This window comes from Homalodisca vitripennis, chromosome 4, assembly GCF_021130785.1.
Source record: "Homalodisca vitripennis isolate AUS2020 chromosome 4, UT_GWSS_2.1, whole genome shotgun sequence".
NCBI classification, from domain to species: Eukaryota; Metazoa; Arthropoda; class Insecta; order Hemiptera; family Cicadellidae; genus Homalodisca; species Homalodisca vitripennis.
In genome coordinates this window covers 174,798,367-174,867,892 of record NC_060210.1, presented here as the reverse complement: position 1 = coordinate 174,867,892, position 69,526 = coordinate 174,798,367, and the positions used below count along the sequence as shown (strand labels likewise).

At 32.3% G+C, this 69,526-nt stretch overlaps 1 protein-coding gene and 1 long non-coding RNA gene across 2 annotated transcripts in view; one reads left to right on the top strand and one right to left on the bottom strand.

The window, feature by feature from the left end:
- Window positions 1–9,036: 9,036 nt before the first annotated feature.
- Window positions 9,037–47,198, top strand: LOC124360691 (male-specific lethal 1 homolog). The gene is made up of 7 exons (XM_046814516.1): window positions 9,037–9,572; window positions 20,729–21,137; window positions 21,512–21,633; window positions 25,063–25,187; window positions 30,483–30,680; window positions 44,096–44,187; window positions 47,066–47,198. Exons 1-6 carry the CDS (start codon window positions 9,222–9,224, stop codon window positions 44,178–44,180), a joined length of 1,290 nt encoding a protein of 429 aa, XP_046670472.1. The 5' UTR covers window positions 9,037–9,221; the 3' UTR covers window positions 44,181–44,187; window positions 47,066–47,198.
- A 6,346-nt stretch (window positions 47,199–53,544) lies between these two features.
- Window positions 53,545–69,526, bottom strand: part of LOC124360688 — a 17,692-nt gene continuing 1,710 nt past the window's right edge. The window contains exons 2-4 of the long non-coding RNA XR_006922267.1: window positions 62,140–62,331; window positions 55,680–55,830; window positions 53,545–53,694 (exon numbers count right to left, since the gene is read on the bottom strand). This is a non-coding gene — a long non-coding RNA (uncharacterized LOC124360688). The remainder of the gene's footprint in view (window positions 53,695–55,679; window positions 55,831–62,139; window positions 62,332–69,526) is intronic.

The window sequence follows — 69,526 nt, the reverse complement described above, 5'->3', positions numbered from 1 at the left end:
CTACAATTTCAAGATATACACTGGGAAGGAAATTACCAATGACACTACAATGCTAGTTAGTGAACAAGTTGTTTGACAATGACAGAAGACTTAGTTGGTGAAGGGTCGACTTATGTTTATGGACAATTGGTATTCATCGCCAAACCTTTTTTTGGAGCTCCTAAACAGAGATAACTTATTGCATTGGTACATTGAGAGCCAATAGAAAAAATGTTCCGAAGGAAATAAAAAAAGAAAAACTGAAGAAAGGAGAAATAACATTTCGCTCAAGTAATAACATGTTGTGTCTGAAATGGAAAGATAGGAAGGATGTGACAATGCTTTCAACATACCACGAGAGACCAGATTTCCAAGAAGTAACTTCTCAGCGAGAAAGTAGAAAACAAAATCCAGTAGTAAGCCTCAAAACCAAATGTTGTTGTAGATTACAACAAGTATATGTGTGGGGTAGACAAGCAGGACCCAAAAACTTTCCTCCTTTCCAGTAATGCGTAGGAGTGCCAAAGGGTACAAAAAAATATTTTTTTACCTTTTTGATATTGCATTATGTAATGCTAGTATTGTACACAACTTGGTCACTAAAAAGAAAATTCATCTTTCAGAAATTTTAGGCTAAACATTGTTGACCAGTTACTATCAACAGTTCAGCTTCCTGATAGGCCTACAGGAGGGAGGCCTTCACTAGACCAACCAATGAGGCTACAATGTAAACAATGGGGACATTTCATTGAAAAAATTCCTCCAACAAACAAAGCTAGACCATCCAAAAGATGTAAAGTGTGTTATGATCACGGAAGGCGATCAGAAACAATTTTACCAATGTAAAAAATGTAAAAGTTCCTTTACATTTGGAGAACTGTTTTGAAATTTTTCATACAGTAAATAAATACTAAAAAAAGTAAAAAATGTATTTGTAATTATTTGTAAATATATACCACACATGAATTCCACAACAAAAAACTTTTTACAGGTAAGTTATACCACCATAACTGAAAAAAACTATTAAACGTTTTTTAAACAAAAAAAAACTCAGTCCTGGGTTGTCACAATAGCGTTAAAATCTCAGTCTCCAATGGGTTTAAACTTGTATTATAATTAATTTGAAAAAAAAAACACTTCAATAATATTACCAATCAGATACTCATTCCTTATTATAACACAGCAAAGGTTTTCTGTGTAGTGTAATACGTGAGAAGTCAATTTCATAACTTCTTTATACATTTAGTTAATTTTGCTTATTATGGTTGTTTTCATAATTAAATTTTCTACAATCTATATTAAGAAAAACAATTTGTTTATTGGCCATTTAACAATGTTATTGGACATCAAACATTTAAGACGGTATTTTTGTTATTAGATTTTTGACAAATTTCATACTTTTTCTCAAAAACTGTTTACACTACAACCTCTAGAGTGGTTTTATTTGATTTTTCAGGTGATTTTCCGTATAAATTCACCTTATTTGAGTTAAAAAGTAAGAACAAAACATTTCAGAATCACTTAATTTCACCAGGTGAACTAAAAACAAAGCAAAATCTTTCGCCAGCCATTACTCAGTAATGGAGCGTTTCCGGACCTACCTTTATATAACTTTTTTTCTTATTTTTACCTCTACAATCACGTCTTAAAATATTATACCATATTTCTGACTCACCATGTATATTGCTTGAAGAAAATAATTGCATACCGTAGTAAATTAATTTAATACATTTAAAAACGAATAAGATATTTATTTAATGAATACATATACTGTTACAAAATAATTTACAATTTAAACGCCTTTTTTATTCATAAACTGCTTGTCCCTTTAAAACTTGGGACAGATCCAGTTTTTAATCTCAATGGATTAGGTAATACTTTTACTGAATCAATTTTATAAAAATGTTGTATCTCCTTTTGACTTCAAATGTCTCAATGTATCAACCGTCTCTTTTAAAACCCGATATAAATCTGGTTTAGTTATCTTGGATAAATTTGTTTCCTTGTTTAACATGAAGGAGATTTTTAAATTGGAGTTGTGGGATAATCAGCAAATCTGCTCTATTCATCTTATTCAAAGATAAACAAATTTGAAATGTTATAAACCATTAAACATCAGACTATCTTAAACAATACTCGAGAAAAACAATTTTTAATTTTTGCAAAACAGACAATGAAAAGTTTGAGCTCAGAAGGTTAAATCTATTAAACCACTGTAAGCAATTGGAGTTTATAAAGCAGCGACACTATTTATATATAGTTAATTAATATTGTAATGTACACAGAACCACTAAAAAAACAGTTGTGAGTTCTTATACGAATGAAGTAGGTAGGGAATCGCGTATTGAAAATTGTTTTCGTCCCAATATAAGCTACAAATTCTCAAACATCTTCCATTATCCAGCATGTCTATTTATTGCAGTGTCATAAACTATGTCTTTTTAACAAATTTTCATATTTTGCACAGACATCCATATGGATGGCAAAAACGTGCTGTGAACAAAAATTTATAAATAATTCCTCTACTCGTTGTATTAAACGTTTCAATAGCATCTACGGAAAGGAATAGCTCTACCAATTATCATGGAATTCTGAATACGACATTCATGTTAGCGTTTAGAATACTCATAAAATATCTTCGATCTCCAACTTCAAAGGGCTCCGACGTGACGGGGGCCGTTTATCTCAATCAATAATTATAATGCTTATTATCTTAGGGATGCTTGTGATTCCATTTAAATAAGGTTGTCTATAATATCCTTGTTATACTTTAAGGATATTCTTGCTCCCGGCAGAGCAAGTACTTTTTGTGATTCAATGTTTATTGAAATTATATATATATATATATATATATATATATATATATATATATATATATATATATATATATAGCGTTATACATGAAACGGCAACTTTGGAAAAAGTAGACCTTTAAAAGTAGCCTACGATATAAGTAAATAGATTTAATGTGTTGACGCGTTGTTAAAAGAAACACCACTTAACTGTAGATGTTTCTCTGCAGGACGTCACGTTAACCACATTTATCACTTACATCAAACCATTGCAGTGGAGATGATATTATTTTCGTTCTTACTCTACAAAAACTTTTATTTGGAATACTCCTCTCGTAATCAATCAGAACAAAACCTAATGATATCTCAAAACCTATTCAATTTAGGTATTATTTGTGATAAATGCTTGGAAATGACGGGTATTTGTGTTTTTTACCACTAGAAGGCCAAAATATATTTTCATTATCCAACCGTATTTCAAATTCTATAATTGGACCACACTTCTGTAAAATAACAATCAATTCTAATTTTAAATTGTTTTATTTAAAAGTATAGATAGAACATGCACATACGTCGTACATTGAATTAATTATGAATATTTAGCGATAAACTTAATAAATCAAGTATACATAAAAAACTGCAAGTTTAACGGCATGTTTTGTGGGAAATTATTAATTTTCTGAATTCCATCTGAATTAAATAACTGTATAACTATTTTGAAAGAACATTGTTATTGATTTTAAATCGTACTAAATCAAGATCCGCTTTGCAATGAGTTGTTTTGTTATATATTAAGACCTAAAATTAAATTAAATATTAAAATTTTATTTAATAATAAATTAATGTTCTAATACTATACTAAATGTTTCGCGCGCGCGCGCGCACACACGCACGCGCACGAGAGAGAGAGAGAGAGAGAGAGAGAGAGAGAGAGAGAGAGAGAGAGAGAGAGAGAGAGAGAGAGAGAGAGAGAGAGAGAGAAGGAGAGAGAGAGAGAGAGAGAGAGAGAGAGAGAGAGAGAGAGAGAGAGAGAGAGAGAGAGAGAGAGAGAGAGAGAGAGAGAGCTATTTATATATACAGCTATCTGTATTAAATAAAGTCCATAAAACAATGTTTAGAGAAAATTTTATACATTTTATATTTAAATGTAATGGTGCTTTTGTTACTTTTTTAAAGTAGCTTACTATCAAATAAGATTGATTTGTATTACTTTATGTTTATGATTTTAACAAAACATCCCCCAACTACCTGAAAATTCGGGAAAAAATATGAGTCCAAATTAATTGTTTTAGGGAGGAAAGGTTTCGGTCCAATAAATGCACTGTTTTACAAACAATTTTAACTTTATTCAAAGTAATACATTCACATTATACAGAAAATTAATTAGGCTTATAAGAAATTAGGTAACTGACTGTGCTATTTAAACTTTAGGTAGCGCATAAAAATTAAAAACAAATTAAGCCTGTACAAAATAAGATTTAATCGTATGATAACAGTTAACTAACAAAACACCCAGAAACATAGAAAAAGGGTTTTTGCAAACTAGGCCTTTAGTAGTATGGTAGATTGTCAAAGAAGTCTTGTGCTTCCTGAAAGCAAAACTTTTTCAGAACCTGCAAGTCTTGATATTTGTTGTAAAATGAACAATATACTGAATGTTCAGCGTGGAATTTTGTTCTGCCCCCACACGAGTCACAGAAAATGTTCGTGTGTAATCCGAAAGTCTACATGGTTGAAAACAAAATCAAACAGAGCATATGAAACATCACCCGAACCTTTTCTTCTAGCCACCTCTGAATATGTATAAAACAAAGAACCACTATTTGATAGGATATGTATATTAAACATATAAAATGCTAACTGCCTACGATAATAAACATTGTTCGTAGCAATGTTTGGAACCTGAAGACTTTTTTTGAAAATCCATTGTTATTGCTTCTTTGTGGGGATTTTCTTGTGCTTCTAGTTTTGGAGCTGTTTTTCTATAATAAAAGATCTGTGCTTTCCGAAAATGAAACTCCTTTTTTGTTTGTAGCAATTTTTTCTGATTGTTTAATTGATTCTATAACATTAAATCAAGATTTATGTTTTTATTTGATCATTTGTGACTTTCAACATTAACTTATCTGAATTCAAGATATCGAGCAAAACTGAACGTTGAAAGTGGCCTGGGATGTCCATTGCCGCTGCTAAAACCAGATATTTAAAAATTGAAACAGACAAAATAATGCTAACACTCTTAATAAGTTGCGACATGACTGATATAATAGCATTATTATGTTTTGTAGATTTTGTAAAAACTTTGTATTCTGTTTTTCAGCTTTATATTAAAAAATACTGGTGACAATAAGTGTAGACAAAGACTATTACAAAGGTGTTTGTGATGACGCTTTATATTACAATTTTCAAATATATAATTATAAACCTGCAAATCTAAAATGCACCGTAACCTACAAATACATGTTAAAATGTTGACTAATATGTTGACCAAAACAAATTATGATGGTAGAAGGTAGGCGTAACGAAATTTAAATGTACTAAGAGAGGCACAAAGCCTGTAAGATTAAGAACCCCTGCTTTAAAGCATGTTACACTAATTTAGATTTTAACTATGGATGCAAAAAACATATACTGGTCAAACAATAAGAACCGTGGAAACGATGATAGAAGAACATGTGTATCTTGTTGGAACAAGAACTTGTTGTGATTAAATCTTTGTAGAAATTATATATAAAACAGTGTTAAGAATAAATAGAGAGATAGCAGCATGGAGCGCCACATAGAAACAAGGGGCCGTGACCTGGAAGAAGAGAAAACAAAAAAGGTTTCGAGGACTCAAAACTATACAAACAAAATTTATATTTTAACAACAGATCAATATACAAAAGTATTAAGGCAAAATTAAGAAAGTGTGTAAAATGTTAATACCTTTTTTATTATTATGTCATGAGATATACTTTGATTGTTGCTTGTGTAGGTCAAGTTTAAAAGTTGTAATATTATTTCTTAAAGGAGCCATAGGTAGCTACCTCTGCTACAGCGATGCTAGTCCTACTTTTACATTCTGTCTTGTAATCCATCAAACCAGATACTGATGTGAATGATCATCGAAGGTTGTTTTAATGGAAAGATATTATTTTTGAAAACGATGTCCATAATAGCATATAACATTTGGGTATTCCTAGTTGAGTGATAGAACAGAAAATGGAAAGGATGCTATAATAATTTACGTACCTAGTTTGGTTTTGCTCCAGATAATAATTTTCACGCAGTAATAAATTGGATTTATTTTATACCCTAGCTGGGTTTGTATTTGGAAGTAAATATAGAAAGGATTGTACTTGGCAGCGTTTCCTGTATACGGCAATATGGTCGATCTAGTACATTTATTTTAAAGCGAAATAACTTTTAATGTGGTAAGAACGAGATACAAAACTAACATTACACCATAACTAAAGTAAACCAAGTAGGTCTGTGGGCACTTACGTAGACAAATACATGTCTGTTAGGGATTGAAACCCAATTAAAACCCCTACGGGTCATTGATTCTTATTAGAATAATATAGTTATTTTTTCCAGATCATAAGATATGTCATTTGTGTTATTTATAGGAGATGAAGAGGTTATTTCCTTTGAGGTCATATGTGTGTGTGTGTGTGTGTGTGTGTGTGTGTGTGTGTGTGTGTGTGTGTGTGTGTGTGTGTGTGTGTGTGTGTGTGTGTGTGTACACAGTCCATCTGAAAAACAAATCTCTAAAATACTGTCCAATTTTTTTTGTTAAATAATAATAAATGCCGTGATACAAGGTCTTTACATTAGTTAATAAATTGCAGCAATGGATGTATCTTCACCAGCTTTCTCGTTTTCCATTCGAAAACCTCCAGTATAATAAAGTTTCAAACGTCTAGGCTGCATGATATCATTACTCCAAACGGCATTGCAAAGAAAGAACTTGAGTTTTTGTAGAATTAAATCTTTATTTAATATAATCATCACTATACATTCTTTTCTCTTGCAGTGATCTGAACATTTTAGGCCTAGTACAACTCATCACTCGGAATAACTTCGTTTTAAAGAAGAAGATACATCAGCTTAATTGCGTTATACAATAAAATGGTTTATTATTTGAAAGTAAGCATTGGTAATTTTAGTTATATAATATAATGTATAATTAATTTTAATTAAACATTATATACAAAACAACAACAACACACAACTTGTTTGTCCCACTTTCTTTTATTACTGGTTCAACAAATTGTGTGATATTATAACAATAAAAAAATTCTGTGAACAATCTAACACGTGAGCATACGCGAATTGTTTGCAATTCTTTTTACCCCGCCACTTCGGGAGGCGCAACCCCCAGGTTGACAACTACTGCACAAAGGAAATTCATATATACAATTTTTGAAGTGAAAACTTCTTTAGGCGCGTTGAGCGTTTTGGTAGAGGGTAAAATCCTCGGTTCGCGTCACCGACATGCTAATGATACTAACCTGCATGAAAAAGTCAGTCTCGCTGTGTTTTTTAACCGTAGACTTGGCCGCGGACTACTAACCTGCATGAAAAAGTCAGTCTCGCTGTGTTAAAACTGTCCCGGCGGAGTATGAAAACAGACTGCGAAAATCAGTGACCTTTACGGCTTCCTCTCGCGATTTAAAAGTGAAGCCAATGTCGTACAATTCTGTAACATGCGTCAAATTAAAGCTCTTAATATTGGCAATCTATTGGTTACATTTTTAAATATTAAAAGAATTTCGAAATAATTTTGATTATTGTTTACATTTTACATAGCGTTTACAATGACAAGAAAAAAGTAGTAAGCGAGGATTTTTTTTATTTTTTGGTCAGACAAAATTTGTCAGCGAGAAAGTTGTGTGAAAATAGATGAATATTTTTTTTTTGTAATTTATCATTTTTTTTATTGGAAGTTTAGTTTAGCCTGTAGTAGCGTATGAAGTGATGAGTGAACGTTTCTGCCGGAACTGTAGTTGGCGCATTGGCTCACTGATACCGTATTAACTCAATAAATTAGTTTATTGTGCAATAAAAATACCTTTACGAAAGAACCAAGTTAATTTAACTAATTTATTAGTTTTAAAAATATTGTGGGTTTAATTGTTATTGCAATTATATACTTTATCCGTAGCAATAACTGTATTATTTACAACGGTGTTCAACTCACTGTTGTTCACTCGGTGTTTACTCACTTGTATTCTATGTTTAACTAACAATTATACTAGCGTGGTAAAATAGATTTCTAGTTATTTGATAATATTTTTTCGTGGATTTTAAAATTGGAAAATTAAAAACGCGTCACATTTACAATTACAGATGTACTGCTACTATAACGTATTGTTAATTACTCTCAACTTAATAGTTCCGTTTTCACTTCTATCGGCAGTCCCACGACTGCTACTGTTTTTTTTATCATCTAGTGTAGTTACCAAAAAATAGCTTCATGGACCAAACGAAACAAAATTAAAATCGTTTGTGAGATGGTTTTAAAAGATTAACGTACATCCCAACCTTCCGTAAGTGATCTATACCTACCGTAGGCTTAAGAAGAAATTCAGTAAAACATTTTAAATTGCAAACTATATTTTCTGCATAATACTTCTATAATTTATAATTTTATGGTTTTTATTATTAGTTTTACGTTTTATTTTTACTGCTTTATCAAAATAATACTTCTTCTCTATTGTATACACATATTTCATGTTTATATTAACTGATGATCCCCTAACCAGCGAATCACTTTTGATATTACATTTTGTGGATGTAGTAAATATGTCCTCACTACCATAACCGGGTTGTCATTTTAAAATTGAAAGAGTTACCTAAAGTAGCAAATAAGTTGGTGATTTGGGAATCGAGAATTATACTATAATAAGTACAAAAACTGAAAACACATTCTTAGCGTATTGGACGGCATCTCTTCACTTTTTGGACAATGTATTGTCCCATTTTAACGAGAAAAACAGTGAGAAAATTTTCCCGCGAAAACACAGATATCGTAAAATTGTCAAAAAGTTCCATTACATTTTTTTTAATTGAAGGTAGTAGATGGTAAATCTATATTTACCAAAATTTTACATGGTTTCATTCAATTTCAATATATTTCTTTATATGTAGTTAGAATTTTATTATTGTATAGTGAAACAAGGGCGTTTTTTATTAGCTGCAAATTTTCCAATAGCAAGGTGTATTTTTCAAGAACCAAATAAAACATTGTATTGGTACTGGTAGTACAGTACGTTGTGTCAGTGTGTTGGTGTCGCTCTCTATGATCGTATTCTGATCCTAAGATTTGTTGGTGTGTAAAAATTGAGTGTAGACAAGACAATGTGTGTGATTTATGTTTGGTTGTTGACAATATATGTTGACTCATGGTTGATATAATTGCACATTGCAATTATTCTAATTTTGATTTTCTATATTTATAAAATCATGTCAAAGTCTGGTGTTATTTTTAATGGTGAAAATACAAGTGATGTGAAAGATTATACCAACGACGCGAACGTCAACATGGGTGCTGCTATCAACGATAACTCTTGTTCTAAGCATTTAGAAACATTCAATTCCAAGGATAATAAGGCAGGACTCATTCCTTATCCCTGTGATTTTGACCACATATATGCTAGTAATATGAGTGAAAGTGAAAATAATGGGGATAAAAATTCGGAAATCGTACATTTGAAGGAACTACTTTTGTTGCATCTGGACCTTATCCAACAACAGTCGGAACAGCTAGTTACCAAAGATAAACAAATTACAGCTCTAAAGCAAGAAAATGACACTGTAAGAATAATATTTTATATTCATATATATTAATTGTCATCTTAACTTTATTACGGTTGACAGTTAAAACATTGTACACAGAAATGCATGCTAGTACAACAATCTACCACCAGAGCAGCACATTAAAGTAATAACTATTTCCAATAAAATGGTTTAAAATTCAAATCAAGGTTGCTGAGTTAGTTAATTTTTAATGTAATTGTAATATTTTAGGCATTTATACATTTAAATAGACATTCTTCCAATCAATAATATTTTTATAACAAAGATTTGCCTATTGTAAATAACTAAAGGGAGCTTGCATTTATTTTCTATACTTTTAAACTGGTAGAATTTATAACAGTTCTTAGCTAATGTTTCAGTCAGTTTTATATTTGTTGATGTTAAAAATCCCTCAGTAGGCTAAATATTGGATTTTGTGCCGACCATTAAAACATTTTAAAACCACCTTTAAAATGTTTTTACCATCTAAAGGGCAAAGTACAGTAAGCGGTCCCAGTTTTTGTATGGCTTAGTATTAACATTGATAGTTCATAACATCAAATAATATGTAACAATCGATATTAATATATGTAAAATACTAAATAAAAGTCAGGTTTGAAATGAAAATGATAATTTACTGTATAAGACACAACATAATAAATAATAAAGGAACCATGGGTACGGTCCAATAAGCGGACCCGGTTTTTTATATCGAAATTGGCAAACGATATTACTTAATCATAACCATCGATATAATCAATCGATACTGATGAATTATTTTTAACAACTTAAATAATCTATATGAACAGCTGTAAACACTTTCAAATAATACAATTAAGGTAATATTTTAAATTTCACGTAACATTGTGTATTAAAATGGCCGTCAATCTTAGGAAGCTTCACGAAATTGCTTTAAAAGACGATAAAAATATGTTTTTTATGGCTTCAGGATGTTGGGTTAGTACCTAAGAATCCATTATGTGATATTTGTGGAAAGGTAACAAATGTAACTGTCAGAGGAGCTAACATGGTCGTCTTCAGATGCAAAAAAAGAAGGTAATGGTGGACACAACTTTAGTAAAAACGTTTTCGTTCTGTTTCATTTAGTTAAAGTTATGAGTTATGGTTATGTTCATTTATTATTTGTTATCATTAAATTCACATTTTAATTTAAACATATGATTGTTATTACTTTTATATCGATTGATAGTCTATGATTCGATATGCGAATATTAGGTATCGATGATTATATTCTTCGATATAAAAAACCGGGTCCGCTTATTGGACCGTACCCGGAACCATAACCCTCAAATAAACAAGTAGTAAGTTATAGGTAATTGAAATAGTCACATTTAAATAAGTAATAAATAAATCATTAGTAAAACTAACTTATTAACACATTGGAGTCTGGCTCGCTATTTGCTGTTTTTATAACCCGGTCTGCATAAATTAATTGGTTTTCAGATTTTTTTTTTAGAAAACTGTTAAATATTATGTATAAGATACTATATTTTCTTGAAAGTTCTATCTTTCCTCTTTAAAATGATATGTAAAACTGTATTCCTATAAAATCTAATTAATTTTTTAAAAAATTCCAAAACTTACATTTTTTGACGAAAAAAAAAACTCCCACATGTCTTGTGTTACTTGAAAACTAACTTTTGAATAAATAAAACAAGTAATTTAAATTTTTTTAAGGCATTTACTATATACATATTTACAAATAATTATTTTAATTGCCAAAAAAAATTTCAAATGCTAAAAAAATGATTGTTGTCGTAGACAAACAGACTGACGACGCGCCAGGCCACGTCAGTGGATAAACAAAAGCCTCAAGCGGGTATGACGTAATAGCGCCTAGCGGGATTTTTCTGAACTAACCATTAAAGCTAGCTTTCTAATGCAGCTGACGGCACTCGAATATCACTCGAGCAACTCCGTATATCAATTGGCAAAGCTGTGCTCGAGTCACGCTCAAGCGCCGACCGGGGGTTTAAACAATGGCGCTCGCGTCTGGCTCGAGCGTAGACTCGAATGTGTTAAAAACTAACATAAGAAAAACACGGCTTATCTATGGTTTTTCAATGCTTATTTTGGTTATTTTCTAGGCTATACTTATTTTTATTTAATATATAAAATACTATGTATGTTTGTCACTCACTATATTATTACACTTTCTGTATTGAGGAATTTTAATTTCCATAGTGTAGTGTTGACCCAAAATTACATTTTAAATATAAAATATATATTTTAATTTTTAATATTTGATTTAACACATTCACTGATGTTTTATTGTTGCCTGGGATTGGTATCAGTAACTTATTGTCTCCTGTAAAAGGAATATCCCTCATCCCGGTTGATGAAACATTTCTACATCATCATCACTGTCGAAAGAGTCAATGTCAGTGTTGTCGGTTGAATTATTGTTTGTATCATTCAGTAGGACATCACTATTGTACTCATCCTCATTTGCATTACAGTAGCCATTTTTAGGCTATATAGTAATAAATTAAAATATCACTAAATTAAACACTACAGATCACACACAACAACAAGAATAATACATTAAAATTTTTAATAACAAATTCAACAATAATATTACAAAATAACAAATACAGCTATGGCCTAGACCTACACATCAGAAATACGTTACAATATTTATAGATTGTGCAGATAGCAGAGATTGCTTTTGTGAAGGCAGTTAGTCAAACCCACATGTATATATAGAAATTTATTACATAATTTCCTCAGATTCATTGTCATTTTCATATTCTCAATAAATTAGTTACTTCTTTCTGTTCATTGTTTACATGACAAATGACTGTAACTAATAAGTAGGAATCATATGTTTTGTTTAATAAATTGTAATATCGAATTATTCATTCGGTGAACAACAATCAAATCTATATATATAAAAATGAATGTTTGTATGTTTGTCCTTTATGGAATCGTGAACTATTGGACCGATCATGATGAAAATTTGTACGTATATGTATTTTTCCACGGAGAAGGTTTATAAGCTATGCCCATCCCTTTCCCGATTCAGGATTCCGCCCCACTGGTTACAGAAATACCCATAAGAAATGCATTGCAGCAAACATATGTTAACGTCTTTTCAAATTTTTAATCAGCTGTTCTTTGTAAACATATATTACACTTATAGTTTTAAAGCATAGAGTAAGCTTAAGAGAAACGACAAATTTTGTTTAAACTGTTTTTGCAATCACTGTTAAACATAGACTTTACTATCCAGATAATACAATTCAAATTTGACGTAAAAATTCACCTTTAACTGCAATATTTATTTAATATAAACCATGCTCATGCTTGATCAGAAGAGTAATGCAGATATCATAATTACTATCTTACGTTGGCTACAAATATAAAGAATGTTATAAAATCAACCTTAGTTGTTTTTTTGACAGAAGTATGGTTCTCAAAAACTCCGTGTGTACATATTCTCTCGATCGAGACAACAAAGCAAGCTCAATCGTGGCATCGGAGATATAACTAATTTAATCTAAAATTTATTATAGTAAAAAAAAAAATTTACTAAGTAATATAAGGACTTCGGTTCTTAAGATTTGCGTGCGAAGCCGTGGGTAACAGCTAGATAGAGGCAGGAATATGGTACATACCTTCATAATACGCCCAAGAGGCTCACGATGGAACGACTATCAATTATCTCAGCAATGTTTAGAATGTGATAGAAAAAGAATAAGTGAATATAGTGTACTGTTTTCAACGGGAAATTGCGTGCGAAGCCGCGGGCAACTTTTGCAAAAAATTATTGAAATGCGCAGCAAAGCGCGCCGGGCCCGCTAGTCATTTGATAAAAACAATTAAATAATGATTGATTCAAAAATATATTGGCTATAAACAATAAAAGATTTTAAATGTTTATACAGTTTTCTTTGGCTGAATCATCATGTTGTAGCCTTAGCATTATCAATATTACCTTTTTTTTTGTTGTTTTAAAATATTATCCATATTTATTTATGGTTTGGAACCATACACAGCAATGCAAAATGAAACATGAGTATGGACATAAGCGAAATATAAATTTGTCAAAGTTTTTAGGTCACAGTAATAACTCATTTTCCTAAGTGCATAGACGCCAGAATTTATTTTAATTAAGTGCTTATGAACAAGTTCGTCCCAATTTAGATGATGATCTATTGTTAATCCTAGAAACTTTTTGCTGTTATTTTTCAATTTGGGATGAATCACAAACTATTGTTGGGTCCTTTAAAATTCTGTTTTTGGGTGTTTTAAATGTTGCAAAGTTTGTCTTTTTTACATTTAATATTAAATTGTGGTTTTTTAAATCACATCCAATGTTTCCAATTCGATAATGTATGAATTTCTAATTCTTCTAAAGATTTTGATAACATCACTAGGTTTGCATCATCGGCAAAGCTCACTACTTGGCTTATATGACCAGAGCCTTGTCCATGCCACCCAGGTAACACCGGAACAGTAATGGATCTAAGAGAGACCCTTGGAGTACACCAAACCTTACAGCATTATAATGAGATGAGGCTTTAATAATGTTACTATGTTTTTATAAATTGGTTATTTCTATATATTGAAATCTGTCAGAGAGGTAAGATTGAAATCAGTTTTAGGTGCTTTTTGTTACTCCTAGGGCTTTTTATTTTTCTACAAGCTTATTAGAGTGCAACACTATCCACTATCCAAAGCTTTGAGATATCCATAAATACCTCATTTGTATGTATTCCTTTATTAACTTATGCAATAATTGTTCTAATAAATGACAGCAGCACTTACAACTGACCTTCTGGATCTAAATCCATGGTGGCCAATATCTAATAAATGAAATGTTTCTAAAAATTCTTTAAACGGTAAATATACTGCTTTTTCATAAATTTGTGTTCTCAATGCATGGACATATCATTGGACAAGAGGTCAGTGGACAATTCTGTACAAGATTATGAACTCTCCCTCTTCAATACCTGGCATCTTTTGCTCAGTCAGACCAGATAATTCATAATGTATAGTTGTGTAGGCTAGGCTACTTTGAAGTTTTACCTTTTTAATGTTATGAAGTGAGTGGAATTATTTAATTAATCAGTTTACAGCTTAAGTGAGTGGAAATATTTAATTGATCAATTTACAGCTTTATTGTGTATATTTTCCATTTAAACTTAAATTTTGTTCTTATTAAAATGGATGACAACGTTCCATTTGTCAAGTAGTTAGTGAAGATTGTTACACTCCAATTAAAAAACCCTGTAACATTTCAATGAGTCTGAAGAAAATGTACAAAAGTTATTTAAATTTAGAGTAAGTTCTTCAATTTCTACAATATGTGAGTAACATGAAAAGAAATACATATTAAAATACACCCATATTTTTGGTAAATACTGTTCTCTATAATCAATTACAAAAGTTCATAAGAAGCCTATTTATAAGGGCTTAAGAGAAATAAAACTTGGTCACTTATCATTGTTAAATCTCATTGAACCTGAAACAAAACTTAACATAATTGCTGGAAAATCTCTGTGTCCAAACTGTTTTTCAAAATTAGCTTCTTTTTCAAATCCAGAATCATCAGGTACATATGAAGGATTGGCTGATGCCTATATTCGTAATGAAGAAGCTATACAAATATTAGATTATGCTTTTTCCAATTTAGAACCAATTGTCTAATTGTTCCAATTGTTGTTTTGTTGCAATGCTTGTCTCCTGCTTCTAAAATAAGAAATCAGAGTTGTGGGAAAAGACTAGCAGCTATTGAGGTAAAGTAAAAAAATATCAGAGAATTTAAGAAAAAATTTTGAAACATGTTTTACAGCAATAGGTCTTAACACTGCCAGATAATGAAAAAATTAAGAGCTATAACTATCAAACACAGTATATTGTGATGTAATTAACCCTCCGAACGTCGGCTGACTTAAGTCGTTTTAAGTCGACAGCACCTTTCTCTAAACGTCGCCGTCTTAAAATAAGACGGCGGGCACTTGCCGATCAAATTAATTCAACCCGCACTATTATTAGCGTAATATTATATTATATATAATATTATAATAATATAACAACAGAGTGTTTATTTTAGAAGAGGGCTTATGTTAGCAGTAGGGTATAAACAAACAAAAAACCCGAAAACCAGTATACCTTTTGTCAACAGCTTGTCATGCCCAAGACCTACGGGTTCAAAAGTCACCATGAGGCTGTAAAGCCATACATGATACAACAGTATAATTTATACGACGTTCAGGGAACGTAATATGATGGACGCTCGGAGGGTTAAAAACCTGAAAAGTAAATTTTGACTTGTCTCTAAAGAAAATAAAGTAAATATACTAAGTTTAATACCTGACTCTTGGCCAAGGACAAAATTACTAGTGAGTTTAACGTTTCTGACCGTTTAATTAGACTTACCAGAAGTTTAGTAAAAGAACAAGGTATTCCTCCAGTTTTAGGGAAAAAGAAGGGGTAGGTGTAAGCGAAGAAACTATTGAAAAAGTCAGACAGTTTTATGAGAGATAAAAATATTAGAATGTGCTCAGGTAAGAAAAATTGCACTAAAGTAACTAAACAAACGTCTAGTGCTGTCAAATCTAAATGAGCTGTATGTGGCTTTAAAAAATACTTATCCAGATTATAACATAGGCAGGTCCAAATTTTTTTAACTGCGCCCATAATGGTGTGTCATCTTCTGGAACATTCTGTATGTGTTTGCCTTTACCATCAAAAATCAAACAAAGGGACGTGTGGCAGAAATCTGAAAGCTCCTTATTGCAACAATTCTCACAATTCTATAAATCTAAGGACATAAACAAAAAGGCATTATCTAGTCAAGATGTGAAAGAAGCAATCACTACTTCCAAACATAATTATGGCATAATTGACCTAAAGAAAGAAGATATTTTATTAAGGAGAAACTCCAATACACTGTATAGTCAGGGTTTGACGGTGCACGGTTTGTTCAACTTGTGTGTAAAAATTCAAAGTACTCAGTTGATATTAGCATTAAACCAACGGTACTTATGCACTATATGGACCCCACCTATTTTTTTTTAAATCGGCGGGTAGAGTAAGGTTATGTTATGTCAAATTACTATCATAACATAACCTAACCTAGCCTAGATCAAGAGACTAGGTAATGGACATACAGAGCGGTGTGTGAGCCATTGTCCAGCGCCTGGCGCACCTGTCACTGCTTGACAGACGCCTCGTAAGCCACTGGCACATACCGTGCAGTGATAGTACAGTCAGTCCATCGCCGTCGCTATGCTGATTTGGGAGCTGCCATCTACAGAAGAAGCCGTGGGTTTTTTCCAATCACGAGGTCTGCTGCATGACGAAATTATGTGAAGGAGGACATGCTACGAAGTTGTACCTGTATTTCTGCAACCAATACCCTTTTTGGAAATGCAATGTCAGACCGTGCAAGAAGAAAGTGGGGTTTTATGTCGGTTGGACAGTTGGGAATGTCTATGTAGTTGGATAAGAAAAAAAATAAAAACCTAGACATAACTGTTCATGAGCATCTTCTATTGGATCATCGATTAGAAAAAAACTCTTGAAAATTCCAAACTACCTAAAAGCTAAAAAAGACTTGTCAAACAATGGTTTCACCTCGATAACAAATAAGCGACTCATAACCAAGATAAGATATTCACCAATATGCTGACGGAACTCATGTGGAACTACAAGCCTTCCTTCTAAAGAAAAAGCGTTTAATCCCTGTTGAGAAACTTCACAAACAAAAAGAGAATAAAATAGTAGACACTATAGAAACTGATGAGAAACCAGCCAAGAAGACATGTTTAATAAAAATGTATTCAATTTTAACACATAATTTTACAGAAACATGGTCCCACCAAGTCAACATGACTTATCAGTGAGGTCCATAATGAAACTTAAAAATAGCAAGATACAAAATTCCATTACAGTTTTATGAATTGTTTGCTTTGCTTAGTTTAGTTTATGCTTTTACGAAGAATTTCATATTGCTTTTTGTGTAGCTGTGGTGCTTCTATAAATCCAGATTTTTAAATATTGGCATTTTATATAGTACTATGGGGATAATACGTACATTATCCAGAGTATAAATAGTAAATTATATAACTAGATAACAATAAATGTAAATAAATAAATGCAATGTCTCGAAAATTACTGCTTGTAACAGCCCTCCTCTGCAGCCACTGTCAATCCTAGCATCCAAGTACCCAACAAAAATAATGCAGGATAGAAGAGATCCATGCACAAAAACTCCTTTAGCTCTACCTTTACATGTTCAGACAACTCGCAAACCAGTCTTTTTAGAACTCCATCAAAGAAAAGGAGGGAGGATGAAGCACCACTACCAGAAGGCAAGAATATTCATCAACTCGTCAGCAAGGCTAATTCATAAATTTTCTCATGAGTGACATGTTAAATTTTGTGAAATGAAGCTCCTCTCTTATGTTTTCATTTTCCTCTACCAAAGAGCTCAACATTTCATCTTGTATCGAAATGTTAACATTATCTTTATCAATATGTTTACACAGTTCCAATATGTTTATACAGCTAGGTTGCTGATAGTTCACCAGATAATGAAAGGGGGCAATGGATTAAGACAGGAAACCAATCTCCTTACTTTCTAGATGGCTATATGTTGTACAAGTACTCTGATTCATAGTTGTTTCCGCCTCGAACATATCTGTTAATTAATATTTATATGGTTGGTGTTTACAAATTTTTTAATTCAGTCAAATAAGTAATAAAAATTATTGGACAGTACAGGGATTTAAACCCATGCTACTACAGTTCAACAGTTTTCAGAGATGGACTCCCTACTTACTGAGCTATATGAACTAGTAGATAGGTGATTGAATAAATGATGTCTTCAGCCAGATAAAACGCTGAGTTCAGTACAGATTAGAACAGCAGAGATTAACCCAGAGGGGGGGGGGGGTGTCAAACTGCAACCACAGTCCAGCACTAATTATCATATCAAGTCATCTACACATGTGATAACAACTGATTACTCACTCATAGATGAAAAATAGAACAATTGTACTTTTTTGTTTCAATTTTATAAATGTTGCGAATTGTTCACCTGGTTACTGGAGAATAAATCTTACTTGACACTTAGGTGTCAATTTTAGTACTAACAGAAACAGAGAAACCACTGCATTTCACCCAGAAAGCAGGAGCACAAAACTTCGTTTACTCGTGGGTCTTCCCCCACTCTCCATTATCAGGTATAAGTAGGTAAATACATGCATATGTATTATAAATATAAAAATGTAACAAGTGCCATGACCGACCTTGAATTTAGGTACTAGCTCAAAGGATTTTTTTTTTTTTACCGGAAGTGTGGCCGCCACCAAAACCCATACCGATGGACAGGGACATTTCCCGTTGGTAATTTCTGAACCTCAGATCAATTCACAGATAACCTAACCAGCACGTTATCTGAGGTGGGGAAAGTATCGAACGGAAATGCCCTTGGCATTATATACAGAGTGTTTACAAACTCTGGAAATATTTTGAAAATTTATTCATCATGACAAGACACATCATCTGCCTTTAGAACATTATATCTATGTTTTTTAGTTTTTATTTCAGAAAATAGTAAAAATGAATAGCTTAAATATGACACAATTATTTTTCTTGTAGTCTAATTCTAGACAAAATTCAATATGTCACATCATGTTTCAAGAAGGCGGACGGTTGTATTTAAAGCTTAATACTGTAAACATTTATTAAGAATATAAACATTTTGAAACCTATAAAATTCGGCCAAGAAATTAATATAGATGTAGGCATTTTACTGTTATAATGCACGGCAAAATTGTCATTGTTTACAGGTTTAAGGCATTTATATTATTAAAGTTATAAAAAATCAAATAAGAAATATACAAATATAATTATTAGGTGTACGCGATCACTGAGCATCAAAGTCTTCCGGTTCACTCCACATCAGAACATTACACAATTATTAACTTCTTGTTTTGGTTTAACATTTATATTATTAAAGTTATAAAAAATCAAATAAGAAATATACAAATATAATTATTAGGTGTACGCGATCACTGAGCATCAAAGTCTTCCGGTTCACTCCACATCAGAACATCTTCAACAATTAAACTTGTACGCGATCATGAGCATCAAAGTGAACATTTACACAATTATTAACTTCTTGTTTTGGTTTAACATTTATATTATTAAAGTTATAAAAAATCAAATAAGAAATATACAAATATAATTATTAGGTGTACGCGATCACTGAGCATCAAAGTCTTCCGGTTCACTCCACATCAGAACATTACACAATTATTAACTTCTTGTTTTGGTTTAACATTTATATTATTAAAGTTATAAAAAATCAAATAAGAAATATACAAATATAATTATTAGGTGTACGCGATCACTGAGCATCAAAGTCTTCCGGTTCACTCCACATCAGAACATTACACAATTATTAACTTCTTGTTTTGGTTTAACATTTATTGACTGAAAATGGTTTTTCATAGCAAGGCCGAATTATTTCATGAAATTAATTGTGTTTAAGCATTGTGTCGATGCGGTTTGAACCGAAAAACTTATGTAATTCATAATTTGTTATGTCTACACTGAAAAAAAGTACATTAATGTTAAAACACATATCAATCCAAATTTAGAACATCAAACAACTTGTATTTACATACTGAGGGAAACCTTATATTTTATAATTTACAATTTTTCCCATTTATTTTCATATTGTAATTCATTGGACACTTTACGTTTTGCTGATTTAGTGATCAAATAGTGCACTTGTAAATATTCAATAGTATTTCCTTGCTGTGTATTTAATTATATTTTCATAAATGAAACCATAGTTATTCATTAAATTTGATTTTCCAACATATTCGCTTTTGTTTTTTATGTAAACTATAAAATGAAAATATACTTACCCTATATCAACAGTAAGTTCTATCATTTACTTTAAATACGATTGTAGTATAGATATGTATGTAGATTATTTTGCCATTCACTTGTGGAAGTATACGTGAACTAGTGTTATATTAGATTTACAACCTAATAAAAACTTACCTAACCTAACTACCTGACTATTAGACCTACTCGTGGGTTGTATAAGATATATTAGAAACTAGTTTACAATATAGGACTTAAAGAATGCATAGTAAACAAATTAATAATAATTTTATTTATTTCAGTTGAAGCAGAGGCTCGAGCGAATGGATAGGAGAGTAACTTTACAAAAACATAAAGAGTTATCTGAAGTAATAACATCAAATCAATTACCAGATACAGAAGTAGAGGAAATTGCATCAGCTGCAGACTTGGTTGTAAATCAAGAAAGTGATGTCTCTTTAACTCCAGTGGCTACAGCAGAGGACACGAATCATATTGTGAGGCGTCGTAGGAGGGATGACAAACTGAGTGTAAGTGGTAGTGTGTGGAGTGCCAGTGGCCCGAAAAGAAGAAACAGAAGTTTATCATGGACATCTTCTGTTACAAGTACAGATGCTACTTCAACAACAAAGGTAAATGGTGGAAAATTAATAAAGAGAGACAGGCATCAAAGAAGAGAAAGGACAAGGAAAAAAAGATCAAAAAAAGAAGGTACTTTTGAACACTAAAATGCTAAGTTGTAGTTAATTAAGGGTAAATTATTCACAGGTTATAAATATGTTAAAAGACATGAACATACCCTAGCATTCAAAATAGCTTTGGAATCCCATACATTACATTTAACTATTTAGGCCTAGATGAAATGATCTAAATTGTTATTTGGGGTGTGTTTAAATCTATTTCTGTAATGTATAAGTTAATTAAGCATCTATAGAAAATTACATTCTGGTTAGGATTTACCAATAAAAATCCTTTTCTTTTTGAAGTTCATTACAATTAAAAATTAAATTCTCTTGTATATTGAAGGGTATATTATAACATTTTGTTAAATTTTATTTTAAATTATTTATGGTTCTTTATTTTAGATCCCAATGAAAAGAGGGATGACAACATCCTGACAACTGATAGTCCTTATTACACTCCTGTGGGTGACGCTAATAACCTGTGGAACCCAGAGGAAATACCAGTCAGCGGTTGCGTCCTTGAGGTATGTGTATATATATATATATTTACATATGCTCGTAATTTTGAATTGTAAGGTCAAGTATTACTTACTTCTCTAAATATCTACCATAGAAAGTATAAGTATTTGGTTTTGTCATTCTTATTTGGGTTTTGGCATGTGGAACAATGTTGATCTACTTTTTAAAGTTCCAGATCATTTCATTTACCTTTTAAACACCATAGGCAAACTGAGTCTGACATTGAAAATTTCCAATTCCGCTTCAGTGCCGAACTCAGCCCGACATTATGTTTTAATATGTATTTCCAGTTTTAAATCATCTTACTTTGTATTGTTTATTCAATATGCTTTTCAGTAATGTTTTAAACGTTTATTTATACTTTATAATCTAATTTTTAGCAGATTTATTTTTATAATTCATGCTTCTAAAGACACCTAATGTTTTATTTATAACCAAGACGTCACATGGCTTGTTGTGTGAGGTGAGGCAGTGTTTGTTTGGTGTTAATTTAAATTTATTTTTTAGCATTCCTTTTGAAATATGAATGTTTTGGGATATATACTATATTTGTCTCTTTGTCTTTGTATACAGATATATTATAAGTTATTTGTAATCAAGTGTTTTGAAATGGCTGACATAAAAATTCTGTTCGATCAAGAAGATGACGATGATTAAGATCCAATCTTAGGATTAATTGAGGAAGACAGAGATAGGCTAAATATCAATAGTAGAGATAGGTTAGTCGGTAGGGATGGACCTAGGCCTGATGTTACACATGATGATGAGGAATGGGAAGACTGGCAAAACAACCGTACAGGATTTGTGCTTGAAAATTTTTTTCAATCAAAATTTGATTTCAAACCATTAGACCAATCACCCTAAAGTTATTAGATTTTACAGGCAGATTTTTATTTGGTGGGACTTGAAAAATATTTCAGTGAAAGCTATGGCCATGAGCTACCGGAAACAAAGAAATATCAATTTTGACCAAACCTTCTAATAAGAAGTATTCTAAGAAATAAAAATTCACTAAACACATATATATAACTATTTACAACAAAATGCACTTTTGAGTAAGTGGTAATCTGCAAATTAAGGCACTGAACACAGCACTACAGTGAGCGCGCATGCATTGTGTTTCTCACCCAACATGATCAACTTCAGCAATATCTTCATTTAAGAAACTGCTGTCTATAATCCTCAGAAAAGTTACTTAGTTAAATGCCTATCTTAGAACTTTGCATTCAAACCATTCTAAAATGGATAAAATGTTTGCCTCTATGGAAAGTGACGTGAAAAAATGTGGAAGATTTCTTATTTCAAAATACAAATAAGGTTATAACAATTCGGTTAAAAAGTTCTATAAAATATTTCTTTTTTTGTAATGTGTACAGCAATATTATAAACTATTTTAAGTGTACATATGTTTGTATCACAGAAGTTATTTTTATTAACATAACCTCGTATCATTGAAGATTTTAGTTATATGAAATGTTTTCAGCTCCTATTATTTTCAATAATTGAGGCTTTACTGTAATTAAAGACAAACACAGCTCAAAATTTACCAAAGTTTATTAATTAGATTAAAATTAAAAATTTCTTTTTATTTAATAAACAAAAATCAAAATATCATTTCTTTCTGTCAGACACCAGTGTTAATATTTGGCCTTGGCAGACCACTGAGTGCAAGTTCAGGTGAAATCTCAGGTGTCCTCTCAACTCAGTAGGCCACACTTCAGTCTCGACTGCATAAATCATGTATATCACTTTAACTCCAACTTAAATAGCAGCATTTGAGCTTCCCTTTTCATGACTGGAATTTAAATGCAATTCTCAAACACTTAAATCTTTACTAACTTTATTTACGAAACAAATAAAATATTGCTTGGAAAATAAAAGTACATTTAGTCGCTAATATCAACGGAATATTACGTTATTTCCATATTTAGATGTTTGGCTTTACTAAATGCACTAGTATTTCAATACATTGATGGGGTACACTATAGCAGCTACCCACACTATAGCAGCTACCCCAGTGGCAGTGACACTTGGATAAGAAACCATTCTAAATGGTATTTGCTGCATGCAGATAGTGAAATATTAAATGTGTGCCTTATTTAGCTGAGAGATTAAGCATTTTCCAGCTACGTCTGGAAAGGGATTGAATTTTATATCTACATAATGAAATCCACATGTAGTGGACTGCTGAGCTGAATTGAAAAATCATGGGGCCTCTCAGTGTAGTCCGCTTAGCTAAGGGATCGGACATCATGATAATCCTCCATTCTGACAAAGAAAACTGCCATGGCTACTCTTTTGACACATCAAGCTGAGGGAACATTCACTTCTTGTCCTGAGGGTTCGCCTTTGGCTGGTTTATACTTCTATTTGACTGTGGATGATGACTGTGTTTGGGTGGGACTCCCTTAGAGTTTAAAAAAGGAAACACAGAATATGGCTTCCCCTGCTTGCTTTGACTTGAAGAGGCAGGAACAGAAATAGCCTCTCCTACTTTAAGGTGACATGACTGAGATAGTGCCCATTATATCTTATTAAGGGACCTCAACAGGAGACCCATTCTGAATATCCTCTCACTAGGAAGCAGTGCAAAGGTCCTTTTAGGACGAAGTAAGTGTAATGAGAAGTTTCCTCATCGTCTTGTTTTAACTAAATACATTTGAGTCATAGCACTATTTTACATAGGTGTCTTATAATAAAACATCCTATATCTATGGCATCTATGAATTGAATAATCATAATTTGAGGTATGACATCTATAGGGAACTTTGTTTGTATATGATGAGCTCTATGGATCTTATAATGAACCAGAAGTGGGAGAAAGCTAATTTCCTAGCATAAATAATGTGTAAATAAAATATTAGACATTTATTTTTTAATCAATTAGGATGCTAAGATAGGAAAACCAGAAAAAATATTCTTATCATTCCACAAGGTGTTATTTAATTTGAAGTAGAATTTGACCTTATCTTAAAATCAGGATCAAAGAAACATAGTTGAATATAAGAATATGAAAATATATAAAAAAATTAAAAGATGATTGGAAGAAGTTACATGATTTTATCTGTGAAGTAATTTTAAATTTTAAACACAAATTGATAGATGTGTTATTTTTTAAATGATATAATTTTTAAAATTTTATTTCCTTACATCATAAATTACTAAAGAAACATGTTACTCCCTGAAGTGTTTCAAAATTACCTAAATTTCTTTCCTTAAACAAACACACGTGTAATACCTTGTGGATAGATACACAAGATACACAAATGTGTTCTTCTTTTTTGCCTTCAGTTATCTTAAATTTATCTTAATTTAAAATTATGAATAATTATCCTAACTAAAACTAATGGCACCACTTTAATATGTGCCAATTTTCTATATGATAGTGATTTAGTTTAAATTGGTTAACTTTTATTGTGAATAATATGTTGCAGGTTCCCAGTTGGAGGGTTAAAGTTTTTACCAGTTGTTATACTATGGAAGGAACTGAAAATCTTTCTGATGATGTTTTTGATAGAAGACATTCCAGACTGGAAATCGATGAAAGGCGGAGGAAAAGGTACTCTTTAATTAATGAGATATAAGAAAAATTTAATCATTCTTGTTTTTATACAGATTAATTGTGCATTACAAAAGTACCATCATATTGGTAAAACTATGCAAAATGCAAAATCAATAGTGACATTAAAAACATTATTATGTGGTCCAAAAATCATGGCCTGAGACTAAACCATACAAAAACGAAACCAATCATTATTTTTTGTCAGTCACGTTTATGAAATGCAATAAACTTCAACACTATTGAAACGTTAACTGTAAATGGTTACACTCTGTCGTACTACGACAAGGTGAAAGATCTTGGTTTGACTACAAACTCGACTTTGACCTGACTGACGCTGTTGCAGAGATTTGTAAACGGACTTTCGCATCTATTCACTCACTCAAATGTTTACGTTTTTTACCAGAACATACGAAGCTGCTCATGACTAAATCATTGTACTTCCAAATTTCAATTACTGTAACTCCATGATCAATATTACCGTAGTACTTAGTGAGAAGCTGCAAAGAACTCAAAATATTGTATAAGTTACGTTTACGATGTGAAACGGGAGCAGCATATCACACCGTGCTATATTCAGTCAAATATTCTAAAATTAAAAGATAAAAAATCCATCAAAATTCTAAAACTAGTTCATTCAATATTAAAATGTTTCCCAAAATATTTTTCTGAATATTTTAAATCCGTGTCTCATGTAGGTGTAAGAAAGCATTCGCTCTGGCTCATACATTTTGAGAATGCCTAAGCACAGAACTGCAGTGTATGATAAGTCATTCCATGTAATGGCTTGTAGGTTGTGGAATGCCCTTCCCCAAACAATTACTTCCATCCATATCTGTTCCCGGTTTGTAGCGAAACTGAAAGATATATATATCTTAAGCGTTAGCTGGGGCAGATTCGGTCTGAGATGCTGTGGGCGTGCCACTGGCAGAAGGATGAATGTGAGATTGTGTGTAATAAAAGTTAGGACTTATTAGCAATAACTACTTAAGTTTTATTTGTATATTAAAAGTATAATTTTATTTTAATAATGTTTTAAGAATTACAGAAGTAGTTAATTTATTAATTTGTTAAATTTTAATTTTAACCTGTTAAAATATTATATTAATTTCACCACATTATTTATTTCTTTAATTGTTTTATTCTTAATTAAGGTAATGTTTAATTAATATTATTAATTTTACGTTGTCGTAGGGTAAGTGTAAGAAAGGGCCATGCGGCCCTAACTTTGACTGTATAAATAAAGAATTTTTCATTTCATTTTTGTACGATCTCCACTGTCAAAAATGTTATGAAACACTCTGAATTTAATGTTGGCAAACTGCTCTGAATATACATGGTCCATTATGAAATTAATGGGCATGATTTTAATGTGACGCGACTCTGCATTGCATCGCATTCAGACTGGTCAGGTAATGTGGTGGGGGTTGTATGAAGTGTCTTTATACGAACTTTTGTTTCATTGTGTTATGGCGTGCGATGGAATGCTTGCTTGAATAGCTGTACCCAATCACGTTTTGTGTGTGGTTTGGGAAGAATGCAACAATTAAACAAGAAAGTTATCAAATGTTTCAAGAGGCCTTTAAGGAGGAATGTATTTTGAGATCTCAATGCGGAAAGTGGCACAAGGCCTTCAAGGAGGGCCGGGAGGAGGTCACCGACAAGCCTCATTCTGGACACCCAACAACAGCCCGAACGGATGAAAGCATCCAGCGTGTGCGTGAAGTTCTAAGTTCAGACTGTTGGTTAATTATCCAGGTAATTGCACACACCCTGAACTTGTCAATATTTGCGGTACATGGGATAGTGTCGGAGGATTTGCAAGTGTGAAAGGTGTATACTAAACTCTAACCAGAGATAAGTTGTGGATGTTTGAGTACGATCCAGAATCCAAAAGGCAGACCGCAAGGACACAATCTTTTACCTGGAGGTGCTCAAGAAACTGAAACGCCGGATCCTGCACGTCCGGCCTGACATCAAAGAAATCTTTAAGCTACAAAACCTCATCAGGGGTGGACAGAGTTTCATCCAAGTTATTACAACAATACTGTGAAACTCTTATATCACCTCTGCTTTTCATAACCAATATGTCACTAGGATCAGGAAAATTCTAAATGGCCTTAAAACTGGCCAAAGTATATCCTAAGTTCCAAAGCCGAGGTCCAAAGCAAGCCAGTAACTATAGACCAATCTCTCTCATCTCAACCTTCTCCAAAGTGATTGAACAAGTGGTACTTAAGAGATTGATGGACCTTTGTGAGCGACTTAAGTTACTGACGACAAAACAACATGTTTTTTTTAAAAGGACGATCAACTAGTAGTGCAATAATGAAACTTGCCTAGTTTATAATTGACCACCTTGAGAAAGGAGAACTAGTTACAGGTATTATGCTTGATGTTAGTAAGGAATTTGGTTGCGTTGATCATAACTTGATTTTAAACAAACTTGACAACATGGGTATTAGTGGTCCTGCTCTAAACTGGATAGGAGCTACCTTGAAGAACGCAGCCAATTAATCGAAGTAAAACATACAGAAAGAGGACTAACTCATACTATAAGATCCAAGCCACTTGCTATAATCAGAAGAGGTGTACCTCAAGGATCTGTCCTCGGTCCTGTGATGTTTATCTTATTCACGACATGCACAATACCTGAACGGAGTCTGTCATATGCTTGTGTATGCAGATGACACCATCCTTCTATCTTCAGGGAATTCTGCTGATCAACTGGCAGTAAGCTCATATATGTCATTGAATATGGCTTACCAATACTGCCACACAAATCACCTAGTGGTTAATACATTAAAGACAAACCTGTTAGCATTTGGCAGAAGACAAAACCAAGTTCTAATTCTTCCAGAAGTAGAAGTGAAACCACATGCCAAATTTCTGGGAGTGACTATTGATGAAAATATGTCATGGACATACCATGTTAATGTCCGGTGTAAGAAGTTGAATACAAGCCTTTACATCTTAACCCTTTGCGATCGGTCGTCGACTATAGGTCGACCGCGGCAGTTTCGCTGAACGCTCGCATGTCGACAATAGGTCGACCGGATAATGTCACTGCTTGTTTGGCCATTTCTAACCTATTGCTGTTCGGCATTTGAGTTATTCAGTACTTTGGACTTCTATTTTGGTTACGTGAATGCTACGTCGATCTTTATTCACGATATAGGAGGCATTGGAAGTGATAATAGAAGACCAATACAACTGACGTCTGCACTTGCGCCGTGTTTACAAATATGGCTGGTCCAAGTACAAGTTTTACTGATGATGACGAAATATTAGATGAGTTAGATGATTGTGATAGTATTTTCAGTGAAATTAGTATCCAAAATGAAAAACAGATTATTGAAGAAGACCGTAATAGTGATTGTGAGTTGAATCATATTGAAAATTCTTCTGAAAACATTGTGGTAAATGACGGTAACCTAGACGCCGGTAACCTAGACGACGAAAGTGATGTGTTTGGATTGGAAACTTTAGGTAATGATGGGGAAGAATTTGATCAATTCGTGGATAATGTGATAGAAGTAGGACAAGGAGATGCAAATAATAGAGGTAGGCCTAGGCTACAAACTAGTAGACTAAGAGGAAGAGCTAGACATGTTACCCAAAGTAGGCCTAGGGCTGGAACAAGGCAAAATTATAATATATATAATATAATATAATGAATAACATGTATCTGATGAGATCCTAGTGCCTTTTCACCTGTATTCATGTAATTTTGGTTTATTACATATGTATAAAAAAATAAAAATTATGTTTTTATATTTTTTACTTCTTTTTTTATATTTTTTAAATGTTACTTAAAGTTATAAAAAAATACTATAAAATAATGTAAATATTCTCTTTAGGTTATTTACATTGATATATAAAGAGAAAAAAATAAAAAAGTTGCAGAAAAAGGGATTTAAAAATTGCATTTGTGTATTGTCAAAGAACTGTAAACTAACAGAAATTAAATACGACCTGAGGACAGTCGAAGCAATTTTTATTGAAACCTCAAAGGGTTAAAATGAATAAAAGCTATCACAACACTGCAACAACAAAATGAACATACTTTGCCGTTTTTGAAACGCTCATACGATATGGCATGCTATCTGGGGAGGAACATCTCAGGGGAACCTACAACGAATTATGCGTCTTCAGAAGCAAGTGATGAGGACCCTAAATTGCCTGGGAGCAAGAGACACCTGCAGAGGATTTTTTACAGACCTCAGAATTATGACCGTGATGTCCCTGTATATCCAGGAAGTTATATTGCATGTTGATGAGAAAAACTTTCCTCGAGCAGACGACCTCCATGACTACCGCACCAGGCATGCTGCAGACTACCGGCACACAATCTCACGTTGTACCAAAAGAAATTGTCATATGCAGGCCAGAAGCTGTTCATGCTACTACTGGCAGAAATGAAGATTCTCACAGCAAAGAAACTAAAGAAATCGCTGAATGAATGGCTGCTGACTTCAAGACCCTTCTACACACTGGAAGAATGCCTGCACTGGGAGGATTTTTAAAAAATAAACTTGCATTTTAACTTTATAAACGATATGTGCTCTTGTGCAAACATTATTATTGTAAATATTACAGACATGAAATTATTGTAAATTGACTATATTCGTTTCCCAAAAGATATTGTAATAAAGAGTTTCTGATTGTTCCACCACGACAATGCTCCCAGCAACACGGCCTTTGTCGTTACCTACTACCTGATCCAGAACAAGACCCCCATAGTGTCCCAGCCTCCTTGCAGCCCTGACATTGCTCCGTGTGATTTTCTTGTTCCCCCGACTGAAGAGAGAGCTGAAGAGAAAGCACTGGGAGTTGGTGGAGAACACTGAAACTAAAGTTACAAGGTTCCTGAGAGGTATTCCAGTCAAGGAGTTCCAGGGTGCTTTCCTAGTGTGGCAGAATCGCCTCCGCAGGTATTGATGCAGGAGGAGACTATTTTGAAGAATTTTAACCCTTTGTACCAATTACATGAATAAATTTTTTTCCCCAGAAAATGCACATTACTTCATAACGCACCCTGTAACATTTTAAAATTCAGTAAACCAACAAAGGCCTCTTTAATAAGTAACAGAAAGAGTATCAGATGCCTGGGTGCTCTAATAGGTTATAAGAGGGTTTAGTAATGATCACGGGACTTTTTGACTTTACCTTGTAAGTGGTAACAATATATAAATTTAGTGTCACAATTTTGGAAATAACTTTTAATCGAAACGGTCAGACATGATATTTTATGACATGAAAAAGGCTGCCATTACATCTAGTGATGTTTAATAGGTGGGATGTGCAGAGAATAAGGGAACAGAGACAACTGGAGAAACTAAGACAGCGTGGGAGGAAGAGAAGTGGAGGTGGTTGTGATGGAGAGGAACTTATGTCCCTATGGCCATCTCCAGATCAGGCTCAGTATCTCCAAGTTCAGGATTCTCTTCCAGTAGCAGCTTTTGGCTGCCCAATCACAAAATTAAACCCTGTGTGAGTATTATACCTTGTGTAAGAAAGCTCTTGCAAGTCTTAGTAGTTTAATATCTATGTGTTTTCTACGAAACTTGTAAGAAATATTTTAACCTCAATCTGCAAATTGACTCATAGTTGACTTTGTTTATATTATGATTTTAACCTTAAAATTAAATTAAAACTGTTATAAATATGTTATCTAAATGTTCTTAATGAACCAATCTTTCGATTCCAAGTACTCATATTTCTAAGAAATCATTTTTGCTGATGTACATAAAATAAATGTGTTGAATAAACACTATAACATTGTTGACTAGGGCTGTTAAATGTTTTCTATCAGAAACCTAATGACTTTATGTGTCAATACATAACTGTGGACAAAACATGATACACTTTTGAAGGTAAACAGGCTCCGATAGAGGGAGGGGAGGCAAAGTGATTACAATATTATTTTGGAGTGCAAGCTGAATAGTTTACATTAATGCTATGGAATAACGATAACTATAGAATAGTATGCATTGTTTTAGCACTATAACGACTTGGATTCTGGATATTAATATTCCAGAGTATTATGTTATGAACTCCACATTATAGGGCTATCTTTATGTTAGAATAATAAATTGTAAACTAAAACCCTTTTAAATTTTTTTATTTCTAAATTATAACAAAGATCCTCACAACATATTAAATAACAATTTAAAAAATAAAACAAATCCTATCTTTGAAAAAATATTAAACACAGAATACTAATCAAAATTACAACTGTGTCATATAAATTGAACATCTGTTTAAATAGTCGACAGGTGTATATTTATTTGTTTTGTTTATTATTTAGTTAGAGGTTAATGTTCACACTGAAGATGGTTTATACCGAAACACGTGTCTGAAATAAAAAAATTTAAAAGGGTTTTAGTTTACAATTTATTATTCCAGAGTATTAATATTTAAATTATCAATGAGACATCCAAGACGATATAAAATATTTTTTGATTAGTAAGCTCCTAATGAACATTTATTACTAAATTGTTAAATATTAAATATTATCTGGTTTGTAAAAAATAAAAATCACAGTTCTAAATCAAATAATGGATTTATTTTAAACTGGCAAATTAACAAGTTCAACGTTTCAGAATTTTTATCACTCTATTTTCCACAATGAATTGACAAACCGTTTAGTAAATTTAAAAGTTCCTTTGGCAAGAAATAAAAAATATTAATCAAATATATCAAACTAAAAACCAGAGCTCTCTTCTAAAATAAAATAATAAAGTTTTAAAATAAAAATCAAATACCACTTGGAAATAACTAAAATAAAAATGTTCACTTCTCAGTACACTCACAATTCAAAAATAAAAATTTAAACTTCTCTTTACACTAGATGAACCTTAACTTTCAAGTCTCTGCAATTCAGATTACAACTCTCTCAAACAATTATTAATGTTCAATTAATTTCCAATTAATAATTCACAATAAAGCAGTTCCAGATAAATATTAATAAATTACTACTTTTCCAAATCTCAATTAAAGTTATTAACAAAGTTCAATTTTAATTCACTTTTCTTGCAAGCATGAACCAAATGTAACTTGTATGATTCTATTATGCTGTATTGTTCCTCGAGAATAAGTTATTCAGATTGCTCTGTATTTTCTATGAATTTAATTTTTTCCTATAAAAAAGACAACAAAATTAATTTAATATCAGATCAGGAAGACTATTTCAATAAAACGTACAATAAATTTGGTGTTTACCTCAAAATCCCTCGCGGAAAAAAAATTAAGAAACACGGCGCACTGTAATTAACTTAACTCACGAAAATGACCAAAAGAAAAGGGCAAAAATTATGAGCGGGCGCTTAAATACTTCTCTTTCCAATCAACTTTGCAGGACATCCGCGGTGTTCTCTCATTGGTCCAACTGTATCAAACAAGGAGAACAGTAGTCGCAACAAGACAAGTTATAATCAATTCAAGGGAGTCAACCTGCCTTCCTAACAATTTAAAAGTACCAGTACTAACTTGCCAAAGGATTACATGTTCGCTTTTACTCTGACTTCACAATCTAATCTAAAATTAAATCCCAATATTTCGATCCCAAAATTTTTATTTAATTTATGTTTTAATTAAAAAAATAAATCAATGTAGCTTTAAAAACGCTACATGCACTGTTTGGCCAAAGAAATTTAAACAGTTTTCATTTGAAGAAAAGAAAGTAGACCTCTTCCATGAACACAATGCACATGTTCACAACTCCATAGTTTCAATGGCTTAAATTATGAAATTAAAGTGAAATGGAAGTATTAAGCTGTGTTTACACTGGTGAATACAGTTGCGAGAGAACTTGTGCAAATGCTGTTGTATAATATGAACAAGGGATATAATCATTTTTAATCATTGAAAGCCTTATGAGTTACTAAACTTCTACATCATGTGTAGATTTACTAGACATTGTTATATTAGTATCATCAGCATACAAACAGACAAACTAGGAACAACTCCCGGGTAGGTAATTTTTCCATCCTGTCAGTTCAGTTGTATAGGTTTTTACGTACCTTTAGTCAGCAACCCAAACACAATATTGTGTTTACGTGTTTTGAGGTTATAACATCATTGTCAAAGCCTTCAAATTTCAGCACTGGGCATCATTATAAATTTAAATCACGGACACAAATTAAAATAATTTTAAAAACATAAACACATTTGGTAGGCTTACTGTTGCAGCTAGGCTGTAGACAGATATAAGACTGCAACAGCAGGATTAGTTCATGCCGCTATTATCACTGTTGTTATCAGCTGTACAAGGGTCAATTGATCGAGAGTGGTCTTTCTTCCCTTGCATTAATGCGTTAAATATGGAGTGTGACTTGAAATGCAACTTCTCATTTGGCATGTTGTTTTTTGTTTTGTTACTTATGAAGATCCTTGAGTATATTTGTCCTTGTCTGTGATTTTAATTTATGAATACGCCCAGTGCTGAAATATTTTAAAACTTTTTGTTTGACTTTTACAATGATATTATAACATCGAAAAGCATAAACACAATATTGGTGACTAAAGATATGTAAAATATTATTTAAATATTCATTACTGAAATCCAGGGGATAGAACATAATCTTCATTCAATTCTGTCAAAATTAATGTATTAGACTGACATTTTGAAATAATATATCCAAATAGTAGTAGAACATACAACAAAACTACAGATCTATGAAGTTAACCATACATTTAAAAACAGTCTCCATAATAAATTAGAAATATTTTTTTTTTACTTCATAAATATTTTGTACTTATATGACGTGAAACAGAATGTTGTAAAGAATAAATTAACAACAAAATACCATTCTAGCTTTAAGCACTACAGAAGTACCATCATATGAGTAAAACTATGTAAAATGCCTCATATAAGCCCAGTCTTTTTACGCTTGTGGTCCCACTAGGCTGAATTGATTGGTAGTGCAGTCATTGAAGCATTATTGCTCCGAATTTTTTTACTGTGAACCGAATTGCATACAATTTTGGAATTAGGTTCATCTTACCCTTAACTTCAAAAGTGAAAATGATTTGAACTCCGTAACCACGCTGGGGGTGGTTGCCACCCCTTCTCGGGGGTGAATTTTTTTTTTTTTTCAAAATAACCTCAAATATTGATAGAAGGCCTAATTTTAAGCAAAAAAATCATCTATAAGGTTTTTCGAAAAATCCAATACTTTTCAAGTTATTGGCAATTGAAAATTCACAATTTTTTCACGTTTTTCATCGGTTTTTTGCAAATATCTCCAAAAATATGCGTTTTATCGAAAATTTTATGAAGAACAAAATCATAGCAGGTAAAAAAATGAACAATTTGGTTTTTTATAAAGTATTCTAAGTGCAATAATAAGCTAGATATTAAAGATCAAAGCCATTTTTTATTTTGTCTGAAATTTAATCGATGTGGTCAATGCCATCTAGCGGCGAGCAGATGCATTTTAGGCATTCTAATAAAAAATGGTTTTGTAGTGCTTGAAATAAGCTTTAAAATGAGCACTATTAAAAGTCTTTTACACGTAAAATAAGTGAGCTGTATTGCAAATAAGAGGAGCATCTAATGTTGTTTCTTTTAAATCAATGGGTTTCATAAGTGCCATTTCCACCAAAATTAAAATTAATCGTATTCCGCCTAGAATTAACTTTATTATGAAGAGTTTGATAGACTGTATCAGTTTGGCTGCTTCAGGACACATATTTTTCAAAAAAGTCACGATTAAAAAAAAATTTCAAATTTTAAAAAAACCACCTTTTTTCATAATATCTCAAAAATGACGACAGATACGTATAAAAGTGTAGGGATGAAAAATTTAGGTATTTTTCTGACAAAAAATTTGGTTTTATGGTTTTTTCTGTCAAACACAAATTGACGGAGATATGATTGTTTAAAGAGCGCGTGGCAGCGCAATCACAGCCTCTCTTAAGCCCTTTAACCCTTCACCGTTTTAGAAAAAGGTTTTTTACTATATATTGCAATGAAGGATGTTGTAGCTCTCTTAATTACCTTCACAATGGTTTTTTTTCATAAATTGTGATAGCATGAAAATTGAAGGAGTTATGGTCCAAAAACTTATCATATTTTTTTCTACTTAGTAACTGAAAATTTCGGAGTGTGAATATTTGGAGCAATGTGAAAGTACGCAGTATAATAGAGACCCAAAACTATTGTAATATATATATATATATATATATATATATATATATATATATACATAATATGGCTCATATATTTTGGAAACGTAGGCATGAATACATACTAACGTTCTTATATGTATATATAACACATTTGAGTGAAGGGGCCAACGAAAAAGCCAGGTGATCAGCTTTGCGTGCTCCTTTTATTCGTTATAATGTGACCAGTACATTTCCGTCTGCAAAGGAATGAGCACGTGTTTAACATAATATCTTAACTAGACACCAAATTTCAATACATTTTGTTTAATAAAAAAAATGTAAGTAGATAAAAAAACTGTTTTATTAATAATATCTTATTCAAATTGTGCCATAAAATTATTTATCCAAAGATCTATTATCAAGGGGTAGTTTTCAAGGGTTGAAAGGGGGTTAAAAATTTGATAATTATTATAGAGAATATAAAATATTACTTACTCTATACTTACATCTATTTATGTCATACCAAAGTGAATCGCTATTTGTTAAAAGGGCTGATGTAACAAAACGCAAACTTTCGGAAAACTGAAAAAAACTCTCCAGTTTGAAAAAGGCTGTTTGTACATAGACAACGATTTTTGCACATACACATATGATGCCCAGGAGTATATTAATGGCAATTTTTATTTGAAATATTTGTTTCTTGGTGACAGAATTTTTTTAATTTTATGAACATCTGCCCTTTTAACAAAAATTGCAGTTTAAGCCAAAAATTCTAATAAAAATGCATCATACATTTTTATAACATGTATATTAGTAATACAAATTCATAAATATACATTAGTTAGCTTAAAATCCCAATTAGTTATTCCTTATAATGCTTTAAACGTCAAAATATTACTCATCTTCATTACCAGTGAACAGAGCCATGCTATTGGCTAACAAGTTTTCATAGTAGTTTTGATGTTCATCTGGAACATATAGCTTTCTCTATATCAATCATTTTGTTTAGTTTTAATGGTGTTCCCAACTCCGAATACAGCAAACTTGTTGGTAGCTGTACTTGAACCATGGTCGAGTGGGCCAGTCTGAAGGAGTGCTTTACGATTCCATTGATACAGGGCATACCAGTGCATACACCTTTTGTTTCAGTATCGTATTCAAAATGGTACAGTGAACTGATGCCGAATGATATTTGCTCCTGTTTAGGTTTCTTCTTGGTTTCACAGGAAATGGGCGATTTCTTATAAAAGTTTGGCCACCAAGATTGGTAGTCATATATGATGTCCTCGTTAGCCTCCACAACCAAAAACTTCTGGGATGAGCTGCTTTGAATTATGAGAGATGTTAACTCGTGTACAATGTATAGACGGTCACGTTTTCTGAAGCGCCTCTTTATAATAGAGAAATCTCTATCGCAAGGTGAATAGCTATGGCCAACAATGGGGAAAAACTGTTGAACCACCCCATGTCTGTCAAGGCCATAAAGAAGCGCGAAACGGCGTGGTTTTATTTTGGCCGGCACAATTATCTGCATAGACATGCAACTCATCATACGAATCAGATACTTGATCTTTAAAGTATGTTTTCAAAAACGAACATACTTCATCTGGCCCTCTTTTGGCTTGGCCTTCATGATAGCAAAATATCCAAGACTCGTTACTCTTGATATCTTGTATACAAAACGCATAAGCAGTTAGCTGGCGCAAATAAAAAGTTCCTGAAAAGGAATTTTTTGCAGCGATACGTTCTGCATGCAATCAATCGCTATGGCAAGAAAATTCTCATTAACTTTATTATTCTTGTCCTCAAATTCTTGCTGTATGCAAGACGCTTTAAAATACTAAAATATTAGCAATGTGCTATTCAACAGACTTATAGCTACAACAGAACAGAGTAAGGTTAGATGTATAAGCTGTCAAACAGCACTGTAACTAGCGCTAATGTTTCTTAAAACTTCCACGGTGCTCTGTTGGTTTTTGTTAAAAATCAATCAATCAATCAATCAATCAAAATGCTTTATTTACAATTTCATCAAGAAAATGTAATGGCGTCAAAATACAGAATTGTCTTCATGCTTCTTGCTTTACAAAATTAGTAGGTTTGTGTCATGGCGAAGAATTCCTCCAATGTGTATAGCGGTCGTTCCACCAGCCAGTCCTGTAGTTGTCTCTTCAGTTGTTGGGTGTTCAGGTTCTTCAGTGATTCTGGTAGTGCATTGTACAGTTTACGTCCGATGTACGACGGCTTCTTGCTGTACTGTGTAGTGTGGTGTAGTGGAAGTATGTAGTCTTTTGCTCGTCTCGTGTTGTAGTGGTGGATATTCTCCCCTCGTCTGTAGTCCTGCTGGTGTGTGTGGGTAACAACAGTGTGGATATAGAGACTTATCACTGTTAGAATTCCTAGTGCTTTGTAAGATTCTCTACAACTCTCTGTTGGTTTTAGATCAGCAAGTGTTCTTATTGCTTTCTTTTGTAGGACTAGGATTCTATTTAGGTTTTGTTTGGTTGTGCCACCCCACACTATCAAACCATACCTAATGTGGGATTCAATCAAGGCGTAGTAGGCTGCTTTTGCTATATCGAGTCCTCCAATCCACTTCATTCTTCTCACAACAAAAACTCCTGATGCCAGCTTCTTGCTCAAATTATTGACATGAGTAGTCCAGGAAAGATCAGAGTCTTTGGTAACTCCCAGTAATTTGGCTTCTTTTTCTACCAAGAGATCAGGAATTTTTGGTATCTCGTCCAGTCGCCTACTAAAGTTTATGCAGGTTGTCTTTTTTGGATTTATTACCAGGTCGTTTTGGAGACAGTAGTGAAGTGTTTCTTGCATTGATGATATTATGTCAGAGTGGAGCTCCTCAGCAGTATTTGTGGTTAGAAGGAGAGTAGTGTCATCGGCATACATTACGGAGTTATAATTTATGGAATTTGGAAAATCATTGGTAAAAAGGACAAACAGAAAAGGGCCCAAAACTGAGCCTTGTGGTACTCCTCTATTTGAGGGTTGAAAGTTGGATTTGAAGGATGTCTTCTTACCATTTGTTGATGTTTGTAATTCTACAAGCTGTTGGCGTCCTTCTAGGTAACTCGCTATCCAGTTCCCCGACCCTCCCCTGACACCCAGAGTTGCCAGTTTAGTTAGAATGAGGTCGTGTCCCAAGCAGTCGAAAGCCTTGCTATAGTCGACCATAACAGCTGCTACAAGTTTGTTGTCCTCCAGCTGATCTGTGACAAATTCAACTAGGCTGATTAATGCACTTAGTGTTGATCTTCCTTTTAAGAAGCCGTGCTGATGTTTTGTTAGCAGCTCTTGGTTTTGCAGATGTTCAGTCATCCTTTTGATTGCAATTTTTTCTATTATTTTTGAAAATGTGGATATCAATGAAATTAGCCGATAGTTCTCTAATTTTGTAGTTGTTCCAGTCTTGTGTTTTGGGTAAATCTTCGATAATTTTAGTAATGATGGGAAGTGTCCTTGTTCAAATGATTTATTTATCACAGCAGCAAGGGGGGCAGCGAGTTGTTCAGCACAGTGCTTGACAGCCCTGGACGGCACCTCATCCAAACCACATGATAATTTTGATTTGAGAGAGCTAATTATTTCTAAAACTTCCTTTTCATTAGTTGGAGCAAAGTTGAACACTTCGATGTATTGCCTAATGGGAGGGTTTTGAATTGACTGCGGGACATAATGCAGATCATTTCTGTTTTTTATCAGTGTATTTTCTGCTACTTCTGCAAAAAATTTATTTAGGTTTTCAGCAATCAACGAGGGATTGTTTTCAAATGTACCATTTATTTCCATTTGAAGAGGTGTTACACTTGGATTTTTAGCCTGCTTCTCTGAGTTTATTATGGTCCACAGTGCTTTTGATTTATTGTCGGATTTATTTATGTATTCTCTTGCTGCAGTACGTTTAAGGTTTCTAAGCTTGAGGTCGTAGTCTTTTTTCTTAGTGATCATTTCAGCCTTATCTGCAGCATTGCCAGTTACTTCATATTTCCGAAAGGCCCTGAGAAAAATTTCTTTCAATCTCCTGGCTTCTTCATCGTACTTGCCATTTTGCTTAGATCTTTTTTTGGTTCTTGATTTCTTATTTGGGCAAGTTAAGTCCAGATTCAGCCTTACATTCCTGTAAAAGGCATTGTACATTTCTTCAGCATCAGGCTCATTATACACACAGCTCCAGTCCACTTTCATAAGCTCCGTTTTAAGATTTTGAAGATTTTGTTTACTGAAATTTCTTCTGTGTTCACTCACTGATGTTTGTGGGATTTTACTTTCTAGGTGTAAAAGACATTGTTGGCCTGTGTGATCTGATAAGCCTGTTTGAAAAATATTGAATTTGACAGTTGAATTGGGCATGTTAGTGCATATGCAGTCTATAGATGATTTGCAAGTGTTAGTTATGCGTGTTTCTGGGAGAGGGAGGCGTATTATTCCATGACTTAGCAGCTCTTCTTCAAAATGTTGGTTTTCTGGATTGTCAGTTAGTCTGTCAAAATTAACGTCACCCATTAAAAGTATTGGATTTGTCTCTGCTCGAATATTTTCCAGGATACTAGCTATCATCTCGATTGCTTGTTTACTTTGTCCTCCTGGAGGTCTATAAACTCCCAATATATGTAGTGATTGTTTGTTGATTTTGATCTTTATCAAGGCTGCTTCACACACTAATTCTATGCAGTAGTTGGCAATATCCGCTGCTTCTCCCTCAATGCCTGATGTTTCCTCCAGATATATCGCAACTCCTCCAAGTTTATGATTGCCTCTGCTGAAAGCTGTAATTAGTTTATATCCATGAATTGATATTGAGCGTAGATTATCTTGATTTAGCCCATGTTCAGTTAATATCAGTACTGTTGGGCGCAGCTGGTTCAGAAAGTGATTTAGCCTCTCAACTTTTTTAGACAGTCCCCTTATATTCTGGTGGAAAATTGAGATTTCTGAGGCTGAGTCCTTTTTTTCAGAGTGGAGTTGATGAAAATCCTGTGGTTTTGTATGTTTTTGTGTCTTTCCTGTTTTGGTTGGCAGTTTTCTAAAAAAGCGTTTTCATTTTTTGAGGCGACTTCCATATTGATATATATTTGTGGGGGTTGACTTTGGTTAGAAAAGTTTTTACTGATGGGTTTCTTTTGGCGTTGCTGGGTTTGAAAATGGTCATTTTCTGAGCATCCCTTGAGGGCTTCAAGTTCTCTAGTTACAAACTCCTCAAGGGTTTCTCCACTTGGGAGGATTTTAGCACTCAGTGGTGGTTTTTTCTCTCTTCTGATCCCTTCAATTAATCCTTCATTTACAGTAGTCCTTCTCAAGCCTGTTTCTACATTGGCAGGTTCTTCATGCCGAGCTTTGTTTTTGGCTACTTGGAGAGATACACTGAAATGGTTCCTCTCCTTCCCAGTTTGTTTTTTGCTCTTACTTATGTTATGGTTTTTAGAGCAAGGAAGACTCTTCTTTGCAGTGGGTGTACTTTGTGTGAGTGCTGGTGGTGTTGCAGGGTTTGTTTGTTCACCTTGCTTAAGCAGTTTTTCTTGCAAAGTTACCACAGAGCATTCTAGTTGGTCTTGTCGAATCTTCAGTTGAGTCAGCTCAATTAATAGAGAGGCAGAGTAGTTGGGAACATAAAATTCTGAGTAATCTGTTTGTGTTTCTGAAGCGCTAGTGAGTTTAGGTGTCTGAGGTAGGCCCGTTCTGTCATCTTGGTTTAATTTCGGCTTGTTTATTATTACATGTAATTGCTTCACTGGTGTTGGATTTGACGGTGCTGTTGTGTAGGCTGTGGCTGGTTGTATAGTTTGCGTTTCTGCATTTTTGAATTTCTTTGAGTCTTGTTGGTTTTTGTCCAGCAAATCTCTTTGTCCAGATTTTTCTCTTTTGAGATTAAGGATTATTTGTTCTAGTTCTAGTATTTTATTTGCTTGTTCATCAAAAATGAGAGTCTGTCTTGTGTCATGATCCTCGTAAAAGTTCTGTAGTTCTTGTCTATTTTGTTTTTCCTTTGCGATCTGGGCTATAGCTTCTTGTAGTTTTCTTCCCGATTCTTCAATTTTTTGTAGGTATTTTTCCTCGGCTTCAGTTCGATCTTCCAGTGTTGCCTCCAGTTCAGCAAGTTTAGCCTCCAGCGCTGAGTTTCGGGTGCTTAGGTCCTCAGCATCCTTTTTCAGCTCCAAGTTTTCAGCCAAAAGAAGACTGCCCACCTCTGCTGCCAATGCCAGAGATGTCTCAAGATCATCTTCCTCTTGTCCCTCTTGATCTTTTACCTTTGTTTTTACATCACTCAAGCTCAGCTCCAGATCAGATATAACTGTGTTTCTATTTTCCTTGACCTTGTGGTATCCTGATGGGCTGGGTGTCTTAAATGTGGGACGTTGTTCTGCTTCTCCTATTGCCACAAAGGTTAATTCTGACATAGAGCCGTTTTGGGCAGTCATTGAGGTCTTACAATTTTCACATGTCCATGTTTTTATTTCATCTTGGGTCAATTTTTTTTGGTGCTTGTCAGATATATTCACACAGCCATATATATATATATATATATATATATATATATATATATATATATATATATATATTATTAAAAATATATTGTTAAAAAGGCACTTGTGCTGCACATCTGCCCATTTAACATAAATCCCAATTTTCAGTATGCTACTATCAACACTTCTAATGATTGTACAACAGCCTTTTTAACCCAAATTGTGCATTTATATGTGTGGAGTCTGATTTTAACATGAAATGCATATCTGAAAAAATGAAACTTCAGCGCTTTTAACAAATACCAATTCAAGTATTTTTTGTGATTTTTTCAATTTAGGGGTTGTTTGCAAGGGTTGTAAGATTTTCAAGGGGTTGAAAATGATTTTAATATGAGGTAATTGTGTTAGATCACCACTTACTATTAGACACGTTTTCTAGCGATAAAATGGCTCAATGTCAATTTTTCCATTAAGGGGTTGTTTACACCCATTAAAAATAATAGGCGGAGTTCGGATCATTTTCACTTTTGAAGTTAAGGGTAAGATGAGCCTAATTCCAAAATTTCATGCAAATCGGTTCACAGTAAAAAAATTCGGAGGTAAGACCGTATTTTTCGCTTCAATGACTGCACTTGGGCCCCTCCGTCATGGGAGAACACATTTGTATTTTTATTATATTAATGACTCTATTCAAGCAAAGCTTGTTACACATTACACACCATTGTAAATTTCATTAAATGCACTAAAACATGGTGGTATTTATAAACTTATTAAGCCTATAAGGTAAACTAAATCTAGACGAATACCTATTTTTACAAAAAATGTTTGTTGTGTATTAAAATAACACTGCATTTATTGTACAAGGGACTGTAAAGACAACAAGAGTATGTGAATAAAACAGTAGCTGCAGAAATTTACAAATAATTTAATAATTTTATAAGACAACAAAAGATGTTAGATAGAATTTTGATGAAAATATCCTATATCATTTTCAATAAAGGGATTGATAATACGTTTAATAAACTACTCCTAAATAGTATCATTAGGTATAAAAACATACAATGAATGAGGACAACAGTACTATCAATAAAAATTTCCAATAGTTATGGGACCAGTTTTCATAAAAATTTAGTACCTCAGTAAGTGTCCATAATCACATTGTTAAGGTAGTGTATGGTTTTAGTTTTAAGATACCATTGCTACGTGTGTGTGTGTGTTCACAGTTCAAATACTTTTATTTATTAACAATTGTTACTTTTTAAATTTTTGCGTATGTGTGCATGCACATATTGTTGCATAAATAGAGGGTAAATAAAACTGTGGATACTCCATATTAACTTTTTAAAGACTACACCTAGAAAAACCAAACTCAATATACTTCTATAGGGTGCAAAACTGCACTTTTCTATTAGTATCATAAGATTGTCCCTGCCCCCAAAATACAAATTGTGGGCCCAACTTAAACATTTTAATTAAATTTAAACCTCTATCAATTTACACATTGTTATGTCTTTTTGAAAGAAAATTAACAGTGAACCTTTAATTCACAGACATCTAATTAGAGGTGTCTAATTACAATTTAAAATACCCTTATACATAAAATGTTATAAATACAGCTATGACATTTAAACTTGTTAGAATGACTGATTTTTTTAATTATAAATGTGAAACTAATAGGTTTTACAAATGAGAACTTTTGTAAACTCATAGTTGTTTCCATAACAGATGCTCAAACTTTCTTTTAAGGATATTATTATCACAATCAAAAACTGTAATACTATATCAGCTAATTAGAACAGTTACATCAAAACAACTGATTGTTGTGACTCACAAGCAGTGCGTTTATATACAGGTGATAGTGTTTAACACTCGGTTTTTAAAAGTGAATTATCTCCCTTATTTATAAACTGATTTTCTTAAACGTGGTATTGTTGGATTTGAAATAAAACTTTTCATTCTAAAATGTAATAACTTTGAACTATTTTATCATGTTTTATTTTAAAATATTTACACTTAAGGTTTTTAAGAAGCCACAATTTTGAAAATAAAGCATTTAAAATTTGATATTTTCCAGTAGTAAGCCCCTTAGGTTATAAAGCTATATACAAAATGTCAATCTATTACAACAACCCATTCTTAAATTTGAAATATATAAGTGAACAAATACAAAATGGTTTGCTTTTGGTAATTATTGACTTTTTCAAGTTCAAATGTGATATTTGGGCCAGGAATAATAATTGAAAAGGTTGATAAAGAGTTTTGGAACACTCTGTTTAATGTATACAAATTAATACTAAGGATTTTTACTTTTTACAGTGATTCAGAGTTTACATTGCCATGGGTCAATGGTAGAGACTTCGGCCGAAGTCGACCATCTTATATTTCACGGAAGAAGAGATGAATTCTTGGTGAGTTTTAAAATTATTTTGTTATACCAAATCAAATAGTATAAACGTAAGGGAATATCAAGTTATTATTGAATACAAATTCAGTCAAGACCTAACTATTCAAAATCATTAAGAGAACTAATTGTAAAAACGAATAAATTGAGGTGTAATTGAGAGTAGTCTAATTAATTAAAAAGAACACTTCCATCGGAAAGTGAACTTGTTGTCATGGTGACATTCCAGCATATGAGTGTGTAATGTTCACCAATCCTAGCCTCAAGAGTGGGGTGTGTTCTCACACTTATATTTTTAAAATGTTAAGTTCTTTATTACTTTTCCTACATGAGAAACTTAATCGTCATTGTAGCCTGAATAGTTTTCTTGAGCACAAAAATGAGAAAGTTGTGTGCACTTTAGAAACAAGAACAGCTGCTTCTAATTCAGACGCACAAAAAAATCATTGATATAGTTCATTAGGTTATTATATATTTAAGAATTCACTCAGAAACTGTTTAATTTCTGTGGACTGAAACAGATTGAAAAACTTAGATTATATTCATTTCAATAATTTTGTTTAATTATTTAATAAAGTGTGTTATTTATTACAAAACAGAGTAATTTCAACTAATGTTGTTTTGTATTATTGTTTTATTCTAATTAGATGTTTCTGTAAATTTATAGATGTAGCGGAAATAGTTCTAACTTTTATTGATGTGTTTTATTTAAATTTTATTATTAGATAAAACTGTAATAGTTCACAAACTACTAAATATGTTCCAATCGGGATAACCCATTCATTGCCAGACATTTTTTATGTGACATTGCAAAAATTGTGCTGGTTATACAGAAACAGCCAAGCCAATATTTATTTTTTAAATCTGTCCTTTCTTACATAAAAATATATTTTCAACTGATTAAGAACTTTGTTATACACAATGCTAGTCTAACAATTTCCCACACATTAGATGGTTCTATAGTTCTCACCCAGATGTACATATGTGTTTTGTGTATATTACATTTTTTCAAATTTACGTCCATGAAAACGAATGTTGACAGTGAAAGATTAACATTTTTCATGGTATGATATTCTGTTAGTATTTTCATGTATAGGGCAACTTGTACGTTAAGACAAAAACAAAATTATCTCTATTCACTTCTCAGGATTAGTTTTAGTAAAATAAAAATCCTCTCTGGGCCATTATTCAGAACTGGAATTTAGAAACAATCCCTACGAGGTGTGTTCAAAAAGTATTTTCGCAAATTTTGTGTATTTTCAAAAATTATTTATTTATTCGTGAATATCTATTTTGTCCCCTTCAAAGTAATCCCCCTGGGATATTATACACTTGTGCCAACGAATTTTGCGGCGACCCGTCTCATGTCCAAATTATCGATTAAAATCGAATGGCACGAGCCAATCGATTTTCCTAGGTCCTTGGTAATTTCTCTAACGGTGATTCGACGATTGGCCAAAACTATTTTCTTCACTTCATCAATTTTTCCGTCTGTTGTTGGAGTGCTCGGGCGTCCGGCACACTCTTCGTCGTTCACATCTTCTCGGCCTTCTGAAAACATTTTGTACCACCGATAAACGTTGCTTTTGTCCAAAGTAGCTTCTCCGTATGCCACAGTCAACATTCGGAATGCATTCGCGCACTTAATTTTGTTTTTCACACAAAATTTGATACAGGTTCTTTGTTTCATTTTTTTGAATAGGTAAAAATTGAAGAAGAACCAAAACACGTGCAAGCAAAGCAGCTGTCACCAATTAACTGAACATTCAAAATGGCCGAAATTGTCAACTAAGTGAAAGACATATGTACCAACATAACGCCACAAAAAATCGAAATTTGAATATACGTAACCCGCGAAAATTCAAAATTTGCGATACTTTTTGAACACACCTCGTATACAATAAACATCAGATACAACAATGTGAGAAATAGTTTATTCTAATTTATATTTTCTTCTATTTATTAATAGCATCTGTAAAATGTAGCCTTTCCACGAGTCTACTTCACCTGTTACATAAAAAGCGTCTTTGTATTTCTCCTGGGTCAATCTGAAAATTTATGTTGCCAGAAGAATTAGCCTCATGTTTTAAGTTTTAAGGTTGGTTATGAGGCTATTGATAGCCTCAAACAAAAATAATTCAGTGAGTTTACTCAAACTGCATGCATATTTTATGAAGTTCTTATCATATGCCTATTTAACCAGCAAACTTTCAACCCAATTAGACTATATCTTATTTGAAACTATGATCCATTTAGGCTTCAAAATAGATTTCAGGATTGATATTCAAGCTATATAAGGAAAAGGACTTCTCCTTAATAGTATAGTTTACTTCTAAAATTTAAATTTGATTTAAAAAACCACTTTAGGTGAGCTAACATGCTATTCTCAGCTTTGTCCTAAAAACTCTAAATTATAGATGGACTAGAGTAATCACATTCTCCAAAAGTCTAATTAGGTACATGAAAATCCTCATAGCGAGGAGACCCAAATTATAGTACAGACAAATCATTGCAAGACTGGTTTTTTGGCTTTATTATGTATTAATAATGTAAAGACCTCAATGAATAATTTTAATACTAATGTTATCGCAACAAACTAATCTTCTATATACATGCCAAGTTTTAACAATATATTTCAGACTTAGTTATGAGCATTATTAAACAACAGTTTATTTGCCACAACCCAGTCTTGCAATGATATGTCTCATACTAAAGTTTCCTCCACTTACCTGAAGAATCCTTTTATTTGCCTACTAATTATCAGATGCATTTCTTCTAGGTTATTTTACAATGTAGAGAATATTATACTCTGAATTTATTATTAATAGTTAATTTTTATACGGGTAACATTATTATTTAATCTACTAACTTCGGTTTTGTTTCAGAGATTGTTGATATTGAGTACAAGAAGAGGACTTTCACGTTAATAAAATTACCTTTTTTCTATCAGAGCTGTATTTTTGTTGCAACCACTCTGTAGACAAGTCTCAGTAAAATAGACATTCAATGGCTTGTTTATTACTATCTATTATTTCCCCTTTCCAAATTTAACTAGTATAAAACTAATTAGCTGTGTTCTAAACTTTCTTCAGCCATCTATTATATTATTGTAGGTGGTGCATTTTTACTTTTCAGATATGTAAGAAAAATAACTCTAGAGTGTACTGGGGCCTACTAGAAGGTACTCATAAATTATATTAATTATAATAACCTTACAGCCGCAAGCGTCACAATCATGATTAATTTACGCTGTGCTGAACTGCTAATATGATTTTGACACATTATTTAGCACATTTATTATTAGATTGCTACACTGAAATTATTTTGGGTTAAGCTTTTAGAGCCAACGTCTGTATATGTTCATGGTAAAAATTCTATTGCGATAATTTTTTTATGTATTATAGATTTGTTAGTATATAAACCATCAGAATGAACTAAACTATTTTAAAAAATTATAGCAATTTTGAAAAAGTATGTAGATGTTTAGTTTAAAATTTATTGTAAACATCACAAAAATGTAAAAATGTAGCTTTCTATAAAACAACATAACTTTTACAGATTTTAAAATGTTAATCAAAACTTTTTATATTTGTGTTTAGGGTAATTTTCTCTTTCAATCAAAATTATGTTTCATAGTGGAATATTTTCAAAGTGCTATTTCTCATGTGAAATTGAAAAACAATTTATACTGTAAATAAATATTTTTGTTTATTAATTTTAAAAATTAAATCACATTATAGGTCAACCGCTATTAAAGAAACCTGTGCAGAACCAAATTTCTGAGTAGTACCGCGCAGGAGGGGGCCCCCCTTCCCGGAGTTGGGGTGGGGAGTGGGACCAGCTCCTTCTTGTATCTGTTTATCAGCTGTGTGGATTGTGTCTCGCTCTCACAGTTTTGTTTACATTGCAGCTACTTTACCTGTTCTATAACTATATATTTTTTGTGTATGTGTATACAAGTGTCGCAGTCTGAGCGTAAATTATTAATTGAACAGATTAATGTAGCTATACAGTAGATGTATCCAGGAAGCTTGCATTTTGTTTTGAATTTAGCCGTGCAGTGGCAGTGGCCATTAGAGATTTGTCGTTCAATTCGAACGGGTCAGTCAAGTGAACAAGTGATCCAGATCAGAGTTTTTCAAAAGACCCGTTCGCTTGAACGATTCGTTCACTTTTTCCTGCCAACTGAATAAGTTTGATACTTTTTTCAAACCAGATATGTTATTTTTAATGACCGTTAAAACTTTTAATATTATTATTAAGTTCATTTAAAAGCTCTTATCCATGAAAAATAGCTTAACATCATATGGAACTAACTAAAACTATAGAGTTTATGCATTAGATTACACTAGGTCCTCAAAATTGTTCAGTCGTTACTTTCGTTCACTGCTAACTGATTAAGAATAAAACCGTAATCGTATAACTCAATAGGGGGACTAGGGAGTCTCCCCATTTGTTGGGAATAACCTTACTTATGATAAATCAAAGGCATATCAATCAACCAAGTCCATTGATTATAAGTATTAAACATTTAAAATATTTAGCAAAATATCTGGTAACTTAAAATTACATTTTTAAATAAGTTTTAATAGATATATTTGCATTTACTAGATTCCTGAAATAATATATTTATTGTTATTTATCTATCCATTCACTGTACGATATGCTGTTTCTTCCTCTATTCAAATACTATTTTATAGCAGATCCTTTCGTTCACTCGGTCATTTTGTTCAGTCAACACGATGACCGGTAAAACACGCTCTATCGGGCAGGCTTAGTAACTCTGTACTGACCGGTTCAACTGAACAGGTCGCAGCTGTGAACGATACCGACTGAGCCAGATTAGTCAGCTGATCAAATAGAGTGAGCGCCGAGCAGTGGTGGGGATACTTGGAGGGGCAGCGGAGGGGTATTTACCCCACCCTGCGTGAACTGAAATCAACCAAGGTTTTTTTTTAGCGGTTTACCTATAACAGTTTTATTTCTAAACACATTTATTCAATTCAAGTATTCTCTTAGTCAGAACTCAGTGATAACCCATGTATTTTATAAACTTGTTAAGAAAATCTCATGAGTTTAGATTAGATCTATGAGAAATAGTTTAAACGTAGGTACACACAAAAAGTAGTGTTATCTTTACAGTTTTGTGGATAGCAAAATAATTTTTAGTGTTATGTGTAGATTTTTAGTTGTTGTACATTGTAGTATCAGTTGTTTTGAGGAAATATGTTTTAAGTGCTATTTTACATACAAAACTAAAAAATTTTAAAAAATTCTGTGGTAAGTACAATTGATGTGTGTTTTATTTATAATATAATATGTTTTATGTGTTTTAATTAAACATATTTTTTGTAAAGAAAATGCCAACAAAATTAAAAGCCTATCTAAAACAGAGTTTTCATTTTATGGATGTTTTAGTTACATGTTACAAAATCACTGAAATAGGCTTGGCATTTTCAGTAGTAACTTGAGAAAAATCTCTAGCATTTTACGGACCAACTTTCCTTTATGTTCTGACACTAAGGTTTAGTTAAAGAAAATGCTTTGAATATTTTTTGTAAGTTTTATTTTTGCATAATTATTTTATTAATCATAGTACTTTGCTGAAAAGAATTGTACATATATATATACACAGGGCGTTTGAAAAAGGACTTTACAACTTTGAAAATTCATATAAAATTTATTAAACAAGGTACAGAGCTGGTTTTGGTGTTGTTTTAAAGGAAAACAGTTCAAGTTTTGACTTGCGTAGTCCGCTAGTGCCTAATCGCGCCGCACAAGCGCTAGTGACAGTTACGTTAAACATGGCTGCCTTTACTGGTCCGGAGCGAGCTAGTTGTGTGTTTTGGTTTGAAGAATCGAAGTCTGCGACAACAGTTCAGCTTAATTTTCGTACCAAGTACGCTAAAAATCCTCCTAGTAGGCCTACATTGCATGAGTGGCATAGTTGTTTTGTAGAAACAGGGTGCTCAGTGAAACATAAAAAATCCTCAGGTCGTCCAAGCACATTTGACGAAGTCGTTGAGCAAGTGAGACAATGTTTTGTAAATAGCCCTACAAAATCGACCCGGCGTGCATCTCGTGAGCTGCAAGTACCACATACGACGGTTTGGCGTGTGTTAAGAAAACGTTTGCACTTGAAACCATACTGATATTTGCTTTTACAAGCAATTAAAGACACTGATAAGATTGCCCGTAGGAACTTCTGTGTGGATATGTTAAATCGAGTCGATGATGATGAACATTTCTTAGACAACATAATCTTTTCTGACGAGTCCACTTTTCACTTAAGTGGCAAGGTAAACTAAAACACACATAACTGTAGAATTTGGGGCAGTGAAAATCCACATGAAACATTACAACATGTTCGTGATAACCCTAAAGTGAACGTTTTTTGTGCGTTGAGCAAGAGGAAAGTGTATGGCTCCTTTTTTTTCCAAGAGATGGGGGGGTGGGGGGGGGGGGGGGTGGGGGGGGGGGGGGGTGGGGGGGGGGGGGGGTGGGGGGGGGGGGGGGTGGGGGGGGGGGGGGGTGGGGGGGGGGGAATAATCTGTTGTTTAAAATCTAAACTAATAATGTACATTTAAGTGCAGATAGTTTTTCTGTTTTATTAATTTCAAGGGTAGATGTCAATAAATATAGAAAAAGTTGAACTACACAAAAGCTTTAGAATTTATTTATTTACATAACATTTGAATACCACAGTGCTCAGTAAGGATTTGTTACTATCAGCATTAAGGTTATATGTTGAATTAAAACATAAAACCTTTTCACAATATCTCATTTCATTTCAAATACATTTAGAAAATCTATGACCTAAATTATTTACAAAATACACAATTTTGTGTATAAAGCAAATAAGAAAACGATTATGTGATTTTATATAATTTTACATGAGTGTCATCATGAAGAAATAAGTTGACATTAAGTAGATTAGTAGACGTTATAACCAAACAGCTGATATTAACTTTGTTAGTGGAATGAAAATAACTACTTGAGCGACACACATGTTTGTTTAATAATCAACTAAACGAAAATAATCTCAGAAGATTTAAATTAGAAAGTTGGAAGCCCATGCAACAAAATCCTAAAATTGGAAGTAATGCAAATCTATTAACGGTACAACTACAGTTTAAGAGCTATTTATTGATACAAAATATTACCATAAAAAATAATAGTTTTGGGTTATAAAAATTCACCATGCAAAAAGAAAGATATCTTTTCATGATACAGAGTCTGAAAATTTTACATCTGAGACACAGACACACATATAATGCAAAATTTGTCCATATACAGACACAGTAGATAAGCAGAGTGAAGATATAAATATGGAATTCAATCCAAATATTGTTTTCAAAACGACGTTTCATTACTTTGTATTTACTTCATTATTATCAAACATTTTTTCATACACAAGGTACTACAAAACACATTTTAGTGATTGATTGAGTTGTTAATGAATTGACACACTGCTATGAATTAACATAGACATAGTATAATTATACACTCTCAAATTTTTAAAATAAAGAAAGGTTTTTTCTAAATTTAGTTATTCTTTTAACTGTTCTTCACAAAAATTAAATATGTTACAAAATGAAACAAAAACCAATTTTTTGTAACTTCCAATATATTGGAAATCCACCATTCTTGTCACAACTACTATCTTCCAGTATACAGGAAGTTCACTATTAACCCTTTCAGGCCAGGACCAAATGTGAGATGTTGCAAAATTTTTTTCACATATCATATCCGCTTGTGACTAGTCAAAAGTGCCAGGCTAAAATTGACGATTTTGCAGTCTCTTAGATTAAAATTTATAACTTTTCATAAAAATTACAGAATGACCTAAAAGTTGCACCAAATTACTCGTGTATATATATATATACTATTAAACAAAAAAAATATAGATGTAGTTTTAATTAATTTAAAATTTTAAAAAATAATGTTTTAATAGATTATATAAAAAAATTTTATTTTTATTTTTTGTAAATAACTAAAAAAGGAAAAATAATTTTACTGTGGGAAGCTATTTTATTATATTGTAAATTTAGAAAGGAACGACCATACAAACTTTTGTGTTATTTATCTCATAAATAAATTTTTTTATGACACATTTTGTATAAATACGCATAATTGTACTTCGCAACAAGTGATACAGTAGAACCCCTCATATCCGGCCTCGGTTTTACCGCCACCTCGGTTTATCCGGCCGCTTCCCGGAAGCCAATATCGAAATTTATTTAACTACGGCTTGCGGAAGCGCAGTTGCACGCACTAGTCTCCCACGACTCGTACGTTATTTTGGTGTATCTATTTGTTTACATTTTCCTGTGTTGTCCTCAGTTGAGCTAGTAGGTTTAACCTATAAACAGTTCGTTGATTATTTCCAGTGCGGTTAGTACAGTACAGTACAATTGTTTTGTTTCGTCAAGTGTTGTGTACTGTAGGTTGGTTTATCCGGCCGAATCGTTATCCGGCCAGGGGCTCGGTTCCCGTGGTGGCCGGATATGAGGGGTTCTACTGTAAAGCAACTGACTCTTACACTGCAAGAAACTTAAAATAAATATTCAAATTATGAATGTACCCGGTAAACAGATGATTGTAGGATCCATAAACAGTTTCAATACAGTTAAAAACACTATTTACCAAGAAATATTTACACAATTTTATTTGAAATTTATTTACACTTTTTCTATTTACAAATATGCTACTTACAATTTCACTCCAGTGAGATTGCAAATTGTCAGTCATTGTAACTACTACACACAATAGCTAAGCACGTAACTACTAACACTACTAATATTTACAACCACAAAATAAAATAATGAAGAAGAATCCAGCATACAATAGTACGATTACACTAAAGCATAAAGAATTAACAACAATAGATCGAGTCAGCTGATAATGTCACGTGACAATTATTACAAAATAAAAATGCATAGACCTCCAAAATAAAAATTATATTCATATTAATTATCTACAAATATACCAGGGAATAAAAAAACATAAAACTTTAATCATTTGACGTCGTATTTATTTAAGAAAACGACGAATATCAAGGCGACTATATATTGCCGCCTGGCACTTTTCAGATGCGATCTATGGCAGCAATATATTGCCGCCTGGCCCGGAACCTGGGAAGGGTTACAGGGTTAAAATAATGAAAAATATCAAAATTAAAAAAAATATTTCAACAGCTTTAGCATTACACTGAAATTGAGACTGGTGCTTTAATGTGAATGGTTAAACTGAAGTTCCTGCATCATAAAGATGCTCATTAAAATGACAAAAAACCTTACTTTCAGATCTTAACAAGTAATATACTTCATCGAAATTGACTATATTATAAAAATCTATTAAAAAATCCTAATGCTAATTCAATAAACACTGACTTGCATGTTGACACAATCAAATAGAGGATTTTCATCCATGTGTTGAAGAAGACGTCCTGGAGTGCAGATTACTATATTTACTCTGTCCATTCTATGTTTTTCAAAATGGAGATCTTTGCCACCTATACACAAAATAATATTTAAGAATAAACATATTATTTACAAAATACTTGGTGAATATAAAGTTATAATAGTATTTTACCATTTACGACTCATCTATACCTAGATACTTACTTGGATTCAGAGACTGACTAAATAAATAATTTAAATGATGTTTATAAAGTACCACTTGTCATCACTTTAATAAATTACATAAAATAATTATTATATGAATCTCAGAAAATGGTAATTTTATATGCTTTACAATATACAGTTAACCAGAGATAACATTAAGTATGTGCAGTTAATGTAGTTTACTTCAAGAAATTACTGCAAAAATGGAATTTATAGACATTATTAACCTATTATATTTTAAAAAACAATTTTAAGAGTATACTTAATATTTCTAACATAATGTGTGATAATTTATATAAATTTTCATAAAAATTCGTAATTGTAAAAGAAAAAAAAATATACTAACCCTTTTATATTGATATAAATGGTAATGACTGTCTTTTGTACCCAGAGGCCTTATGGGTATATGTTTTTTGTGAAATTGGGAGCTAAATCACTAACCACTGTTATTTATTTTTGATATAAAAATGTTTTAAAATCATATTTATCAGAGATAATTAAAAAAAAATTAAAGCTCTTAAAACACAAACTGAATGACATTTTTGAGAAACATTTTGTTCTGTGCATTAGCAACACTACAGTCAGATATAATCAGCATCAAAAATTTCAGCAAAATGTTTTACTATGAAACCTTTTTTGTCCCGAGCCTAAAAACTCCTCATATTGCTCATTTTGGTCACCCATCAATGGTTATTTAAACGTTAGTGTAAAACTATAATTAATTCTATATTACTTTATAATCATTAAAATTTACTGTAACATAGAATATGGCAGATTCTGTAGCATGTACTGCATGTTAAGAGTATTCAAGATCCCTCAGTATAGGGCCACAGTAAAGGAGTTAATTAAATGTATTAAAGACAGATATTGTACAACAGTATAACACATTGACTGGGGCAGACGCATTAGTGTATACCGCAGTAAGATGGTTAAGTGTAATCAAGACCACTCATTATAGAGATGCAAGGCGTTGTTAACCACTAAATTGTCAAACACACGAGATTTAGTCTATTTATCCTAAATAATTTGTTTTCAATGTCGGTGTAGTTTTAAATTTGTTGCCAAGTTCATTAAACCAGAAATAAAACCGAACATTATATACAAAATAAGAATTGCATTCTAGCACTTTGGGAAACTCAATATTTCTTATGGGAGTTTTGAGTTATTTCAATTTTGAGTTTCTAATGGGATAATCTACACTGAATAGAAATTATAAGCCGTTATCATTAACAGATAATCATATTTTTAACATGTTATTGCAAACAATAACAGCTAACTGTTAGCTGTTAGTGCCGATAGCAGCTAACTTGTGTACCATCTTAAATGTACTGTAGACCTAGGCCTATGGCATGAATGGATTTCTCTCCAACATTTACCTCAATGTTTGCAAATCATCCCCTTCTAAAAAAAGATTACAACACCTTTTTGATTATATTTTCTAATTTTTTAAACTGAACTGATAAGTTCCAATTCTGATTTCTGTTAATTTCAATTACTTTCAAGTGTTGAGCAAATCTGAAAAATGAATTTGCATACATTTCCTAAGGTTTTCAAACTTACTTTGGGACATTTTATTATAAACTTCTAAAAAACATTAGTATTTAAAAGAATATTATGTATTTACTCTTATTTATAAAAATACCTGGGTATATAACAATCCTGGCTGACAGCATAACAAAACCTTGAATAATTCAGTATAGTTACACAGTATTAATGGACAACTCTGACAATTACCTTAAAAAAACTTTTATTGTTAATTTATTGTTATAGATCATTAACTTCAGTTTTTAGGATTGATTGGTGGAATGTTTTTGTTAACAAGGAATACTTATTGCTTTATTTTGTCATAACAATGATAAAATTATTAATTTACCAATAATTAATCCAGCAGAAAAGTCATGGTAGAAACCAACTTTTCTAAGAGTTTCAAATATCTGATAAGCAAGTTCTCTGGTTGGTGTAATGATGAGGGCACCAACACCATCATATCGAGTCCACTTTTTCTTGAACAATACTTCAAGTACCTAAAACAAGATGAGGCATTCCAAACATTAGTTTAATGAATTTTAATATAGTAAATATTATCTCTACATCACAATAAAAGTACAAATATATCAGCAATAAATAGTATTTAATTTTTTTAACTGCAACAGATAATAAAAATATTTAAAGACAAATAAATGAGATCTATTAAACTCATGTTAACAATATTAATGGTGCTATATTAATATTTATTATGTCTTAATAACTTAATACAATTTAAGGGTGCTATATTAATATTTATTATGTCTTAATAACTTAATAAAATTTAAGGGTACAGTAAAAGATTAAATGACATCCTCCATAGACTTCCCATCTCTACATAACATGAACTGTTTGCAAATTCTTTCTTAAAAATACAACCAAGGAAGGTAAAATGTTTCTTGGATAAAGCCAGGTAGCAAATGATGTTAAAGGTCTATTTTTTGTTGTGACAGCTAAGTCCTTCACAAGTTAATTTCTGAAGGCCAAAGTTTTATTAAAAAAACTCTACATGGAGATTACCAAATGACTATGAAATGTCATCGGAATAAAAGCAAAAAATGGGCAACAAAACATTGGTTTTTGTTGCATGACAATGTTCCACTTTTTGCCTTGCTTCGAGACATTGCCTTGCCAAGCACAATGCACTCTCCCTACCCCCTGGCCTGGTACCAGCAGAATGTTGAAAAACATTCTATTTTTGGTCTTTATACAAAATTAAAAAATTGAAATGATTTTGTGCTGACTCAGATTTTATGATTACAAATGTGAAGATTTAACTGAGGGAGCCTTCGAAAAATGTATTTCAGGATTTTTTTAACAGTTGTATGCAAGATGTGTGTGAATGCATAAGGAGCGTATTTTGAAGGAAAATAAGGAAAAATCACTATACTCAGCTGTCAACTTTTTGCCTCTACCTAATACTATTGTCTATATGGGAAAGATAATATTGTGGAATTTTTTTGAGCTGTTATATCTATCCAAGTTCCTTACACTGCTCACTTTATTCTGATAGTAGTAGTTACCTGCAGCTTCACAAGCAATTTCATAGGCTTTGCACCTGTATGAGAACTTTTGGTTTTGAGTGAATTATATTTCCAAAGCCAATGTTGAGTTTTCCTTGTTGCCACGATCAAGAAAATCTGTCAAAAAGTGTATATTTATGACTATTCTAATTTACTCAGGTCTTATTACTGTTTTTTCCGTAGTTTATTTTGCCTTGTTTTCTGATCAAGAACATATATATGCATACACAGGACTGAGAAGCCAAAAAGCAACTAATATGGGTTTCATAACAGTCTTTAACTTTATATTAAAACGTTAGATAATAACTTTTTCTTTTATATCTGCATCACAGTACTGACCAAATAATGCATACTTAATATTTGCTAAAATGTACAGCTAAAAGTATATTTTTATCAAAACTTAATTATTTTTATCTGGATATTTTTTTTACTATTAAGCTTACTCTATGCTTTACACTATTGTAAACAAATTGAAAATAGTGGTTTAAATTAATTAAACATATGGTTGTGTTGTCATGAAACGATGTTTACATAGAATAATTGATTACATTTAAAGACCCTTTCATTTACTATTTTGTTTACTGCAAAGTAACTTTAAGAGACCAAAATGAGATTTTTATTACCAAAAATGGATAGCTTTAAATACAATATTGTTAAAGAACTTATTTGGACCACTACATATATTTTGATTATACTTTCATTATATCAGGGTGTCCAAAAGTCCCGGGTCGGTTGAATATTTTTTCAAAATATTTAAAATAGAGCTACAAAACCTTACACAACGTTACTGGACCATATAAATCTATTTTATCAGGGTGCATATTCAGTCATCCCTCTACTTGCGTACTTCCTCAGGGGGGGCGGCCCGCTAGGAGTCAGAAGAAAAAATCTTAAACGTAAGCATAGGTTGATATGCATATCAAAATTAAAGGACTTTATTAGTAGGAGTACAAAGCCGCAAACCCGACCTCAAACGGATGACCGAGTCAAAAATGACAGCCGTTCAAAGATGGCTAGAGTTTGCAACTTAGGTTAATGTAACAAAAATACACTGATGAGATTTTTTTACTTTAACTTTCCTAACATTAAAAAATGGACATGAGGTGTTTCTTGAGGTGTTTGAGGGTCATTTGAATAAACTCATTAAATTGTAAACAGTTTTGGAGGTTAGTAAAGTTAAAATCAAAAAGCTCATCAGTGTATTTTTTGTATTACATTAACCTAAGTTGCAAACTTTTATGCCATCTTTGAACAGCTGTCATTTTTGAGCGTCGGTTGTCCGTTTGAGGTCGGGTTTGCGGCTCTGTACTCTACTAATAAAGAACTTTTATTTGATATGCCATATAAACCTATGCTTACATTTAAGATTTTCTTCTGACTCTAGCGGGCCGCCCCCTGAGGAAGTAGCGGATGACTGAATATGTGATAAAATAGATTTTTATGTCAAGTAACTTTGTGTAAGGTTTTGTAGCTCTATTTTAAATATTTTGCAAACAAATATTCAACCGACCCGGGACTTTTTGGGGACACCCTGTATATTTGTTAGGCAAAGGCATTATATTGAACACAAATTACCATGTGAAATAAACCAAGTTAAAATTTATATTTTTTTGTACGCACAAAAAAATAGAAAAATCTGTACTAAATATTAAACATAGAAAATTTTTGAAATTGTATGTATTTATATGAGATTTGTTATTATGTACTTATTTATTAGTGACGTACCATCAACTGATTGTTAGTTTTATTTATGTTTTAAACAACTTTTTAAACAGCCTAAACGTAGCATTTATTACTTTTATATTTTGTTAAGCTTAATTTATTAAAAATATTCTTAGGAATACATATTCAGGATTGCAATGCAGAGGGATTAGATACAACAAATGAAACAATACAGAGAAATAGTTTCAGAATTTATTTGAAAGCACAAAAGAAAATCAGTACAGTAACCCTAAACCAGAATGTTTATCTCAAGCTGTAGATTTTGAGATCATATATAATAAACTTAAAGATGAAATTGAAAAGTAAAAGACAAAAGAAAATTAAAAGATATTTTCAAAAACTCAAATCCAATAACTTTTAAAACTAAATAAGAAAGTACACGTTTGGAGTAATGAAGATATAACAAAAGCATTTACAATATGATATCTAAGTAAGCGGTGATATGTTTACTTAAGAAATGAAGTGAAAATATCACTGCCTACATTGTCCACTCTGAAAAACTTGGCTTCTAAAATTCACTTGAAAATCAGTGTTGTTGATGATGTCATAGAAACGATGAAGCTTGCAGGAAGAAATATGACAAGCTTTCAAAAGTTAGTTGTACAGCAATTCGACAAGATAAAATTACACCAGTTCTAAAATATGATTCTGTTACTGATACAATAATAGAACCATATTACCAAGCAAAAGTCATAATGGTACATTGTATTATGTTAGAGTTGGAAACAACCAGTTTTTGTAAACATTGTTTATATGATGAACAAAACATCTTGAGAATGTTATTGAAAAACTGTTTGAAATAGAATTTGTAGTAGTTGACATTGTATCTGATTCCGGAGGAAAAATTTAGGAGTTTAGAAAGAATTTGGAGGAGTTAAACAGTGAAGTCAGCTGTTTTCAGTCTGAGGTTACGGCCAGATATATTTACTTTTTTGTTGATGTTGCACATGTTATGAAACTCATAAGAAATTGGTATATTGGCACAGATTTTAATTAAAAGATGGCACAATAGTAGCAGAACATACAGTGTTTTGAGGCCAAAGAAACTGAAATATATTCTTGTTTTAAGTTAACACATAAAATGTGAAAACTTTAAAATGCAAAATGTTAGGCTGGCAGTACTACTAATGTCCCATACAACTGCATGTGCTCTATGGAAGTATAAATGATAAAAAAGAAGGTTTAAGAAAAAAAATGCTGCCCAACTTTATTGATTTAACAAACAACTAGTTTGATGTATTGAATACAAGAGTACCCTTTTCCAATATTGAGTCAAAATGTATCTGCAGTAAATGGATTGAGACTAGAAAAAAAGTATTTTAAACAAGTTTGTAAAAATTTTGGAAAATATGGAACCTTTTACCTAAGCCTAAAGGAAATAAAATGTTAAAGGTAATAATATTTCTGTTGAAACCCTTAAACACAAAAAAAGGAAAACATTTCAAAAGAGAATTTTGATGTCAAGATCACTGTTTCAGCTATATGATAACCTACAAAGATTTTTTAAATTGTTTACATTCTTAACAGCAAAATTAAAGCAAGATAGTCTGGGAAACCTCTTTGGATTGCTAAGAAGTGAAGGAGGAATAGTAGAACACACCAGTCTAAAAGAATTACTTTATAGAATGAGAATGCAGATGCTAAGAAAAAACAGGACAACTTAAAGTAAATATGTACATTGAAGGTGAGTTTCATGTTGGAAAAGTGCTGAGGGAAAGGTGTGTGAATATTGTCAAAGAATTAACAGAAACTAATCGTTGCAAAGATTCTGAGGAAAGTAGTAGCAGTGAAAACGAAGAATTTACTTTGGAAGACAAAAAAAAAACTGAAAGCAGTGAACTTATCCATAAAAATCTTAAAGAAACGGCATCTAAAAATGGATTAAGATATCGAAATAATTTAGGAAACTTTACCCACACCTGGGTGATTTCACTTACAAACCAAAACTGACATGAACTGGCTATATGAACTGTCACTTGGAGGGCTTAAAGAACCTAGTGATGAATTTCTAAATAATATAAAAAGCCTTGAACTAATTATTTCAAAAGTTCATGGCTAACATGGAATTATAAAAAGCTGTTAGGATAAGAAAATGTCTTAACAAACTTTCTTCATCAAATCATAGATTTATTTGTACAAAGAAAAATCACAGTGATGATTAAATTCTACAAGCCAGAAGTTGAAAGGAGAAAGATTAAGAAAATTTAAAAAACAAGAAAGTTATAAACTAGCAAAATAGCTTGAAGATTATCTGTTTAATTTGCAGTCAAAGAGTAAAATATATCAAATCCAACGTTTTAAAGGATAATTAAGCCATTCTTTGGATATTTTTTTATAAGAAAACCCTCTTTTGTTTTGAGAGAAAAAATCTGTGTAATGTGTAGTATAAAAAGAAGTCAAAACTGAGTGTAGTTTTCAGATTTGGCATTTTAAATGTTCTTTAAGTAAGACAATCCATAAATTGTTAACTACTGAAATTAAAATGAAAATTTAATCAATAATTATTGTGGCAATTATTTGCTAACCATTGGGAACATTATCTAAGGTTTTGAACAATTACATATGAATAGTTAACAAATTACAAGACATTATTGAAACAAAATAATAACCGATGCAGATGGAAGACAATGTGATAGTGGAAAATGGTGCTGTAATTAAAATCTTTATTTCAATTGTAAGCCTAAGTTAAGGTTTTCTGTAATCTAACATAAAGGCATAGTCTCATCATTAGACTATCAATATAAAGAATATTTAAATAAAACTGCCTTTAAAAACACATTCCAAGTGATAAAGATGTGAAACAAGGCTTCATACAATGCAGTGTAGTGGCCGGTCGACCTATAGTGACATCAGCTTACCAGCAGGGAAAGAGTGTGGCACACCTTCTCTACTGTACATCTTGGACAAGTAATTATTAATAGTAACAATCCTAGTAATTGTAATGAACTCAGATTATCAACAAGGAATCAAAACACTAATACAACAAATCACCAAAAGAAAACAATGCATGCCATTTACAACAATAACAAATCACAGCAGTGCTGTCAACTGATCACACAGTGTTGTAACCAAAATTTCATGCAACTTCAACATTTAGAATTAAATATATATTCTTAGCATTATGTTTTTTTTATATAAAGGTTGGAACAACTTTGGCAAACCTTAATGGATAGATTAAAGTGTCAGAGTAATAATTAGATACAATAATAAAGCCATGTTGTTAATAAGTCGATGATGCATGATGTCACCAGGGTGGCAATATCTAAGCTTAAAGGGTTACAAAACACATTAAAACATATTTGTGACAAAAACAGAAAATATTTAACAAGACAAGTGTGAGGGCTCTTGGTGGATGATTAGCATGCTCAACTTAAATTGTGAGAAAATATTTGGCTTCTTACGAATCAATATACTGAAATTTAATTTACTTAACTAAGTTACGAAAAGTTTCTTAATATATTTACATATTACATTATGAGTATACCTACAAATAAAAATAACTTTAAACATGATTTTAAATTTGTGATAGCATAAACTATAAACCATAATGATTGTAAGACTTACCGGAATAAGAAATGCCAAAGTTTTGCCACTGCCTGTTTTAGCTGCACCAAGAATATCTGATCCTTTTAAACTAAGCACTAGACTCTCTTTCTGAATTTCTGTAGGCTTTTCATAACCACTTTCTAACAATCCTTTTAAAGTAGATGGTGATAACGGAAGATCTTTAAATGATTCAACTTTAGAAATGTCAATCTGCAAAATTTCATAAAGTTTGTACATTATCCAGAATCAACACAACTTATTCTATTCTGCTTTTATTTAGACCACAACTGAACTTAACTCTTCCACTTTAAAACCATTTTAAATTATTAAATTTATAATACATCACTCCATAATACATATAAAACAATTTATAGAGGGGAGCCATTGTAGAAACATGAGGGTGCTGTGGAAACATCAAAGATTACAACTGCTAAGTGCTAGTGGCAAACATCACAAACTATTTCTCTAGTTTATATTTCTCACTGAGAAGCGCTAAGTGTGTGTTTGATATTGTGTTTAATGGTGGTGCGTTGATATTCTTGTTTTATGATTTTTGTAAAGTTTTTAGAGGTAAGTTTTAGATATTATTTAGTCTAACTTGTCATGGAGGTGTAAGGTAATGCACTTAAGAGTATTTGGTAAAGAGCTTATAGGGAATATATTGTTGTATTTCAAGGAAACAAAAGATCATGTATAGTCGAGTTGTTTCGTTAATTCCAATATTGCTTAGTATGGGTAACTTCAAACATGTGCATGAGGGCAATGTGGAAACGTTTTCACATTACCTTCAACAAGTGGAGTGTTTCCAAAACGCTATGTGCTTCTGTTTCAGATGCTACGAAAACTCATAGGACGAAAGTAACAGGCTCTTTTGAAGAGGTGAGATCCAGATAATATGATTAGAGCTATAACATATTGTAGAGAAAATAAGATGCGCTTGAGAAGATGTGTAAAAGAGTTAAAGTGTCACAGACGACACTTCAGCAGTTCGTTAAGAGCGGTTTGTCTCCTGAAGAATGTGATGGATTAAAGTAGGATGAAAACCTGTCTTACCTGGAAATATGGTGACATTTTTGGTGGAAATAGACAATAGTTTTAATGGCTTGACTAGATTAGACGTAAAAAAATGGCTTATCAACTAGCTCAAAAAATAATATCAAACGTCCTTTCACCTTAGTTTCTGCCCGGTTTTACTGTTTTCATCAGACAACATAAAAACAGAATTACAATCCTCAAGCATATACAGACCTCATCTTCGTGTGCTTGGATTCAACAAGGAAAATATACATATATTCATCTCAGGGACCTTAAGAATCTCCATGTAAAATTTCAGCATAGTCGTTTGAATAGTGTATGGTTGAATAAAAAATCACGTTAATTTACAGACATTAATACAGACACACAATAATTCAAGTAACATTTAATAAAGAATTAAAATTACTTAATGATGCTAATTACTGATCATATTTAAAAATTGAATGACAGAAGATTTACATTTTTTGGTAGGCTGAGGTGTCCTGGAAAAACAACAAAATTTAAAAAGGTGCAAGGTACACGTACATGTACTTTATTATAAAGTGGTATAAAATTCAAGCTTTGAGTTCAACCATAGATAATCTATTTGAAACACAAATTACATCTTAACTTAGCGCCTTCAAATAGTGTTTGGCTATATAACAAAACGCAACTGTCTTGTATTTGCAGTTTCCAATATGCAGGCACTTTGAAATCTGTGATCTTCTAAATTTAATTGATGGACCACCCCGAACAGTTTGGGGTATGAAAAATAGATAGTAGCCGATTCTCAGACCTACTGAATATGCATATAAAATTTGGTAAAATTGGTAAAGCTGTTTCGGAGGAGCAAGGTAACTAACATTGTGACACGAGAATTTCATATATAAGATACTAATAAAATTATAAACTGCTTACATCAAATTTTCACTATTCAGCACAATTATTGGGTACTACTCAATCCCTATCTACTATTTGATACAGGCCATATATACATAAGTAATAAAAAGATAAAAACGACATTTATGAGCACTCACGTGATCTGACTTTGAATTTAGGTACTATCTCAAAGGATGTTTGGACTGAGTATGATAAGCGGTCTCGGTTTTTAAATAGCTTATTGCAAGCTTCGAAACTTTATATATCGAATAAGAGAACTATCAATCGATACCAACGTAACTTAAATGCTAAATTAAAGTTACATATTTTAAATTAATAAAAATAGTTTAAACAATTACGTAATGTCAAATAATAAAGGAACCATAACCAAACGATAAAATTAAGACAGGTGACAGGAAAAATGTCATTTAAAAAATAAAGAAAACGTAACAACAAAACATAAATTTTGCAACTGAAAGAGACACATTAAGTGATATTTTAGTGTTATTTTGTTTATTTTTCTAAAGTTAACTATCTTTATTTATTTAAAAATAAGTTACATGAAGAGCAAATTTCATTTAGAATATGAAAATGTGTGTACAGATGATTTAGTTATTGTTCAAATTAATTGCTATTGGTTGATTATGTTGATGGGTATAAAAATTAAATATTGTTGGTAGTTTCGATATTAAAAAATCAGGTCCGCTTATCATACTCTTCCTGGATGTTTTTCTTCTTTCACAAAAAAGTGTGGGGTGGGGCCCCCAATGCCCGCACTTATAGCAAGGAACCTGCATTGTCAATTTGGCTTGTTCCGTTAGTCTGCAGTGATTGTTTTTGCTAATGCTGTTTTGTTTTTGTTTGATTTTTTAAGATAGCAAATTTAAGTGAACAACATGCAGCTGTGAAATTTTGTTTTCTACTCAGTAAAAATAGAGCTGAAATTTTTTTAATGTTGAAAACAGCTTACCAAGATTACGCTATGGAAAAAACTCAAGTGTACGAGTGGTTTGCTCGATTTAAAAATTATGACAAATCAAATGATGACAAATCTCGTTCTGAACATCCATCAACTGCCTGAATCGACAAAAATATTGAAAAAATTTGACAGATTGTGCTCACAGACCATTGATCAACTGTCAGAGATAGTGGGTTATCCTGAAGCTCGGTTCAGAAAATTTTAACACAAGATTTGGGAATGAATAGAGTTGCTACTGTACCAAATTTGTTCCTCAGGTTCTGACTGACAATCAAATGGAACATCGGAAAGAAACATTTTTGGCTAAAAATGGTATGGTTCACCTGCCCCATGCACCTTACTCGCCTGACGTGGCACTATGAGATACTATCTTATTTCCACGCACAAAAAGGGGCATAAAAGGACACTAATTTGACAACATCGAAGAGGTCAAGAAAAAAAACGAGGCAAGAGCTGTCAACCATTTCTAAAGATGAGTACAAACAATGTTTCCAGTGGGACAAAATGTATGTTAGTTGTAATGGAGAGTATTTTGAAATGGGATAAGGTTTTTTTGGTAAAATATTTGAAAATATATAGCTTCTAAAAAATAATTCCGCTTTCTTTTGGGTGTATTTATCTTTAGTATTATTATGATAAACTTATGATAACCTAATCTTAACCTATTTATATCAAGTAATAACATTCCATCCTGTAATATTTCTATTCTTAGCCTCATTGCTTGCATGAAATGGCCTCAGCTGTTATTGGTTACCAAGTAAGTTAATACCCAAGTCATTATGAGAATACCAAATCATTCAGCCCAGCTGTTAATGAAATAATACATATTGTTGTTGGTAACATGTTATCCTGGTAATAGGTTACCATTCAATGGACCTGTTTTATCAACATTAATACTACCCATCTTATAATGGTCACAAGTACGTTGGCAAAGTACAAGTTTTATCTGTGTCACAAGGTGTCAAGACACATTTATCCTTCAAAACAGTAAAAAATAACTACATGTTGCACCGTTTTGTTTGTTACAGGAAGCCTTTAATAAGCGGCTTATATTCGTTATTTGATTGTTATTATCGAACGATTCAATATATTATGAAACTTTGACATTGTATAGTAATCGTACATAACAGTTAGTGGGTAGGGTACGATAAGCGGACCCAGTTTTTTATATCGAAGAATCTAGTCATCAATACCTAATATTCGTATCTCAAATCCTAGACTATCAATCGATATAAAAGTATCTATAGTCCTCAATAACAATCATATGTTTTAAATTAAAATATGAATTTAATATTTACAGTGATCAAACAAATTATTATAACCAAAATTAGGAAAACTGAAGACAATCATATTTGCTCCTTTCACAGTTATAGTTGTTTCTTTCCCACAAATTTCACATACGTTTTTCGGTACGAGTCCAACATGTTGAAGAACATGTCTTATCATCTTTCAAAGCATTGTCATATAGTTTTCTAAAATTTAATGCCATTTTTAATAATCAAATGTTAGGCTATTTATATAAAATTGAAATATTACATTACCGAGTATTATTTTAAAGTGTTTACAGCTGTTGATATAGATTATTTAAGTTAATTGTTCAAAATAACCAATCAGTATCGATTGATTATATCGATGTGGTACTTTGGGATTATACCGACCACGCCAGTATGAAGAACACAAAAATATAAATTTATAGAAACAAACATGATAGAAAGAAAAAAACAACTCTTTAATTACAAAATTACAACTAACATTACATTAATCAACAAGCATTTCCAGGTATTTTGATCGGTATTGTTGTCGCTGTTATCTTATCTTTCTCGAGAATCCCGATTACGGCAGGCCGTGGCGGCATCTCATGATTATTTAAGTTTTTTGCACGGTAACAGTACGCGCGCTGAAGGTTCGGCTCCGAGTCAACCGAGCAGACTATGGCGGGGGACGGGTGGATTGCCCGATATAACAACTGTTTCTGCAGACATCCGCCAATGTTTGGCCCGCTGCAGTCTGAATATTTATTGTCCCTGTTCTCAGGATTCTTTATACATCAGTGTTTCGTATTCATTCATCTGTCATAAAATTAGTGTATAAACAATACACCCCAAAACACTTTCTATTCGAATATAATACAATGAAATTCAACATAATTTCATTAAAGTTTAAACTTTTTAGTTTATCACAGATCACCACTATGGCCTAAAGTGTTTTTTTTTTTTTTTTTTCAGAAATAAACTATTGCAAAGTGATTCAATCAAATGGTATTGCCGTGTTGCATTTACGTGAATGGGGGTGTTGCATAAACTGTAGGGCAGCGGTGTCGGTGATACATTCCACTTCAGACTAAGTTACGGCTAACCTAAACTATGTATCTGAAAAAAGTTAAATCTAAAATTAAATTCAGTTCATTCAGAAAAACTTTCCTGCTGGTGAAAGTTTCCTGACCAAATAATAAAAAAAAAATCCTCACATACAAACTTTTTTATTATCAGCGCGGGGCAGCCGATGTCACTTTCCGCATTTTGGGTGGCAGAGTGTGATCAAAAATAAAAACAAGTTTTGTATGTTTTTTTCAATAAAGAGTTTAGTTGTTGTTTGGTAATGTTTGTTTTTGTTGAATTTTTGTTTCGAGAAATGTAGAGGTAAAACACGGAAGTACAACAAAGCGACGCACCACCTGAACGGGCGGTGAGACTCTGCAATCACGTTATCTACTAAACCGCTTGACTTTGACCTCTGTCAGAGGATGGGGAGGGGTTTGCGATAAGACAATTCCTGTTTTATATTGACGAAATATTGTTTTACGCTAATCTAGTAATCAGTAGAAGCAAAATGTCAAATAAAGATTCATGTCTGGGTGTGGTCGGTATAATCCCAAAGTACCTATCGATGGTTATGATTAAGTAATATCGTTTGCCAATTTCAATATAAAAAACCGGGGTCCGCTTATCATACCCTACCCCAGTTAGTTATAATACATTAAAAACAAGAACAGTATATTACAATTTTAATAACATAAATTTGAACAATAACATTACAAAATAACAACACCTACTATGGCCTACAAAGCAGAAAAACATTACAATATTTACAGCTTTCCCCGTATAGCAGTCAGCAACCGCTTTTATGAAATGGAGGAAAGTATTCTCCCCACAGGTATATATATAGGAATATAAGTATATGTATATATAATATATATATATATATACACATATATTATATATATATAGAAATATCTCACAAAATGTCCTCATACTGATCGCAATTTTTAAATTCTCCAACAATTAATTACTTATATCGTATATTATGTTATATCGTGGATTACATCATGAATATTCGAGTGTTGACCTCTTATTGTACAGCAGCCCATTTAATTTGTCATTAATTTAGATTTTATTTGGGTGCCTTTCTGATGAAAAAGAACGTTATACTTGTGGTATAGTAAATAAAATATACCATGGTACAAATAAATAAATAAAATACCAAACATTTTAAGTTATACACTTATCCTACTTTTCCTTCTTCATAATAAGTCTAAATCATTCCATTAATTGTAAACTGTATTTTTTTAAAAGTTGTGAATTATTTATTTGGTCGGTGGAACACTAGCCTACATAAATAAAAACAGTGCTTAGCAATGAGGGATATGATCTGTATTAACCCTCCAGCTGGTATGAAACGAATTTTTGTCGCCAAAGGACCGTCCGATTTGGCAACGACGAATATTCATCGCCAAAGTAGACATGTACAGTTATTGAAACTTTAGGCAATTAAGGTCATATAAATGATTTGTATTTGATATATTCTGGAACAGCATTAACTATAGTACCGATTTACGGTTCTTACTTCGATTATTGTCTTCTTTGTTTACCGTAAAAACATCGTTCTCTATGGACAGCTGACGTGAAAGTAGTACGGGTCAACCACATTGTTGTGAAACTGTAAACAAGTGCCGGGTTTTGTGTTTGAGGTTACGAATCCAATAGTATTTGTGGAAATTGTATTTTATAGTGTTTTAGTGTTGTTATTATTGTTTTTTTAGCTTTCTTAGGTTATAGTTTTAGTATGGGTGAAAACTTTAGAGACCGATAAATCTGGTGACGCTGAGTGAAAAATGAAACTTTGTATATATCTGTACATATTATGTAAATAAGGTGAATTAAAATTTATTCGATTTTCATTTTATTTTTGTTTTATCTGTCATACTTGAAAAAAAAACTATTAGTACAAAACCTGCAGTCATGAGATTATATCAAATCTTAAGATAGGAGCAGCGACTACCCGCTCCGATCGCCGTAATTTTTTGCATTCTAACACATGTTGTTAACGTAATTTCACCGAAAACAATAGTCCCGATTATCGCCGAAGCCGTTTACTCCCTCCCCCCACCAAAAAAAATTTTTTGAAAAATAAAATTAATAAAACCTGACTGACAGTGCATTTATTCGTTTTTTTGGTGTTATTAGTTCGCAGGGCACGTAATTTCACCGAAAAAAGTAGTCCCGATTATCGCCGTAGCCGTTTACTCCCCCACCC

Bases quoted from the DNA above. Each gene is read 5' to 3' on its own strand.
- LOC124360691 (XM_046814516.1), top strand. From the start codon at position 9,222: ATGTCAAAGTCTGGTGTTATTTTTAATGGTGAAAATACAAGTGATGTG. The intron at 9,573-20,728 runs GTAAGAATAATA...TATTTATTTCAG, and splicing joins TAAAGCAAGAAAATGACACT to TTGAAGCAGAGGCTCGAGCG. The intron at 21,138-21,511 runs GTACTTTTGAAC...TCTTTATTTTAG, and splicing joins AAAAAGATCAAAAAAAGAAG to ATCCCAATGAAAAGAGGGAT.